This window comes from Rhipicephalus microplus, chromosome X (assembly GCF_043290135.1).
Source record: "Rhipicephalus microplus isolate Deutch F79 chromosome X, USDA_Rmic, whole genome shotgun sequence".
Classification (NCBI taxonomy): domain Eukaryota; kingdom Metazoa; phylum Arthropoda; class Arachnida; order Ixodida; family Ixodidae; genus Rhipicephalus; species Rhipicephalus microplus.
Window position 1 is genome coordinate 410,970,844 of NC_134710.1, and position 72,089 is coordinate 411,042,932.

The 72,089-nt window shown below is 46.0% G+C and overlaps 1 protein-coding gene and 1 long non-coding RNA gene across 2 annotated transcripts; one reads left to right on the top strand and one right to left on the bottom strand.

The window, feature by feature from the left end:
- Positions 1-853: 853 nt before the first annotated feature.
- LOC142777414 (uncharacterized) lies at positions 854-8,006 on the bottom strand. The gene is made up of 2 exons (XR_012888074.1): positions 7,684-8,006; positions 854-1,348 (listed from the first exon to the last, which is right to left on the bottom strand). It is a non-coding gene; the product is annotated as an uncharacterized LOC142777414 (long non-coding RNA).
- A 2,843-nt stretch (positions 8,007-10,849) lies between these two features.
- On the top strand, positions 10,850-39,677 carry LOC142775466 (uncharacterized). Its single transcript, XM_075876862.1, has 4 exons — positions 10,850-11,255; positions 13,248-13,427; positions 17,509-17,564; positions 39,536-39,677. Exons 1-4 carry the CDS (start codon positions 10,854-10,856, stop codon positions 39,675-39,677), a joined length of 780 nt encoding a protein of 259 aa, XP_075732977.1. The 5' UTR covers positions 10,850-10,853.
- The last annotated feature ends 32,412 nt before the right edge of the window (positions 39,678-72,089 follow it).

Consider the following 72,089-nt stretch of genomic DNA (forward strand, 5'->3'; position numbering starts at 1 on the left):
TTGTGTTTTGCGCATGCGATAAACTCGCTGGGCTATGTCACAGGGTCAACAGCGAAGGACCTAAGAAAGAAGAATGCACTAAGAAACACTTTACGTGCCATCTTGAATGTGTTTTAGCGATTCTCTACAAGATATTTTTTTACTTTTGGGTATGGTTACATTGGCCAAACAGGGAGATGCATGAATGATCGGTTGAGGGGGTACGCAAACTTTCTAAAAGGTTTCCTTCCCAGCCACTTGGCAGACCATTGTATTGTCTTGTTGTCAGCCAATTATCGACAAGTGTTTGATCACGGGGGATATAAAAATCGGCGCGAGCATGAGATTAGTGAAGCTTTCTATATTCAACAACTTGGTGCTTCCTCTGTCAGCGTACCCTCAATTTTTCTTAACTGCTGTGAAGTTAGTTATCTTGGGTCCATTTACATGACCAGTTGTTGATAAGGTAGGCTGTATGGTGTGTGTATGTGCGATTCTGCTTATAGTACGTGGTTATGCGCAGATTCTGTTTTCTATATATTGCAGTTGGTTTTCAATAAACTTTGATTGTTTGTTCAGGGCTCTCTTCTCGTTTCTTCTTTCCCTTCTTGTCCTTTGCGCTGTTAAGTACTTTCTTTGTCTACCATACAGCACCAACCAGTCGTATCAAGCACATTGTTAGTCTTGGAGGCGTATGTGCCAGTGAAATTGCACTAATATTACTGCGCTTCAAACACTTTACACATGAACTTGTACTTAACACGTAGAAAAATTTTGGTATCAAAGCAATGAGCAGTCCTTTTAAACTACCTTCCCATAAACCACACTGAAACGACATTCCGGTAAGTTCAGAAGGCAACTACGTGACCGAAAATTTTTTTTCTTTTGAAATTATTTTACTGTTTTACTGTTTTCAATGCAGTAAATCATCACAATTTTTTTTAATACATTTGAGATGGTCGCTAAAATAGCTGGGATGTTTGGCGTGGATTGACCCATTAGTGGATCAACCTTTTAAGCTGGCGACATCTAGGCCATCTCCAGTTTTTCATACAACTGTAACATTATGCATTGTACACAGTTTTCTACACGCACTGCTGTTGATCTGATGGCAAACTGATACTTATATTGAAAATATAAATAGGTATATAAGACACATAGCTTGAGATGAAGCCTTTCCCATCAGAGGAATGTTCCTAAAATGTACAAGATATTTGGTGCACCCTATGAGTAGCGTCCACCACTGCTGCGACCCTTTGAGTGAGGCTTTGAGCCCGGAACAGCTGCTTTCAGGTTGTGATGAAGAGTGCACTGCATTGTCAGCACCCAGTCCATCGTAGAAGACGTAGTGTGCTTTCCTTTCAACATTCTGCATGTAAGAGATGCACAACATTCAACTAAGCATTTAAAAAATACTGGGAACAATCAGAACCTCATTATGATGTGTCATATAATAAGAAGCTCCAGCTTCTCCACTTTCAGCTTTACCACTATTCACTTTTACGTTTACAAGCATCTGTGCATATTAGTGTACGACTGCAATTCCATGTTTGAGTATGGTTTTTTCACCACCGTGGTGGTGGTGAAAAAGTGCTTCTCTCTTGAATCATGCACCTACCAAGAAGCTTGAAATATACTGGGAGGCTCAAATTTCAGCGTTTATACCAAGTTTTTTTGCTAAGCTAGAATACCCTAACCAATAGGCCACTACAATGGTTGATACAAAAAATATATGAACCCATTCAGACAGAACAGTAGCAATATTTATCATTTACTTTGAAGGATCATTGTGTAGACATGTACACATCACAGATGTACAATCTACTGTCTGAAAATAGTGTAAAACATCGAGTGAGCCCCAATAAGGAAGGATCAACAGCACTTACAATATGACAACTGCTTCTGGAAAAACAGCACTGTGTATTTGTGGAAGCTCACCTCTAAATTTCTTCTCCAGTTACATAAATTTGGTGTACTCGATAATTTCATGTCTTTCACAGGTTGCTTATTGGTCAACAAAATGATTACTTTAGGCCACGAGTAAAACTGACTACTCTCAAGAATGAATAAGACATGCTAACCTTATTCTTCGAGTGCATGCATAAGCAGCTCATTCGCAGTTGAATTTTTTCAATTCATAAAAACAGCCATGCAACAGATAATGTGCCACAAGTAAGTTAAATATATGCTCAATAAGCTCTGAACTGTTGGACCATAAATATGTGTAATTTAAAAAATGCACGACATATTGGAGAAGTAGCTAACAGGAATATATGCATGGAGGGCTTATTAGTTGGATCTGTGTCCTTACATTCGCAAGGATGAAACCTGCACAGACAAAATGCATGAAACAGACAAGAGCTGTTAGGTCTGCCTGCTTTTATTTACAGCCATCTGTGTCGCCATCCTCATTTTGTTTTTCGCGAGCGTGTTCTTTAGTGGCTAACTATGCCTACACCATTATCATCTGTGCTGTATCAGTCTAACTGAAAGTTTTGTGTGCGTGTTTGTTGGTACACTTTGGCTAAGCTTTCATATGTAACCACATCGCAAAACCCTACACCAAAATATACAGAAATATTCTATTCTACAATATTCTATGTGCCGCAGTACAATGGTGCTAAAATGCAAAAAGATGTGTGCAATTGAGTGTGGCTGTTCAACACCTTATTAAAGCAGATCAACATTTCTATATCCTGATTATTTACGATATACTAGTATAAATATAAACAAACCTAGCAAGGCATAAAAAGCGCGAATCACTGATTAAACAAGGTACATATAAATTCTTTGGTTAGCTGCACGATTTTTAACAAAACACGTCACGCCGCTGCAAAGCGCAGGCCTCAAAGGTGTACTGATACAAAGTTTAAGCATTTTTCAATTGTTGCTTTAAATAGCGTATTTACTCGCATTAAAAACGCACCCCTATCTTCATTCATTGAAATCTGGATTTTTTTTTCTCCCGCGCAATAAACGCACCCCATTTGTCCACTGCAGTCCCGCTAACTGACAACTGGCGCCTCTTTTACCATTGATCTGCTTCGTTATTATTATTATTATTATTATTATTGTGCCATTTCTTTCGCCCACCTCGGCTCGCTCAGCCCCCCCCCCCCCCCCTATTGTTTTCTCACCCGCTGCCGAATGCCGTAAGGTTTATCTGCGCGGGGCACATCCCCCCGTTTTCTTTAACCATTACCCAAAGCGAGGTTCACGAACACTGCGACTGTTGAGACATTGCAGCTGATAAGCACACAGCGAGCTAAGGATGAATGGATGAATGGATGGATGTGGCCGTACCCTTCAGATCGGGCGGCGGCTAACGCCACCTAGCCGTGATACTTAGTCAACTAACCATTACATTTATCTTTTTTTCCTTTAAATAATGAAATTGAGGATTCGTACTTCGCAGTGAAGGGTTTAATTTTCACTCGTGCCTTGACTTTAGCCACCAATCAGATAACCTCCTTCTAGTTAAGTCTACCCGCTTAAAGTCTATTTTGCCCTCGCTGTCCCTAAATCCCAGTGCTTTGAAATGAAGGGGTCGACACTGCATGCTGTGTCGACCCCTTCGTATTTGGCCCGATATGTCTTGGTTCGCAATACTCCCGTCCTGGCCTCAAACAGTAGAGAACTACCCCGAGTATTATCATAGATCCTTTCCTTGGCAATTTCCTGCTTAAAAGTTCGATAGATCTCTAGTGCGAACTTCTTAATCATGCCCATTCTCCACATGTCAGTCTCCGTTTCCTTCACTTTTTTCTTAACCGATAGTTCCTTTTGGTTTGGCCACCTGCTGTTTTCTAAGTATTTACCAGTCAACTTCCTGGTTTGCTTCCTCCATTTTGTATCGACATTCTTCATGTACAAGTAGCTGAAAACCTTCATAGCCCAACGCTCTTTCCCCATTTCTCTCAATCGCTTCTCAAATTTTATCTTGCTGCTAGCTTCCCTGCCCTCAAATGATGTTCATCCCATATCACCTTGTACTCCCTGATTTGGTGTATTCCCGTGAGCTCCTAAAGCAAGCCTACCTATTCCACGTTGCTTAATTTCTAATCTTGCTTGAACTTCTGATCTCATGCACAAGACCGCATTGCTGAACGTCAGCCCAAGAACCATGACCCCTTTCCATATTCCTCTCACAACATCATACCTATTGTAATTCCACAGTGCCCTATTTTTCATGACTGCTGCATTCCTGTTACCTTTAGTCGTCACGTATATTTCGTGTTCCCTCAGATACTCGGTCCCATTGCTTATCCATACGCCCAAATATTTGTATTTATCTGTTATCTCTAGCGTGACCTCCTGTATTCTAAGCTCACTACCTTCGTTGTCATTGAAAATCATGACTGCTGATTTTTTCCTACTGAATCTAAAATCTAACCTATCTCCCTCATTACCGCAGATGTCCATCAATCTCTGCAAATCTTCCTTGTTGTTGGCCATTAGCACTATATCATCTGCGTACATTAATGCTGGTAGTGCCTGATCAATAGGTTTTCCTTGTTTGACTAAAGAGAGGTTGAAGCCCAGTCCACTTCCCTCTAATTTTGCCTCTAATCCTTGTAGGTACATCATGAATAATAAAGGTGACAGGGGGCACCCCTGCCTAAGCCCCCGTTTTACCTGTGCAGGCTTGGATACCTGTTTTTCCCACTTTATAACTACCTTGTTACCTTTATAGACACCCTTTAAAAGAGTAGTGACTACATGTTCCACGCCTAGTGTGTCCAGTATTCCCTACAATTCCTCTTGAACCACGCTATCATACGCTCCCTTGATATCCAAAAATGATAGCCACAGGGGCCTGTGTTCTTTTTCTGGCATTTCGATGCACTGCGTCAGTGAGAACAGATTGTCTTCCAAGCTCCTGTGTTTCCGAAACCCATTCTGCAGTTCCCCCAGCACCCCCTCATCCTCTATCCACGCCTGCAGTCTTTCCTTTATAATCTGCATCGCCAGCCTGTAGACCACTGATGTCACTGTTATAGGACGGTAGTTGTTTATGTCAGCTTTGTCCCCCTTTCCTTTATAGATCATGCTCATCCTGCTAAGTTTCCATCCATCGGGAACTTCACCATCGATTATTATTGTACTCACTGCCTCTCTCAGAGCCTGCTTAGACTTCGGACCCAATGTTTTTATCAGCCTAATTGGAATGCCATCTGGGCCTGTTGATGTACTACTAGGAACCCTTTTCTCAGCCCTTTCCCACTCTTGTTGTGAAAATGGAGCCATTGCACCACTTGATTCGTCTTTGTCTATTGTGGTGCATAAAGTACTTCTTTGTTGAAATTTTTCTGTCACCCTTGTTCTTATATATTCAATAGCTTCGTCCCCTTCTAGCCTAGCACCTTGGGCTGTAGTTATAAAGTTCTGCTCTAGGCTCGTCTCATCTCTTAGGGAGTTTAGATGGTTCCAAAATTTCGCAGCTGCCTTTCTATCTTTTTTATGTACTTCTGCCAGCCACTGAGCTCCCTTCCTTCTAATCTTTTCATTGATCAGAAGGGATGCATCCCTTCTACAGCTTAGAAAGATTGCCCATTTTCTTTCCACATCATCTCTCGGTTCACCCCGCTGCTTAGCATGTCTGTGTTTCCTAGAGGCTTCCTGACGTTTTGCTATGGCTCTCTTAACTTCCTCATCCCACCAACTTTTCGTTTCTGTCTTCTTTTCCGGGGTGACTTGTCACGCGTCTTAGCAAGCTCTATCTCAAAGAGTCTAATTAGATTCCTGTATGTCCACACTGTCTTATTATCCTCCGTGATTACTTTCTCGATTTGTTTAGTGGCTAATTCAATTTGCCTTTCTGGATAAAAATTTTCCTGTAGTTGCTCATCTTGTCTCCTTCCCACTTTCACTGCTCTTCCAAAACTTAGCTTGATACGTTTGTGATCGCTACCCAGACTTCTGGAGCCACCTTCATCTATGTGCATTTCCCTGAGCTTATCATACATCCTAAGTGACATCAGTGCATAATCTATCGTCGACTGAAGCCTTCCCACCTCCCATGTTATTTGCCCTTCACACTTCTCGGTACTGTTGCAAATGATCAAATCAAGCCTTTCACACATATCCATGATCATTTTGCCTGTCGGGTCGGTATACCCATCTATATCTTCTATGTGCGCATTCATGTCTCCTAGTAATATTATCTCGCACTCTCTTCCTAACCCCTGAATGTCCTTTGATATACACTCTACCATTGCCTGGTTTTCCTCTCTGGCCTTTGCTCCCGTCCACAAGTACACGAAACCAAGGAGTGTCATTGGACCTGCCACTTTCCCTTTAGCCATAAATGTTCCTTGCACTCCTGCTTGACCCTTTGCCAGTCTGTACTTTTATGAATGAATGCCCCAATACCACCTTCTTTCTGCTGCCTTCTGTTCTATTACAATACTCCCACGCGTAGTCCGGATTGTTCGGAGGTTGTTCAATGTCCCTGAGATGTGTTTCTACAAAACCGTATACCATCGGCCTCTCTTCCCTTAGCTGTTCTTCTATCTCTTCCCACTTCAGCCTGTTCCTACCACCCTGCATGTTAATATACCCTATGTCTGAATTGGCTCGGCGCTCGTGGCTACGTCTATTTATGCCCCGGACTCTACGTATCTTAGATATTGGTGCCACTTTGGAATCGTATCTGTCCATACCACCTGTCGAAGAGTCTCCCTGGTTGTTTTCCTCGTTACTAGCTATCCTGCACCCCGAAGGGCTCGCTTGCCCCCCAAAAAAGCTACTGCGCGTCCTGCAAGTCGCCAACCCACCTCATGACCTAGCCGCCCATCGAAGTGAATTCTGTCTCGTTGAAAACCCCCCCACCTATGCACCTCTCTTTTGATTTCCACCACCTCAAAGCCTTTCTCTCGACTCATCCGCCATATCTCTTGGTTTGCGTTGACCACCGCTCTTTGCAAATTGCTATCACGCACCGGTACCTCCGGTATCGTGCATATCACTACCTGCACCTTAGGAGAAGTGGCGCGCATGTCATCGACGCCTTTCGCCAGTGTGGCTGCTAGTCCTGCTGCATCTTCATTTAGGACATCGTTTAAACCGCCTGAAATTATCACGAGGTTGCGTCTATCAGCTGTCGTTTTGAGCTTTGCGCTCGCTTGCTTCATGACTGCTTCCAGCTTGCGTCCTGGGAACGCCCCTACTGCAATCCTCTTGTCACCTCTTACCCTCTCTTTAATGGCTTCTGTGCATCGATTTAAATTTGAGTCCCCGGCGATTATCACATGCTGTGACTTTTCCGCTGGAGCGTTCTGCACCTGGGGGCTACTTGCACCTGTGACGCCGGCTCTTTTGTTCCCTTCCTGCCCCACCACTACCTCGCTGAAGCTGGGCCTTGCGACAGTTGAACCCGCTAAACCTGTTTTTTCCAAGCTTGCTTGCTTTTCCTTCTCCACCGTTCTGGTGTCCGGTTCCCTACTGTTCTCTCGGTAGGTCGCTTCTTTGTTCAGCTTCGCTAGCACTTCCTCGGCAGGCTTCAGTCTTTCTCCCATTGCCCTCGTTTTTTCTTGCTCTGTCGCCAACGCAGTCTCGAGTTTGGCGATTCTCATCAGCAGTTCACGAAGCTACCGACGCCATGAGACGGTCGCTTCCTGCAATTACGCGTATCGCGGGCAAATCGGGAGTTGGCAGGCAGGCACGCACTTCTGCACTTCGTTGTTCGCATACACGAAAGCTTACCTTTTCAGCAATAGCACGAAATCCAAAAGCGTTCTCCATGTAGCTCCCAGCGTACAGTCCGTTGATTGCTTAAACGGAAACACTTTGCTCGCGGCGGGCACAAGCTTCAACGAAAGCCGTTGACAGAGGACACACACTCCGCCACACCGAAGTTGTTCTGTACTAGCCGACACGCCACAGATTGCAGTGACACGTACTGTATCTACTGTAAGCACAAGTTAAACTGTGCAAGCCGTATAAGTACGCGTCCCTGACAAAGCAAGTGAATAGTAAAATAATAAACCACCGTCAGCCTGCAGCAAACACGCACACGACATGTTACCACCCACTTCAAAGTCTGCCTGTTGACGATGGCAATGCGCAGTTGCCCCGAGACCTCAAAACCGAAACCGAAACCGAAACACTTAGCAGTACCGTTTTATGATATAACTTCCAAGCTATGTCAAGCCTCCAAGATATAGTGTAATAGTTCATGCTTGACAACATATTTATTTGCAAGCAGAGCTTCAAAGTCTTTTTTTTTTGCCACTGACGTGTGCAGGTGGCAAATGCGTAGCCTTCGTAATGTACATTTTTTTTCCCGGGTGAGGCGTTATTGCGGCGTTGTTTCGACATTTCGGAGTCAAAATTTGTTACTTGCGGAACATAGATATAAATAAAAAGTTAGGGAAGGGTGGCAAGGAGGTTGTTCTATATTTGACACATCTCCTACCCTTTTTTATGTTCGTTTGAGGAGATATTTTTTAATTCAAAATGGGGCAAATCTAGAACCGAAACAAGCTCAACTAACGCTGCCTTGACATATACATACTATCAACGTTCTTCTAGAACAGTAATATTTATAAATAATGTTTTAATATTACTGTTTTAGAGGAAACGTGAACGTATGTATGAGCCAATTGAGTGTCATTTGAGCTACTTTCGGTTCAGGATATGGCCCATTTCGCAAAAAAAAAAGCTTGCGATTCGGATCCGCACGTATGCAACTACAGGCAAAAATTCACATACAAATTGCGCCAGGCCCCCTTTTTTCCTCTTTCTGTTCTCTTGCACGCATAAATCCTAGCAACACCCCTGCTGTGCTATTAGCTTCTTTTAAATAACACTCTGCCAATCAGCAAGAACCGGGGGCTTTGCTTTTTTTGCCGACAAAGTATGAAGAACGCTTGCTTTTTTTTCAAGTCTTAAATTTTGTGTGAGCATACCAATGTGCGATTATCAGTGCATTGTAACGCGACGGTAACAACTGTCAATTACAATGCTGCAATTAGTCAACTACTCTCCATCTTTGTGGCACGGGTACATTGCGCTAGTGTTGTCTACGATCGTTCACGTGTACAATATACGACGCGCAAGCGTGCATTTCAAGTAAATATCAAAAGAGCACTAAGTGCCCACAGAGTGGTGCGACCCATTGGAAGAGTTCACCCGTGCTTAGCGTATGTGCGCCAAGCTTTTCCTGCGGCGCAGCATGCGTGCACAGCAGCTGCATCAGAGTAAGCTTAGCCTGTTAATTGCAAACATGCCTAGTTCCGTGGCAATGCGAATACTACAAACATTCCATTTGAACTGACCCATGTTCATAGATCTAAATATAACTCACTGAATAAATCAGGGACCCGTGTATTGATGCGAAATACTTCAGTGTGAGGAAATATATGGACCCCCATTGTAAAAAATTGGCCCCGTATCTCCATGTTTCTGCAAATGTCGTCAAAAGACGATATATTCTTGCGTGTGGAGAGAGTGAACAGGACATTTATTTGGTGTTCTGCGCAAGAAAGTCGCTGAGTGGTATTCTGTAGGCACTGCGTTTGAGTGCCTCGAGCGTACAGCTAAGGCGAAAAAGAACATCAAGTCATGTCGCACGTGAGACATGAGCGCCATCTGGCAGTTTTCCTAGAAAACAAAGCTTGTGGCTTTGATAGGGGTGTGCCCGCCCATCTCAGAGGTGATAAGGTGTAGAACGCAAGGCGACGGGTAGATTCCACCACCTTAGCAAAGCGTTGGAAACACTTCCTGTTCCGTGCAAGCATTGTATGGTCAGCGCAGCGTGATAAGCGCTACGGCCCTTAATATTACTAATGTATGCTTTTTCTAGTAAAAGACGCACATGCAGAATATATCGGTGTTGTTATGGTGCCACAGACATGCGCAATCATGGCTTTTTAATTGACGATTGCACAAGCATGAACGCTCAATCCTGAGCAACACTGGTGGGCGCTGCGGATGAGGTCGGCCATTTCAAGTACCAGATGCCGTATAAAGTGGACAAACCGACAAATGTACAGACAGACAGACAGGCAGGCAGGCAGACCAAAATTTTTGCGTGTAAGGTCCCCAAAAAAGACTATCGTCTTTAATAAATCAGGACCTCTGGTACAAAAAACTTAGTGTGATTTCAAATGAGAAAGCGCGCACGATAGCCGGTCGAAAACCATGTGTAATCGTTTCATGTTATGTTTAAGTGCAACATAATCTCTTTTACTGATGTCTCTGTGAGAATTAGGGAAGATTGGACATAAGCGGCAGCAAAATATTTTTAGTAGGAATCCCAAAAAGTTAACCCATGAATTAAGTCATTGAACATGTGATGAATCTTCTGAATATATTGAATAGGGGGTGGTTTAATAAATATAATACATAGCACGATATATTTTGGCGAATAAATTATGGGAAAGGAAAACGAATGCCGCAACTTCGATCTTTTCACCAGACTTTTGGCATGCGGTTTGATTGCATCCGTTGAGATGTGATATGTATTGATGCTCTAAACTATATACATATATGATAGGTGTAACGTTCAAGGAAACACCCTTGGGTGTAATTTGCTAACATATACCTATAATACACCTAAAAATGAGAAATGGGCGTACAAAAGGTGAAATTGCAGAACTTACACTCATGCGGATAAGTTTGGCAGAAATAATAGGTGTAAGATGGGTGATTTATTCAAAAATCCACCCTTAAGGGTGTTAAATGATTTGCAGTGTACCTAAAAATCGCAGTCAATATGATTATTCTAAAATTTCTTTTTTTGAAACAGCAGTTTTTCAATATATTTTTGTAGGCAAAAGCTACAAAGTGGAGGACAACGAAGACTTGGAGTGGGGATCATCATCAGGAGACTCGGCTCACGCGCAGCCTGCGAGAAAGTGCTCTAAAACCTTATGCAGGCATCCTTTTCGCGTCTTTTGAGGCTTTTGGGTTCCATACCTGGAATCGCACTTACGGGGTTCTCGTCTCCTTCTACCGTGCTGATGGAAACGCCGTCACCTGGAACCGGCGGCTGTTTCTCAACGGCAGGAAAGGAGGGCTACGTCACCTACTGGACGCATCCGCAGCAAGAGTTGGAACATGGCATGGGCGCCTTGGATCAACCTTCGTTTGTTCCTGCACAGAATGTCCTCGAACGCACAACCGATCGATGCAGCATCGCACCAGCACTGGGCTACGTAGCCTTCATTGGTGTCCGACACGATCCAAACCTCTTCGTCTGCCATGATGCAGCACGTAATTCCAGCCTATGCAATTCCAGGGGCAGACCTGCTGACCAAGGCCGCGCCAATCAGGTTAGTGCCCTGATACATAAGCTTAACCTTTCCGACACATAGCAGAGTGCGTGTATTTTACCGTGTACTATATCAAGCCGCAGTATTAATGATTGTCTTTGCCTATTCGCCTCTACTTAACGTGGCTTTCGGGTCCATATAGTTTTGTTAGCAAGGTATAACTGTAACAGCACTTGAATCTCTTACAATTTAGAAAAGTGCAACTGAGAATAACCGGGCTGATATGTGCTAACAAAGTTTTTTCAGACAAAAAACATTATTTGGCTCATTGCGCCACCGTTCCGATAGTCTGCTTACGGCGCTCGTTTTTGTACCTGACGGTAACGGGTTAGATCACTGCCGTGCGGTCGCGTTTCGGTGGAGGCAAAAGGCTAGAGGACCTTCCCGTTGCGCGATAACTGCACGTTAAATAAAACCGATAGTCTAAACTTCTGGAGTCCACCACTGTGGCGCGTCTCGTAATTAAAAGCGGTTTAGTACGGAAAAACTTATAAATCACTCTAATGAATAACTTGGGGTCACCCTGGCCACCATTGAATATCTCGACTTTGGTTGAATTATCGCAATAGGGTGCTTGCCACTGTTTGCTAATTTTGCCATACTATTGCCTAGATTTAAATATTGGTCGCAGACTTCCATTGTGTTCAGTTGGGTTAACTAAAGTCTTACATTTTTGATGCCAACCAATCTGCAGCGCAGTGTTGGGGACATCATGCCACTTGTGTTTGCTTACTATGTTGACTATATGCGTTTAGGGGGTATGCTTGATTGATTTGTGGGATTTAACTTCCCAAAACCACCATATGATTATTAGAGAGGCCATAGTTGAGGGCCCCGGAAATTGCGACCACCTGGGGTTCTTTAACGTGCACCCAAATCGGAGCTCAAGGGCCTACAACATTTCGGCCTCCATCGGAAATGCAGCCGTTGCCGCTGGGATTCGAACCCGCGACCTACGGGTCAGCAGCCGATTACCTTAGCCACTAGACCACCACGGTGACGCAAAAGTGTTTGGGGAGCCCACATTGTTGCGGCCTCTTGCCGAGCATATCAAACAGACGCACTCTCTTTGAGCCACGTATACGAACTTCGGAGAACTCACACAATATTGATTGTTAAAGAGGACGTTGTGTATTTGATAGCTGTGTTCGAGGACAAACTTAGTTATTAAACGAACTTTCAGCTTAACTATTAAGATAGCCCCTCCACGTTAGTCTAGTGGCTAAGGTTTTTGACTGCTGATTCGCAGGTCGCGGGCTTGAATCCCTGGTGTGGCGGCTGCATTTTGAATGGAGATGAAAATGCAGCTGTCCCTTGTGCTCAGATTTGAGTGCACGTTAAAGAACCCCAGGTGGTCAAAATTTTCAGAGCCCTGCAATACGGCGTCTCTTATAACCATATAGTGATATTGAGACGTTAAACTCCACATATCTATTACTCGTTAAAATGCGTGATGAATATCAGTTCGATTTCATGGAAAAATTGATTGTGGTCGCACCTAGTGGAGCATATATCCACAACTGCTTTTCCTACGTGGTGTCTCAGGCCCTTTGTGGAAGGCCATATATATTTTAACTTAGAAGCGCTCGTGTCTTTCGTGTCATTCTTGTCTCTGTGTCGTCGTTTTGTTCTCGCGCTATAACTATCGTCATGCCATATATTGACCTTGACATGTAGCGCCCTCGCAATGAGAGCTGCTTCAAGACAATTCAGGAGAGAAACAGTGATGACATTTTTAGTTTTTTTTGGGAACTCTATTTTTATATTACTGCAGCCCTCCGTTATTCCGCTCCTATGAATTGCAAACGCTTTTAGTCTTTGTACCGAGGCGAAAAGATCTTGCATGGACGAGAAAGGACAGCAAGAAAGAAATATACAGACGCATGCACTGACTAACAACGAACTAGCTTGAATTCTGTTATTTTAGCACTTTCCAACCACGGTTCTAAATTCTTTAATGGTGAGATATGCCATGTGCTTCCTCCTTAACAGAACAAGCTCGACTGGAAAGACACCCTCTTTGCTACCAAGGCACCGTCAGTACATTCTAACCCGAGCCGAAGATTGATTGCAGCACCACTCAATCGCTGGGCCACATATGCGCCAGCTGCGGAGAAAAGCTCGGGAGAAGTTACTGGCACTTCCGAGGAACTTGCGCAGACACTCCGCAAGGTGATTATTTGACACAAGATATCGCAAAGTAACCAGGACTCTGTAAAATATAATGTGTGATGACCGCATTGGCTCGTAAAATACAGCGGCTGACTTGACGGAGATAACGTGGACTCTTAGGTGAAGAGGTGTAGTAGTAAAAATAACATGAAAGAAATTATCGGTGTCGGCTCGTCAGTACTTTTTGGGGGCTACTTCGAGTTACAGCTGGCATGTAACTGTCAAAATAACGAAAGCACTCAATGAGATTGCGTGCGGCATGCATTAGCCGAAGCCATTCATTGCGATACAGAAAAATAATTTCTATCATTTTCTCAGCCTGTCTATCATTCCAACCAAGACAACGCATTATGTTTCCCTTGTTCCGCTTTCATTCGTTAGAACACGTATGACTTTGAGAATTTCTATTTATACTTAGCTCATACGAGAACCAATAAACAAGCATAAAGCTATATTCTATAAATTCGCTGCTTCAGTGTAGTTATCTTTTTGCGTATTGCCTGGCTCTCATGTTAATTATTGCATCTTAGTTAGCTGCCCCTGTATCAAGGGACACTGCGCGCTCACTAAATCAAATACACATCTATTTCTGGCTGGCTATAGCCTCATGAATAAGTGTTGTGGCAATTACGGAGATACTGCAAGATCATCTTGTCTATTAATAATTGCAAAATCTGGAATTCCTTCGCAACCATCATCTAATCTTTGTTGCTTCAATCTTGAATTGCTTACGCCCTATAACTTTTCTTTAGCCCCGATGCAAACTGAAAAATAATTCGTTTTTAAGCACGAGAATATGTATTTTCTCTTTTCAGTGGGGTTGATTAGAAACACTTGAACAAAGGTAGGGCCTGTAGTCATTGCGTCGATAAGTAGCCTTGTAAGAACGCCAAAGAGACTCGACAGAAGGCTGGCTACTGCGATACCCATAATTGAACCGTTTCTCAAAGCTTGAAGCATACAGCGTCTTCGGTACATGTCTTACCTGTTGATCATGTTCAGTGAACTATGGCCTCCTTTTACCAAGTGATACAGTTGAGTATTTCGGTTAAGGAAAACATCTAGTTATTTAAGGAAAGCATTTATTTGGAATACCAAGAGTGTACGAATACGAACATACAAAACAGGTGGATTAAGTGTATTATGACGCTTTACACTCTAGGTTTGCAAACGGCAGATAATTCATTTTTTGCTGCTCCTCGATTCATCGTGCTCTTTCGTCATTGTTCCGTCTTTGAGTTTCCGGTGCTCCCTGTCGCATTGCTCCGTTTCTGAGTTTCCGGTGCATGAGCAGCCATGCAGGCACAGCGAGATCAGGGCATCAACGAAGTCTATATAAACCTACTGGAAGTTTTCTACAGCGGAAATAACCCTAACTTAGCCCTACATAAAGTGGAGTCCAATGTGCAAAAAGGTGATGCCATGGCAGGTTCTTACCGACTTGAACTGGTGACGTGGTCTTAGTCACTTCCTGTCTAATTTATTCTCTTAGAAAGCAATCAGCTTACAAACCAGTGCAACGTAGAATATCCGTGCATACATGTGCTATCAATGTTTGTGAGATAAATAATTACTTGTCTGATTATGCGACCACGAAACCATAAAAAACGCCGCCCGCATTTTCCCACAGGACGGGCGCGATTGATTGATTGATTGATTAATTGATTGATTGATATATGAAAATTAACGTCCCTAAACCACCGTAAGATTATGAGCGACGCCGCAGTGGAGGGCTGCGGAAATTTCGATCGCCCGGGGTTCTTTAACGTGCATCGAAATCTGAGCACACGGGCCTACAGCATTTCCGCCTCCATCAGAAATTCAGCCACCACAGTCGGGATTCAATCCCGCGATCTGCAGGTCAGCAGCCGATTACCTTAGCCACTAGACCACTGCGGCGGGACCAGAGCTCGAGTAAACGCGTCGCAGAGTGTCGGGGTATCGTGTGAATGTTGCGTAATCGGGTATGGCTTGGGAATGATCAACTGTTATTTCGTCTATATTAGTCTTACTTATTGAATGAAAGAGAAGCGTTACCTTCAGCGAGTAGTGGGACGCTGATGTGCGATCGAAGTTCTACTTAGACAGGGTGGCCAGTAAACGATTGTGCAGCTCGAACAGCCGATTTTTACTTGCACACGCTGCCTGCGTCGGCCTTGCGAGGCTAGGAAAGGGGGGGGGGGATAACAGTTGGCGCAAGACGGAAGCATGCAGCCGATCCGCGAGGTGCGAGCATTCGCAGCGGGGGTGTTGACAACACCACCGACAAACGACGCGTGACATCGTGCCACTAAGAAATGCTCGGAATTTAAAATTGTGTCGGATAAAAGGCACAAAAAGTAAGTCATCGCTGAGGTCATGTAGGTTGTCGTTTTGAAACTAAAGGTTCAAATCCCCACGTTTTTAATGGGACCATTTACATAAGCTTGACTCTTGTGCACTGGAAGCGGAACAATAGAGGGACTGGAGGCGATGCCTACGCAGGAGACTGCAGTGAGACTTCCTTCTTGCTAGTGTGTGTGAGCCGAATATTCATCTCGTTCACCCGCAGTGAAAGTGATGATGATTATGAAGGTGTTATGATGATGATGAAATACACTTACTCATGGAAGTGATGTAAGGGGGATGGTCCTTAAAGGACCTCCCCGTACAAACACTCGGTGGGTTCCCCCTCACGGGAGCCCATTTGCGTCAGCCGCGATTTGGGTTATCTCAACCAAGTTGGGCGGTCAGGTAAGGGCCGCCGTGCACGATGGCCTCCCAGTTTTTCCGGGAAGGATCGACTAAAAGGGTGAGGTTTATGGTTCTTTGGCGCGCCTGTACCATGTGGCAAATATCACAGGAATTCTACTCGTAGTGTGCGCACCTCCCCATGGAAGCGAGGTTAAAGTATTTTGGGCACGTGTTTAGCAGTGTAGGCCAGAATTCATGAGTCGATCTTGTTGTTTTCTTTTGCCTTGTTACTATTTTGAGCCTTAAGACGCACCTATAGTGTACAGCTACTTGGGGAAAACTTGAGGTAAAGCCAAGATTTGTTTGCATATACGCTCAATAGGATTACCGGGCATATAATAGAGCTTTAGTGTAAAAGTGAAAAAGTATTCGCTTCTCCGTCTTTGGGAATCCCTCACACTGGTTCGGATAGATGTGATTATTGAATTCGAAATATTATGCGATTTTCTTGAAGGTGTAGGTGGGATCTGTTTTGAGGTCCGTATTGGTGCGGTAGCATGGATCGTGCCCGGAGATTGAGTGCACGGGCTGCGGTATTGACCGCCTCGTTACCACCACCGCCTGTTTGAGCCTTATAGAACCAAGCAGTATACTAAGCACAAAAAAACTGCGTGGCGGGTTTAGTTAGTTGATAAAGTGAAAACTTGGAAGCGGGAAATCCACGATTAGTCTTTGTTCCTTCCTGTACTCGTCGGTTTTGCGCTTCGAACTTTCCATTCACAGCGCAATTGTCGCGCTTCCAGAGAACACCGTCTAAGACCTCAGAAATATTTCTGCTATTAAAACTCAGAAACGCCCCAGTGCCCATGGATATAGTTCTTGCGTTTCAATACCAGGTTTTTCTCTGATCCTCTGCTGCTTAGTTCACTGCCTAACGAAGCAAGACATTTCCGTATATTCAACATTACTTGGGCCATTAAAGAAACTATAGGCTCTCTGTGATACATTTTTTGTCTAACAAAGCAGAATTCCCCTGGTAGGCATCATATTTTATTCGCAACACGCAAGTGGCAGTCTTAACATAAGAACTATGTCTATAGGTGCCATTAATAAAAGCAGCACAGTTGTCAGTTATTGTAGACGGAGGCATGCCGTATAAGAAATGTGATAGTACCAATCAAATCGAGGGATAGCCACCCATCAAAGCTCGGTGATTCTAATGATATACTTGAAGGATTCTCTGTTCCTATGTGACTTATTTTTATTGCTCCTGTACTCCTAATTAAAAAAATCAAACTGCTTCTTAAGTGTGGAAAGGGTTGCCCATTTCTTACTGAAAAAGCACCACTATCAAAGTGCTGCTTATACTCAGCTTTCTAGCAATTGGCTTTATTCGCGTGACTTTCAGGCGACCGGACGTCATTGGGAGATGTGGCCCTGCAACCCGATGCCCGCCGGAGAAAGGTATGTCTCTTCTTTCTTTTTTATTCTTCTTCACGATGAAGCTACTCATTTGAGCAACGTGAAGGGCGCGGTCCATCAAATTGAGGTAGAAAGCGCTGAATAGAGGATATAGAGTTCATCAATGACTAATTGAAATCTGGTAAAAAGGTGACTTACGCGATTCAGTACAGCGATGTTTGTGCAATTTCCCTTATTACTTTGTTTTTATTTCATACCAACTTTAGCTACGTAAAAAATGAGCGAGACTCGATTGAAATGAGCTAACTATACGAAAAGTCAAATTCATCCCTACTGACGTGCTGAGTTGCATAGATTACGACGAAACGCGCTCACACGTCAAGGATGGTCAACAGCGTTGAGTGGTGACTTCCATCCGGAGGCATACTCTGTCCATTCTTTGTCGTTCAACTCAGTACAGAAGCTCAGCCCTGCAATAAAAGTGTCACAAAGCTTTAAAAGCGAAAGGTTTTAGAGGTACAGGCCGTTCAATTTTACTTTAAAGCGTTTATTGTCTGCAAAGAGTATCCTTCAGAACAATGACCAAAACGGCCTCTGAGAATATTTTTGGCTCAGTGCGTTACGAGGCCACGGGTGGAAGTAATCGCTAAGGCCACGTGTATAAGCATGATCAGACTGCGCATTCTAGCCCACTGATTGGCCGGCACGTGCCCTTTTTGTTTCGTTATTCATCGTGTGATCACTTCCCGATAAGTTGCACTCGGTTAATTAGCTAATTGGCTGCGTGGTGCACCTAATCAACTATGTTCACGCTTGCTATTAACAAATTCATTAAGCCAGATCATGTTCAGAGAAAGATTACTTAAGTACATAATACTAAAACTGTGCTAATGAAGCTGTGTAAGCTAAGACCGAGTAAATGAGGACAATGACATGTAACTTGACGCTAATAAAAGCGTCTTTTGAAAACCAAGCTATTTACTACCATGCTCGCAAAGCTTCTCCAAAATTAGATTATGCTAGCTAGATACACTCCAATGAGGTCCTTTTAAATAAACCTGAAATAATATTGGTTTTGGTAAAACAGCTGCAGTGAAGAGAGAGCTAAAAATATCACAATCGTTAAGACCTACGTGGTTACGTCATCGTAAATGAGACCAGACTGACGTGGTTAAGCTGTAATGCCAACCAAGAACTGGAACTGAGCTCTCCTGATCACAATAGCCTTGCACAAGTGTTGCAAGCTAACGAAAGTGTTTTATACCCTGAAACTTCGCTGCTTACTGTCAAGCGCACGATGCCCTTAGGATTCCTGAGAGGAATTGGAGAGGCACAAGTTGAACCCAGAATCACCGAGCTTGTACCCGACTTCACACGTGAATCAGTTTGATTGACAGACGCCCGCGGCGAAGAACGGTCCACCCAGCGCGTTTTCTCTTTTCGAGGACGAGTGCTGACATTGCAAGACGAGCTAGCGGTGCGATTCATCTGGGAACTTTATCGCACAGATGATGCACACTCGCGCAAAGAACTAAAGGTGATATCATCACGTGGCTATATTATCTGGCATTTGATTTCATCCAGCTCATGTAACACTTATCACAGCCAGGATCGATGCAAGCACCTGTGTTAAAATAAGTGGTACGTAATGCTAATAGTTGCTTGCTTCTGGGAACATTGTTTCTACAAATTCTTCAGCGAAAAAAATATTGACACATGTGATGTAAGTAGCCACAACCTAATAAAAGTTCTTGTATAATGAAGGAATGATGACAACAAAAGGGAACAGCAAGCATCATCGCAGAGTAAGGCACCACGAGATTGGCAATCGAGCTCTTCCATCATCCTCGTCCTGTCGCTATCTCCAATCTCCCACCTGCCCGTTTGGTTCGCCCAATAAACCTCTTTACATTTGGTGGATCGTGCTGGGTAACCACATCGCCTACAACCTGGAACTCCGATCTCACACCCTGCCGTCGACCATGCAAGTTGACGCTGCCCAACAAACAATACCTCTCGCGGCCGCTACTTGCCCCGGCCCGGTTCATCAGCGAGACCCCCCGATCTTTGCCGGCACCGAAGACCAGGACATCGAGGACTGGCTGTCGTCATACGAGAAAGTCAGTGGACCCAACAGGTGGGATGACGCTGCTAAGTTAGGCACTGCCAATTTTTATCTCACCGACGTGGCCAAGCTGTGGCATACGAACCACGAAACCGAGTTCGCGAATTGGTCCGCCTTCAAGGAGGCAATATGTGCCGTTTTTAGTCGTCCTGCCTTACGGAAGCTACGCGCCGAACAATGTCTGCGCACACGGGCACAGGAGCCAGGTGAAACTTTCACGTCATATATAGAAGATGTGATTGATCGCTGCCGGCGCGTCGATGCTTCCATGAGCGAGAGTGCGAAGATACAGCACATTATGAAGGGCGTCGACGATGATGTTTTCCAGATGCTTCTCGCGGAGTCTCCAAGCACTGTGGCAGAAGTAGTTACTTTGTGCCAAAGCTATGATGAATTGTGGAGGCAACGAGCTCAGACGCGACGCTCATTCCAGACAATCCAACCAGTGACCGCACTTGACGCTATGACTGACCAGACAAACCTTCTCGCACAAATGAAAGACTTCGTGCGAGAAGAAGTGGCTCGGCAGCTTTCTCTGCTGCCTTTTGCTCAACGCCAGGAGCTCTCGCACCAACAGCCACTGCGACACCCACCACCAATGGCTCCCATGCTCCGACATGTGGTCCAGGAGCAGATTTCCGAGGCTATGCCGGTGCCATTGCAGCAGCCCCCCGTCACCGCGCCTCTTACTTACGCTGAGGCACTAAAGCGGCAGCAGCGACACCACCCCCGCCGTTCCAGGGACTGCCGTATACCTCAGCCTCGACTCAGCCGTCCACCGCCTGGGTTCCTCCCATTGCCACCACAGCCTCGACTCACCCGTCTGCCGCATGGACTGGTACCCTCGTCGCCAATACTTGGAGAACACGCAATAACTAGCCCATCTGTTTTGCGTGCGGCGGCCCTGGCCATATCGCCCGTTACTGCCATCGTCGCGTGCCGGGATACACAGACGCCCGGACACAGAACAGCTTCATGGACCTTTCTCCATCCCGTCTGGAAAATTCTGACCTTCAGTCAAGCTCGTCTTTACGGGAATGTCCGCGTACTATGTCTGGTCGCTCACCTTCACCCCGTCGTCGCTTCCTGTCACCCATGCGTCGTCGGCCAGCTCCTGAACACGAGGGAAACTAACCGCCGAAGTTCAGGAGGCAAGAACTGCGCTGTCGAAATGCTCAAGTCCTCGGACATTGCCGTCGAATATTGTCGAAGTTTTTGTAGAAGGTACTCGAGCATATGCTCTAGTGGATACTGGTGCTGCCGTTTTCGTGATAGACGCTTAACTTTGTCGCAAGCTCCGAAAAGTGACGACGCCTCTTAATATTGCCGCGTGCATAGCTGCATTTAGCGGCGAGATAGCGACGACAACGAAGAACGCGGATTTGCTCGAGAGGCGCAGTGCAGCAGAGTGAAGAAGACGACAATCTTAGCGGCCTTCTCTGAGAGCGTCTCTACAAGTCCTACTGTCCGTGTTTTTAAATAAACCCCCTGTCATTTATAACCCGCGACACTGGTGGAGGTGCTGGGTACTACCACCTCATGATCAGAACCCCTGTGAGAAGCCCCGAGTCCAGCCCTACGAGACAGCCACGCGTGGAGACGCCTGTGCACCGCTCAAGCCGTCGCCTTCGAGGTCTTGAACCAAAATTTGGCCTTTTAAAGGGAGCAACACTTCCGACAACCACCCCTACTCAAGAAATGGCAAGGAGTCCTGCACAGGTGACGGTCCAGAATATGCGCATTCCTGAACCATTTCATGGCTGGCCGAACGAAGATGCACAAGAATGGCTTGAGCAGTTCGAACGGGTAGCTAAATCGAACTACTGGAGTCTTGATGGAAAGCTCTTCCACGTATACTTCGCCCTTGAAGACGGCGCGAAGACATGGTTTATAAACCGGGAGGAAACATTGACGACATGGGAGGAGTTTTGTCGTCGGTTTCTTGACACCTTCGGTAACGCGGACCGACGCGAAAACGCACAACGCCTTCTTGAAGGACGCACCCAACAGCTGCATGAAAGCGTCGCCATGTTTGCTGAGGATATGGTGCGCCTGTGCCACCGCGCGGACCCCAACATGCCCGAGGCTCGAAAGCTAACCCATCTCATGAGGGGCGTCAAAGAGCAGCTATTTGTTGGTCTTGTGCGCAATCCGCCGACAACAGTGGACGAGTTCACCAGGGAGGCCACCGCAATAGAGCGTGCGCTACAGCAACGGTACCGACAGTCTGATCGCCCGGCCACCGGCGCAGCTGCAGGCGCGGCCGCACTTACCGCAAACGACGAGTTTGCTCTACGCCACCTGATTAGACAGATCGTGGGTGAGGAGATCGCGAAGGAGAACGCAAAATACACATTGCAGTCAGAGGCGCCCCTGCAGCAGGAGTCCACGGTAGCCTCCGTCGCTGAAATAGTTCGCCATGAACTTCGACAAGCGTTTGTCTCTCCTCAGCAATATTCCACTCCACCGCACCGTCCAAACTCGTATACCTATGCAGATGCTGTGCGTCGTCCATTGGCTCCAGAAGTATTGTACCAGCCAAACGGATACAGCTATGCATACGCTATTCGTCGACTCACGCCCATGCTAGTGCCGCAGTACTTCGAACCGTATCCTGTGGCAGCCTGGGCTCAGCAGGATTCTGTCAGCCGACCCTATATGCGGAAGACCGACATATGGCGCACTGCGGATCGTCGACCACTCTGCTACAACTGTGGAGAGCCAGGGCACATTTGCCGTTTTTGCCCACATCGCCGAGCTGTATACCGCGGTAGTGCACCTACAGCTACGCGCCGACAGTTCGACGAAAGCCGTGCCCCCATCGACGACGACCAGGCTGGCAGGCGGGAAGGCTCTTCGACCTTCCGGACGCGGTCACCATCACGGGCTCGCTTTGGTTCACCAAGCCGCCGTAGTTTTGCTGACGCCGTCAGAGGTCGGTCTCCCAGCCCACGGCGGGGAAACTGAAAGCAGCGACCTCTGGGGGGAAGGTTGCAAGCCGTCGAATTGCCGAAAAACCCCCACTGCTGCCGAAACACGTGAGAGACGACGATGAAGACTTCGCCGAAAAAACTGTGACTGCCGACCTTGCTGTGACGATTGACGGCGTTGAAGTGACGGCCTTAGTCGATACGGGTGCAGACTTCTCCATAATGAGTGAACGATTGGCAGACGAACTCAAGAAAGTCAGGATGCAATGGACGGGCCCTTATATCCGAAGTGCTGGAGGCCAGATAATGACTCCCACGGGAAAATGTACAGCAAGACTCACTATTGAGAATGTGGCTTTTGTAGCCACCTTTCTGATCCTACCGGAGTGCTGCAAACCTATGATTCTGGGAATGGACTTCTTAAGAGAGTACGGTGCTGTGGTCAACATACGCGATGCTGTGATCACATGCGCCGCTGACAAGTCTGTGACCACTGATCCAGACCAAGAACCCAGGGTGTTACGTGTGGTCGACGACGACGTCTGCGTGCCACCACTGTCATGTAGTCTTGTTTCCGTGTGTTGCGCCGTGCACTGTAATGAAGACGCCATAGTCGAACGCATTACTGACCTTCTTTTTCACCAAGGCATCGCCATCGCTCGCGGTATTGTCAGCTTAGTGGATGGGCGTGCAGACGTGCTTCTGACCAACTTCAAGAATGAGCGCCGGCACATCGATAAAGGCACTGCTGTGGCGTACCTCGAAGAGCTGGACTACTCTCACGACTGTCTTCTAATGCAAGGGGAAGCCACAGCTCAATCACCTCCACATACACCACCAGTTGATATCGGTCCGAGTCTAACACCGACTGAAAGATGCCGTCTTATGGAGCTGCTCGACCAGTTTAAGGACTGCTTCTCATCGACATCACGAGTGGGTCGAACGCCTCTGACTAAGCATTGTATAATTACGGAAGACACAGCAAGACCGATCCGACAGAACCCTTATCGCGTCGCTCAGAAAGAACGTGAGGTAATCCAGCAGCAAGTCAAGAAGATGCTAGAGGATGACGTTATCCAACCATCAAAAAGTCCTTGGGCATCGCCAGTGGTACTCGTGAAAAAGAAAGACGGCAGCTTGCGTTTCTGCATCGATTATCGTAAGCTGAACCATGTTACAAAAAAAGACGTTTATCCATTACCACGGATCGATGACTCTTTGGACAGGCTACGGCATGCACGCTACTTCTCGTCAATGGACCTTAAAAGTGGATACTGGCAAATAGAAGTAGATGAGCGCGACCGAGAAAAGACCGCCTTCGTGACGCCAGACGGGCTTTATGAATTCAAAGTCCTCCCTTTCGGTCTATGCTCAGCCCCAGCCACGTTTCAGAGACTAATGGATACCATTCTGTCCGGCCTGAAATGGAAAACATGCCTTGTGTACCTCGACGACGTGATCGTTTTTTCGGCCACGTTTGAAGAGCATTTAAAGCGGCTACTGTCAGTCCTTCAAGCCATACGGTCCGCTGGAATCACACTCAAACCGGAAAATTGCCACTTCGGCTTCGAAGAACTCCAGTTCCTGGGACACGTGATCAGTCACGAAGGTGTAAAGCCTGACCCAGATAAAACAGCAGCCGTCACAAAGTTCGCAAGGCCTGTTGATAAGAAAGCGGTCAGGCGTTTTCTGGGTCTCTGCGCCTACTACCGGCGATTTATAGCAGGCTTTGCACATCGCCTCTCCACTCACCCGCCTTACAAGGGAAGACATCGCATTTGTATGGGATGAAGAGCAAGAAGCTTCATTCAACGAGCTGCGACAGCGTCTACAAACTCCACCTGTCCTCACTCACTTCGACGAGAATGCACCAACAGCCATCCATACAGACGCCAGCAATGTGGGCCTAGGTGCTGTTCTTGTCCAATGCCAAGATGGTGTGGAGAGAGTGGTTGCCTACGCTAGCAGAACGTTGACACGCGCCGAGTCCAACTACTCAACAACGGAGAAGGAGTGTCTGGCCGTCGTTTGGGCAGTTGCGAAGTTCCGCCCGTACTTATATGGCCGCGCTTTCCAAGTCGTAAGCGACCATCACTCTCTTTGTTGGTTGACCAGCATGAAAGACCCATCTGGACGTTTAGCACGATGGAGCTTATGGCTCCAAGAGTACGACATGGCCGTAGTTTACAAGTCCGGAAGGCAACCCTTAGACGCCGACTGTTTGTCAAGGTCACCGATTGAATCACCGGCTATAGAGGATGATGATTTCCCAGGTTTTTTTAGGAGTTGTTGATGCAGCTATCATTTCTCAGCAACAACAAGATGATCGGGAGCTCAACTCGCTATTGAACGGAGGAGCCGCCAATGCACCAAGAGTGTTTTTGAAGAACTTATCGTCATTCTGTTTACGGGACGGAATTCTGTACAAAAAGAACTTTTCATCAACAGGTAGAAGCTATCTGCTGGTAGTTCCTGGAGCTCTCCGCAGCGAAATTTTACAAGCCTGCCATGACGAAGCCACTGCGGGCCACCTCGGTTTCACAAGAACACAGACACGCATCAAAGAAAAATATTACTGGCCAAGAATCGCAGCAAAGGTTAATCATTACGTCCGAACATGCATTGACTGTCAGCGGCGCAAGGTACCACCTGTCAAACCCGCTGGGCTATTACATCCTGTGCCCGTGCCAGAAACCCCGTTTTCTCAAATCGGAATGGATCTGCTGGGCCCATTCCCAACATCGGACAGCGGCAACAAATGGGTTATAGTGGCGATGGACTACCTCACCCGATACGTGGAGACCAAGGCTATCGCGAGTGGCACTGCAGCTGAAGCGGCTCAGTTCTTCATTGAGAACATTGTTCTGAGACATGGTGCTCCCGCTGTCGTCATAACAGACAAAGGTACCGCGTTTACAGCTGAGCTTTTGCGCACTGTGCTTACGCTCAGTGGCACAGCGCATAGGAAGACGACAGCTTACCACCCACAAACTAATGAGCTTACAGAAAGACTTAACAAGACAATCGCTGACATGCTTTGCATGTACGTCGACGTAGAACACAAGAATTGGGACCGAATATTGCCGTACATCACATTCGCGTATAATACGGCGTGCCAGGAAACAACAAAAATGACGCCGTTCGCACTAATTCATGGCAGAGAACTTACGACAATGCTTGACGCCATGCTGCCTTACGATTGCAATGATTCAGAGACAGACGCCGCAGACTTCACTGAGCGCGCCGAAGAAGCAAGGCAGCTTGCCCGCGTCAGAATAATGAACCAGCAGCAACTTGACGCCCAACTGTACAACCTTCGCCATCGATTCGTCATTTATCAACCAGGAGATAGAGCCTGGGTTCGGTTTTCTGTACGACGACGAGGCCTCTCAGAGAAACTTCTACGCCGATACTTCGGACCCTACGTCACGTCGTCTTAGCGACGTGACGTACGAAATCGTGTCCGACGCCTCCTCCTGTTCAAAACGTCGCCAGCATCTGCCTGAGACAGTGCACGTGGTCCGCATGAAACTTTACCACTCTCAGAGATGTAAACATTCGATGGCCGCATCTCTACCTGTTGAGCGTCGGGACGACGCTCACTCTGGCGGGAGGGTATTGCCGCGTGCATAGCTGCATTTAGCGGCGAGATAGCGACGACAACGAAGAACGCGGATTTGCTCGAGAGGCGCAGCGCAGCAGAGTGAAGAAGACGACAATCTTAGCGGCCTTCTCTGAGAGCGTCTCTACAAGTCCTACTGTCCGTGTTTTTAAATAAACCCCCTGTCATTTATAACCCGCGACAATATGATGTCCTTGCAAACAGCGAATGGGGACCCGGTTCAGCCTGTAGCCGCCTGTACTGTCCGACTGATGATCGCGAAGGACCACTACGCTGTTCAGTTTATTGTCCTTTCGTCATGCTCACACGACATCATACTTGGATAGAATTTTTTATCGCGTACCCATGCCGTTATTGATTGTGCAAGATCGGAGCTTGAACTCTTCCCGTTTTACGACCAACCAACCAGCCGCATTCAGCCCGCCGTACACAAAGTCGTCGTCAAAGAAGGCACTGAAATTACTCCGACAGCAGCTGTGTTGCTCCCCGTGTTCTGTGACGGCATTAGGAACGAAGCTGCATTCTTTGAGCCATCAAGCCTCTTCCTTAGTCGAAGATCACTTCTTCTGCCTTATTCAACCCTCTCTATTTCTGAAGGAAACAGTGCTCTTTGCCTCATCAATCCCCTTCCGTATCCCGTTGAACTGTTTCAAGGTGAATCTCTTGGACACGTTCATGCCATTGATAAAGAACAAATTTTTACCATGCCGCCAGATTGTTCCGGTGACTACGACGCCATCAGTGCCCTCAACCCTTCCAATATACCACCTTGCGAGCTTTTCGATTCATCGATTGCCGACGGACTATCGCCATCCGAACGCTCTGAGCTACTTCAGCTGCTCTACCAGTTTCGTGAATCCTTTGACGTTGCTCAACCTACCCTTGGCCGAACTCCCAGTTTTTTCCACTGCATCGACACAGGTTCCAACGCGCCAGTACGACAGCGACCATACCGTGTTTCCGCCACGGAACGTCAGGTTATCACCGAACACGTTGACGATATGCTCAAGCGCGACGTTATCCGACCTTCCCAAATTCCATGGGCATCACCTGTCGTTCTTGTTCAGAAGAAGGATGGTACAATTCGCTTCTGCGTATTTTCATCATCATCATCATCAGCCTGACTACGTCCACTGCAGGACAAAGGCCTCTCCCATGTTCCGCCAGTTAACCCGGTCCTGTGCTTGCTGCTGCCAATTTATACCCGCAAACTTCTTAATCTCATCTGCCCACCTAACCTTCTGTCTCCCCCTAACCCGCTTCCCTTCTCTGGGAATCCAGTCAGTTACCCTTAATGACCAGCGGTTATCCTGTCTACGCGCTACATGCCCTGCCCATGTCCATTTCTTCTTCTTGATTTCAGCTATGATATCCTTAACCCCCGTTTGTTCCCTAATCCACTCTGCTCTCTTCTTGTCTCTTAAGGTTACACCTACCATTTTTCTTTCCATTGCTCGCTGCGTCGTCCTCAATTTAAGCTGAACCCTCTTTGTAAGTCTCCAGGTTTCTGCTCCGTAGCTAAGTACCGGCAAGATACAGCTGTTATATACCTTCCTCTTGAGGGATAGTGGCAAACTACCTGTCATAATTTGAGAGTGCTTGCCAAATGTGCTCCACCCCATTCTTATTCTTCTAGTTACTTCAACCTCGTGGTTCGGCTCTGCGGTTATTACCTGCCCTAAGTAGACATAGTCTTTTACAACTTCAAGTGCACTATTGCCTATCTCGAAGCGCTGCTCCTTGCCGAGGTTGTTGTACATTACTTTCGTTTTCTGCAGATTAATTTTAAGACCCACGTTTCTGCTCTCCTTGTCTAGCTCCGTAATCATGAGTTGCAATTCGTCCCCCGAGTTACTCAGCAATGCAATGTCATCGGCGAAGCGCAGGTTACTAAGGTATTCTCCATTGACTCTTATCCCTAACTGTTCCCATTCTAGGCTTCTGAAAACCTCCTGTAAGCACGCGGTAAATAGCATTGGGGAAATTGTGTCCCCCTGCCTTACACCCTTCTTGATTGGTATTCTGTTGCTTTCTTTATGAAGCACTATGGTAGCAGTTGATCCCCTGTAGATTTCTTCCAGAATGTTTATATATACTTCATCTACGCCCTGATTCCGCAGTGTTTGCATGACGGCTGATATTTCTACTGAATCAAACGCTTTCTCGTAATCTATGAAGGCTATGTATAGGGGTTGGTTATACTCTGAGCATTTCTCTATTACCTGATTGATAGTATGAATGTGGTCAATTGTTGAGTAGCCTGTTCGAAATCCTGCTTGTTCCTTTGGTTGACTGCGTATTTTACAGAAGCCTAAATAAGATCACTCGCAAAGACGTATACCCTTTGCCCAGGATTGATGACGCCCTTGATTGCTTACAAGGTGCCGAGTTTTTTTCGTCGTTAGATTTGCGTTCGGGGTATTGGCAGGTGCCCTTAGCAGATGGTGATCGTCCAAAAACAGCATTCGTGACACCGGACGGGCTATATGAGTTCAATGTCACGCCCTTCGGCCTCCGCAATGCACCGGCCACATTCGAGCGCATGATGGACTCGGTTCTGCGGGGTTTGAAATGGAACATATGCCTCTGCTACCTCGACGATATTGTCGTCTTTGCACCCGATTTCGCAAGATACCTTGTACGCCTGAAACATGTCCTTACGTGTCTGAAGAATGCGCAGCTCCAACTGAATCTCAAGAAATGCCACTTCGCTTCTCGGACGCTCACCATTCTCGGTCACGTCGTATCAAAGGATGGTGTTCTTCTCGTCCCGGCTAAACTACGCGCTGTTGCTGATTTCCCCAAACCAACGACTGTAAAACAGTTACGCAGCTTTGTAGGATTGTGCTCCTACTTTCGTCGGTTTGCGCGCAACTTTGCCTCCATAATTGCCCCTTTGACCCAACTTTTAAGCAGTGCCAACGACATCTCATCATGGTCTTCCGAATGTGATCACGCATTTATCACTCTTCGCCGTCTCCTGACATCACCGCCTATATTGCGCCACTATGATCCCACGGCTGCAACTGAAATCCAAACGGACACCAGCGGTGTCGGTCTCGGTGCAGTTCTCGCTCAACGCAAGCCTGGATCCCCTGAGTATGTCGTCGCCTACGCCAGCAGAACGCTCAACAAGGCTGAGGTAAACTACAGTGTTACCGAAAAAGAGTGCTTAGCCATACTTTGGGCAATTGTGAAATTTCGCCCATACTTATATGGCCTCACCTTTGCTGTAGTTACAGACCATCATGCCTTATGTTGGTTGTCGTCGCTGAAGGATCCATCAGGTCGCCTTGCTCGTTGGGCTCTGCGACTTCAAGAGTATGACATCCGCGTCGTGTACCATTCCGGCCGCCAACATGCCGATGCTGATGCGCTCTCGCGATCACCACTGTCGACTGAGGCTGCCTCTATATCTTCTATTGAACACGCGCTGTCCGCTCTTGACATCGACACAATGACCTCTGCACAGCGCGACGATCTATGGATAACTTCGCTTCTGGACGTATTATCTGGGGTACCGACATTTCCCATCACTCGAGCAATGCGACGCCAGGCTTCGCACTTCACCATTCGAGGTGGCCTCTTGTACCGGCGCAATTACTCACCAGACGGCAGGAAGTGGCTGCTCGTTATTCCCCGAAAGCTGCGCTCTACAATCTGTACACCATTTCACTCCGACCCGCAATGCGCTCACGCCGGTGTCTTCAAGACGTACGAGCGTTTAAGGAAGCGGTACTACTGGCGTGGGATGTTTACTTTTGTTCGACAGTTTATTCGCGGCTGCCACGAGTGTCAGCGACGAAAACAGCCACCGAATGCAGGAGCAGCTCCACTACAGTCGCTTGCGTGCCCTGACCGCCCATTCGATTGCGTCGGAATCGACCTTCATGGACCACTGCCATTGACTACAGCAGGTAACCGGTAAGCTATCGTTGCTGTAGATCACCTGACATGGTAAGCCGAAATCGCTGCTCTTCCTACGGCGACCGCTCAGGACATCGCATCTTTCATCCTCCATCGGTTTGTGATGCGTCACGGCCCTCCTCGCGAGCTCCTCAGTGACCGGGGCCGTGTATTTCTATCCGACGTAATCCAAGCACTTCTCCGTCAGTGCCATATTGTACACCGGATGAGTACTGCTTACCACCCTCAGACGAACGGCCTGACTGAGCAGTTTAATTGGACCCTGGGTGACATGCTCGCGACGCATGTGGCATCTGACCAAACGAACTGGGACCTGGTTCTTCCGTTTGCGACCTACGCGTACAACACCACTACCCAAGTCACCACCGGCTTTTCTCCATTCTACCTTCTATACGGACGTCAACCATCGCACACAATTGACACTTTGCTGCCATACGCACCAGATGTATCTGAGTGCACGACCGTGTCTGAAGCCGCCCGTCACGCCGAAGAATGCCGCCAACTAGCGAAGCAGTTTACTACGGCTGACCAGCAACGCCAGAAAAAGGCCCGCGATGACGACCACCCTCCTGCCGCCATTTCGCCCCTGGAACCCTTGTATGGCTGTATGTACCACCCTGTGCACCTGGTTTGTCTACCAAGTTACTTTCAAATTACCATGGCCCATACCGCGTGGTAGAGCGCACATCGCCCGTCAATTACGCCATTGAACCACTTACGCCACCCGGTGACCATCGTCGGCGTAGACACGATATTGTTCATGTGGACCGCTTGAAGCCGTACTTCGACCCGCTCGTTCCCACTTGTTAGATCGCCAGGATGGCTTGATCTTTCTCGACGGGGGGTATTATAATGAAGGAATGATGACAACAAAAGGGAACAGCAAGCATCATCGCAGAGTAAAGCACCACGAGATCGGCGCTCGAGCTCCTCCTTCTTCCTCGTCCTGTCGCTATCTCCAATCTCCCACCTGCCCATTTGGTTCGCCCAATAAACCTCTTTACACTTGTTACGCTAGTTGGATTTTCATCATATTGTAAATTAGGTTAGTGCAACTTTTAAATGCCTAACATAACGACAAATACACACACTTTCCCCCTCAGGAAACACACAGCTATGCACAACCTGTTTTTTTCTATCGACCTTTAATATTCGATACGAGAGTGAAGAGCTGTAGTACCAGAGTGCTTGGTGTGCACGCCTGCTGCCTTCGAATGTTCAAATTTATATACTGCAGGGGGAACGAAATGGTTTGTTCGAAAGCGGACAACAACGCGCGAACATGTGTATGGGTTGAGCGACGTTCAGTTGCAAGTAAGATATTGTTACATACTCGCTGGCACTGCAGCACCAATGAAGTGTTTGCTAAGTGCCGGTGCTAACGCATTTGCACGCCGTGTTCATTAGTAAAGGTCTCAAATGCCGCTAATGCGTTTAATAATCCACGCGTGTTTTCGAAGCAGCTTTACATAGCATTGCTTTCTTGCTCTCCGCACTGCTTAGCTGTCATGACCGCGCAAGGTGAGCTCGGGCGAATTTGTGTGTTCGAGAATTTTGGGCCATGCTACATTTAGCATGCCTGATAAGGCTCTACTTTTTTGTTTCTATGAGAATAATTACACCGCATTCATGAAGACATCAGGTTGGGGAGGATTCAGGTACTTGAATATTTTGGTTGCAAGCCTATTGCACATGTTTTATAACAACAAGACCCGTTGAATGAATGGATGGCACAGTATTGATGATCGGGTATTTATGTGGCGGCAAAATTCAAATTTGTGTGAACAGCTCCTGTTGTGTTTTCAAGTTACCAGCAATGACAAAAAAAAACACAAAAGGAATGCACGGAACGTTACTTTGCACACTTCCTTCGCCGTTGGAACTTCCGTACGTTACAGGAATCGTTTTTAACACGTTTCAATTCTCAATCCATAGAACGACGGGAAGACCACGCGAGCTGTGGTCTTCTGCACTGGGAAGACCACGCGAGTCGAGATTGGATCCGCAGTAAGTGTGAACTCAAGAGAGCTAAGAATGCGTGGCAAAACTTCTACTTAGAGGTAGAGCATCAGCCTCGCATGCAAGAGGTTGCTGGTTTGAATTGAACAACGATTTAATTGATTTCAGGCGCCGAAAAAGAAAATCCACGAGGCGATGGGACTGTGAGAAAGAAAAAAAAAACGGTGGGCGTGTCGCCCAACCGTCGACCACAGCTGGTAATGCACTCCCACACCATAGAAGACTGGCCACTCTAACTATCGCACAAACACAACAATAAGCACGCGGCCCTCAGTCTCCATGACTGCAGAGCAGCTGGCCAAAATGACTGTCAAACCTGCGACGTAGCGGAGAGCGCTAAGAATTTCTTGGTGCATAATAGGTGCCATTGAAAGCTGAACATGCAAATGCCTAACGCTTGTATGTTATTTAGTAAGCCGAATCTAGCTGTGCTAATTGGGGAATTAGAGGGTGTACAAAGGGATATACTAAAGCCTAACGAAAGCAGGAGGACACATGAGGCTTTTGCACTGCTGTAAAAGGAACACGTCCTATGCTATTGCGGCTTAGATGAAAGTACTAGGTGTGGATATTCTTATTTACAAAATTTTTGCAAGCAACAAGGTTGAAGGCTATAGTATTAGTGGGAGAGTGGCAAGTATTGGAATTAACTGTAATAAGAGGTAAGCATATGGCTGTACGCTTCCACGTAAATGTAGAGTCAGCAATGAGTAATGAAAAGAAAGAGTAAACTGTGCGGAAAGGCGAGTTTAATGCCAAGCTAGATAACAAGCAGGCTGGATGCAATGCAGCGTGGGAAAATGGCATCGGCTGTCAAAATGCCACAGGAATAAAGCAATAAATTACCCAACATATACACTATCTACAAAAAAAGGTAACTTTAGAACGTGGAGCATTCGAAATTTTGAAAATAAATAAAAAAACTTTATTACTTGCACCCAAGCGGGCATCGTTAACGATGTAGAAGTAGTAGAAAAGATTCGATGTGGCAACCATAGATTGGAGAGGTCTTGAATTAACGTATATTTATTAATAGCAAGAGTATAAATTGACACGCAAGCAGGGAATGAATTAGCTCCAGCTGAAAGGGAAAATGCAGAAACTTAGTTTCACCTCACAATTGATTCGCAACTAGTTATGAGGAAACCGACATCTATAGCATTAACACAATCAGCGATCATCTGCCTAGTATAATCAAGGAGTGTGCGTTGGAAGTCGAGGTACAGTCAATATACAAGACACTGGCAAGCTATAGTAGAAGACGAGAAACCTCCTTACGAAACGCGAAGTGATAAACAGACAAAGCAGAGCTGTTTGAGCTTTCAAAAAGCAAGGTATAGCATGGAGAGAATCGATCATGCTGTAAAGAGTGGAATGAGCCTAAAAGCTGCGAAGGAAACACTCTGCACAGGCAAAGTTCAGATGTATGCATATGCTATGGGACAAAAAACGCAAGGTCGCAACAAATGAAGATAGCATAGTTGAGGTAGCTGTATATTTCTACACAGATCTGTGGAGCAGCCGACACTACTTGAATAATCACGTAACAAGCAGTAAGAGACCATAGAAACCTGACATCACACAAATAACTACAGGGAAATTGAAGATAGCCACTCAGGCTTAGGTAACAAAAGGTAACATAAGAGCTGTAGATAGATTACGTTAGAAGAACTGGCAACCACATATACCTAGTTTTATTGACAGGAAGATAATTAAATCTTCAAGTATGCCTACATCTGAATCTACAAGAAAGGAGATTTCAAGAATTAAAAAAAAATTACAGGCCCAACAGCTCCTGGTTCACTGTCTACAAGCTATTTGCAAAAATATTAGCTTATATATTAACTTGCATTAAATACACGAAAAGGCCAAGAAAAATTTCGTACAGAGTACTCAACAATAGACCATATTCATACAGTGAATAAGGTGATAGAGGAATGCGCGGAATACAGCCCACACTCTACATCGCCTTCATTGGTTACGCGAATGCGTTCGATTGGGTCCAGACTTGAGCAGCCATGCAGACACTGCAAGATCAGGGCGTCAACGAAGACTATATGAACCTATTGGAAGTTTTTTGCAGCGGAAAGAACCCACTCATATCCTTCCATAAAGCCAGCGACTGAATCCAACAAAAGAGGGGTGGGGAAGAAAGACACGATCATTCCAATGGGAATTACGACATAGGTAGAAAGGTTTAGGGCCCGTGATTAGAATTAGTTAAGAATACGTGGTAATAAAAAATATATTAGGAACCGGCGCTTGGCTGATAGTATTGCACTGACGGGTAACCCACGGGACGATTTAATGCTCCTGATTTCTGAAGTGCAGGAATAGCACAGTAAAAAGTCAGAAATTCGATATGCATAAAACCAAACTAATGTGTATAATATAATGGCTGAATCATTCAGATTGGTGCAGTGCTGAATAGGTATAGTCTTCCCGGCATATTACAGAGTGTGTTTACCTATCTGTTGCAGATCAGGTGCTTCTGATTGCTACCGCTGCTTTTGCACTGGTGTTCAACTACAGTTTGTTGTTTTTTAAATTAATTTATCCAATTGTCCGATATATACCTAAGAGAACCAGAACGTCCACTGATTAGTAACACTGCCAATAATGACGCCCTAAGACAAGACGCTACGTAAGAGTATCGTGGAGTCATGCATTTTTAGTGGCTGTTATTATAAGACTACCTCTAATAAGGGATAAATCCATGCACTCATTTTAGGGGGAGGGGGCGGTCGCTTGAAGTAACACTGGAAGGGAGGAGCTGAGCCTTGCATTTTTTGTTTTTAGTAGGAAGAAAACCCCATCATAGCCTAAATACTGTTAATATGTGCTCACAGCAGGCACACTGAAATGTTCTAATTGGTGATAGAAGGTGGATGTCAAACACTCAATATGGGGGTGGGTGTGGGTGAAAAAAGGCTTCGAATGGGACGATTGTCCCTACCCGCAACTTCCTCTTTATTCTCCGTGGTGGCCGTCAATCCACAGTTCTCATTATCAGTCATGAGAGTTTGAGCGGACATGTCAATGTAGAATTTTGGTCGCAGGGGAGCCACAATGTCATTACCTACTGTTGCGGTGCTTCATGATTGGCTGTGATAACAGGCGTAATTAAGATAAAACACTGGCCGAAGTGGTGGCATTCTGGTTACGGTGCTCGGCTGTCGATATGAAGGTATCAGGCGAGATACCGCCCATGGCGATCACATTTTAATAGAAGCGACATGCTAAAGGAGCGGGGACTGAGCGATGCTTTTGCTCGTCAAGTAATAGCTGATTGTGTAAACATCCGGAGCCTGCCAAAATGGTTTGCCTCAAAGATGGTGCCCGATGATGTTCGGCTTCGAAAGCAGGCCGAGAGATGGCGCTACAAACTTTGCCCATCTTCACCCTCTTTTTCATTGTAGGAAAGCCCAGTGACATAGGGCAGTAGCCACAATAATTATTCTTCGATAGTGCCTACAAACCTTTCTATAACCACTATTCGCAACTGCTAGGTACCGTGGTGGCACTCAGCGCTGACGGCCGGAAGCTCTGCTGAGATGAATGAAGTTTTTGACCTGCTTCAAACTGCAGATGTTGCTGCTTGTGTTCCCGCGTTTGTGGTTGTTTTTCAAGGTTGTGAATGACCTCGATATTACCGAAATACTTTAGGTTTTTCGTGTTGAAGAAAAAGTAGACTGATATCACTGCGAGCCTCGACGCAAACAGCCTATATATATATATATATATATATATATGCTGAAAGCAAAAGTAAGCCTCCCGTTAGAGCCCCCAAAAGCCTTGAGTGGTTGCGTGAGTTAAAAATAACAGGCAAATAACCAAGGCGCATGATCATATGAAGCACACATTTCGAGTACGAGTAAAGGAACTTCAAGGTTTGCAGGTTTCGCGCTTAGTTCGTCTGCTCAACCTAGTCGCTGTGTCAACGGTACCAGAACTGAATTATGAATGCGTTCCGCCTATAGTATATAATGTAAGGGTTGGTTTCAAAACGTTCATCACGTCATTGCACATCTGAGGCGTCTGCAAAGTGCTTCGAAGACCTTCACATCTGCTGCAACTTGTGTTTAGGCTTACTTGCTGATGGCGCTTTTTTGTCGTTTACGCATAGCACCATGTTATTTTTTTTACTTCTAAAACGCCTAAACATAGACTAGTGAAGGTAACGTCCTCTCTTAAACGCGAAAATTGCACTGGTTTTGTTCACTGCTTGCCGACATCATTCTCTTGATATTTTGTTCAGATTTTTTTATTCTAGAAAGTACCCTAAAATAATAAAGCCGGCATTATGACATGCCTATGCTGGTGCTTGTGCTTTGGTATTGAAAAATAATTTTTTCGTCCTGCTTATTCTACTTCAGGCTTTTAAGTTAGCTGAACAATTAGGTTTCACACAGAATGTAATGCAAGCAAAACTTTGAGATAAAAAACGTCACCGAAAATGTTTCTATTACTACTGAGAAATTCGTTCTAAGGCTCCTATTATAAGAATGTTACAACATGACGTCAGGCGTCACGCGCCATTACGCACAGCCAGCAACGTGAAGAGCGTGCGTGTGGGCCTTACTCATAATTTTACGCATATTAGTCTATCCTATGTGCTACGCGGCATTTATTTACCTATAATATGTTAGCACTCCCCTACTTTATGAAAAACATAAATCAAAGAGCCACCGAAGAGCGAAGAATCGCACTCTTCGCCAAAAGTGTTCTTTCCGGTACCGTCTCTTTCGGGGATCATGTCAACGATCCCCATGTTAGATGTACCACCAGGCCATCTATACGTTGTGAAAGTTTCAAATAGTCGCCACAACACCCTCACCGCACCGTCGACCTCCTTCCTAATCACCCCCTCTTTCGCGGCACCGCTCTATATGTGTCACGTGGTCGATATCGCGCGATAACCTGGTTTTCTCATAATCGGAAACCGTCACCCATGTGGTGGTTGTGCTTTGCGGAGTTTGCTAGCAGCCCGCCATTGCCTTCAGCCCGGCGAGACATCTATTGGCATGCCCCGAGGAGAACATAACCGGTCTTTCTCCGCCAAGCGCTCGCTTCGCGGCGTTCACTCACCTAAAGTATTTTTGCACCGTGGCCTCAAAAGAAAAACGTGCTTTTGGGATGTTAAAGCTATTATCTTTTTCAGTGTTCACTTGTGCTAGATAATGTGAACATTTTCGATAAGCATGGTTGATAACTAGCTTTTGTTAAATTACGAAAATATTAGCTATGTAATGCTGACTGCTGCTTTCTTGTTATGTGGGGTATTGATTTGTGAGGGGAGGATTGACTCACCGTTTAGTAGCGTTTGGTAGTGCTGCCAATTTTGTAGACTTCTTAGTAAACTTCTAAAGGTAATTTATAGTTGGCTAGCACTGGCTAATGCAAGGTTTTGTTGGCGGATATCAGGAAATTTTTCATACGAGCTTGTTCTGCATCGTAATATGTGCTACATGTGCTCAGCTCGGACAGTGATACGTTAGTTTATTGTTGTTACTACCAGAAGGATAGCACAAAGCGAACAGGGCATGCGTCTTTACTCGACGAGAGTAAGGGGCGCGCGCGAACGTGGCTGTCGAAGTTACGTAGAACCGTATCCATCCATCAAGCGTCCCAGCGTATTTCGCGTGCGTTTTAAGCTATCATTCCGCCAACTACTCGTTTTGCACGATGTCGTCGATGCTCTTATAGCACGGGGCTGAAATTGAAGCTATTCAGCATAGAGAGCTGCTTGTTACCTCTTGCGCAGGACAACAGTTGCCTAAGTGCGTGGGATCTGTGGTGCTATGCAGGATGAGCAGAGCGTTTCGGGTAGACGAGTCAGCTCCATACTCGCTCTGCGGCGGCCATGGTATGAAGACAGTGCGGGGCGCGTGATAGCAGCGTTGATTCACTCTACTTTTGGAGGTGGGAAAGCATGTGAGGCATTCGCGGCTTTTTAAAAGAAATACCACTTGCGAACACGTCCGCGTCACCACTCAGTCAACATATATTATTTTTCCAGGATGTGTGTGTTGGTGAGCGTTTATCCTCTTTCGAACAGGTTCCTTCAATCCACCTGCAGCACAGAAATTTCTACACTCGAAGGCAGTAAGCGTGCAGACGCAGCTGTCTCGTGCTGCTCGTTTCGCTTCTATAACATTGCAGATAAATATAACGACAAGTCATCAACAGGTGCTCTCTCATCAAGCCGGCAACGCGGCTCTGAGTGGATACGTCGTGAGCGCAATGAAATTGAATGCCCCATTATTCCCCAAAAGGACGAACCACACACCCTTTTAACACCCTTTTGCCTTTCAGTGACTGCCTTCTTTGGCTTTAAGCCAAGCGTTACAAGAAAGACTTGTATTTCTCGTTTTTGTGTGAATGAAGTAGCTGTCTACACATAATGGGCTTTCGAGGCTTCTTGGTTGCCCAGGTGGTTAAACTGTAACTCGTAGTATTTCGTAACACAACATTTACGTTGGAGCAGAGACGTAAGGTTTATGAAAAAATAATACATGATACAGGGCGATGATATGTCAATATCATACGTAACGTATCAGATGTTAGCGTATTGAAGTGGTGTATAAAACGCTTGCATATAGTTTGTAGAATATTAGAAGTATAAATGTAACCTCCAGTATGCTGGTGGTAAAGCACTGTCGCCAAAATTAACGGTAAGCTGACATAAGTAACCTCACCTGAGTCATAGGATTAAATATTCACGTTTCTTATGTTGTCAAGAAATTGCTGTAATCACAGTTGTTCTATGACATTACGTCTGCAAGTGATCTTTCTCCAAAGCTGCTTTAACAATGGCTAGCTTTGATCCGGGAGGTCTCCTGTTTCTAAGATTGTATTGCCATTCATGTGGGATTTTCATGACGCTGTCACATTCAAATGATCAACCTCTGTTATCACCGTTGTTGGGAAGTTATGAACTGTTAATGGCTTCTAAATCAACAAATAGAAACCCCCTTTAGGAGCTGCATAAGACGGCGCTTTTACACTAATTCATACGTTTAAATAAATGTGGCGCTTTGGTTGTATTAATTCCAAGGTTACATTCAAAGGCTGCAGGCTCTGAGTATAGGGTGCTGCCAGCTGGTTAATGCAAGCAGATCTGTCGGTCAGTGGTGCCTCAAATTCAAGAGCCTTCATATTCAGGTGTGACGTACGTGCTTGGCTAAACATTGTGGTTGAGCGTATAATTAGATGACAAGTGTATCCTGCAGCAGCTAAAATGGCTCAACGAAAGTGAGGTTGCTGGGGTGTTACGTTGAATTTTCGCTCTTTAACCGCAGCCTGCGCCGTTGTTTTGGTGTCCGTCTGGGCGACACGGTAGCAGCCAGCAGCGTCGACGGCCCCGCTTCTCCCGTGTATTTGTGAGCAGGAGGAGCGAGACAGTTGCGGAATTCGGCAACCCTCTGGCGGAGCAGTGCGTCCCGGTGGGCGACAGCCGTTCGTGCAGCTGTGTCGCCGACAACAGCGGCGTCGTCCAGCAGGACAACAGGCGTCCACTGCAGAGGGCCTGAAAACTGTGCCTCGGTCCCCAGCCAGAGATCGAGACACCTTTGTCGATGGCCAAGTGGTGAAGATATACGGCCAACGTATTCTTCCAGCATAAAAATGGGTGCAAATATGTTTATGTGTTGTACGTGTTAAAAATAAAAGTACATGAATGGCAAATGATGTTTCACTGTGAACCTGCCTTGAAGTCAGTATGTGCACATTATAGATGAGTACGTAGAAGATAAGAGATGAGCACTGTCTGCTTGAAAGCGTGAACTACCTTCTTTAACGTGGGCGTGTCGTTTGTGCTGTCTTTTGCATCACGAAATCAGAATGAGCCAAGACTAAATAAAAAAAAAACTTGAAGAGGGTGTGAAGAGGCGTTAGAAAAAAGGGTAGATGGAAAGGAAGGGGGTGTATTCCAACATATCGCGGCGGTAACAAGACAGCACTAGCTAAAGAACGGTTAATTTTGAGGTGATAAATGCAGCTAAATTTTTCACGATCTCGCTCGTTCTGTTGTCTCCTCACCATATCGGACAGATTAGAGAGCTTCCTTTAGAACGATTATATCAAACGAGAGGAATACAACAAACTTGTTTATTATTTATAATATAGACTTGTTCTTCACTTATTCCAACTACAATGGCATGTAGGAAGTTTGGAATTACATCTGTGAAAAGAAGGACTTGTCGGTGGATTTATTTACAAGCATTCGCTAAGTTTTGAAAGCGGCCATTAGGTCTGTAGGTGACCCTTTGCTATTTAGGAATCTAAGACTCCTCTAATTAGATAAAGGGGCTTTACGGGGAACGCTTTTCTAAGGTGCTGGGTTCTTGATAATATTTAGTAATACATATGAAAAATAATAAATTTGGGATCACAGTTGGATTTAAGGGCACCTTCATAATGATGCGATAATTGAGCGTTTTGCCGGATTTCTGGGTCGTAATATGAAACAAGAATTATCATGAGACGTTCAATTCAAAGACTCAGGCGTTTTTTTGCGTCCTAGTTTCCCGTAGCAGTTTTTGTTTACTTGATAAGGATTCTGAACTGGAGTGTTTTGAATCCAAGATAGTGCTCCTTGAGCGCCAGTCGCATATGGTCAATAAATGCTTCAAGATGGTTGGGCTACACTTAACCGTGTGTTGTTGTAACTAGTGCTGGTAAGGCATAAAAGTTGCGTGATACGTCTTCAGCCTTCTTTAGCACGAAGTGCGGGTCATTTCTTTAAAGTAATGTTGTCTTGGTAACACTCAAGGTGGTGTGCGTGGTCAGAGTTGCCGCCCCACATACTAAGTGCGGATCCCTGTATGTGGGCCCGGTTTTCGTATGGTGACATGTCATGTGTAACATGCTGTAGTAAGTGGTCGCACTGCTCCTTGTGTAACTCGTTGAGCATTCTCTTCCGCCAGCGAGAAGACTTGTTCTTTGAGCGCCTCAAAAATTGTGATTCGTGATTAATATTAGCGACAAAACTAGGCGTAACGAAGGCATAGCCATACTTATTAGAAATAGAAAAAGTGAAAAATCAAATGCGAAATAAAAAAAATTAGAAAAATGGGAAGATAAATTGAAAGAGCAAGAATGAGTAAGAAATGTTTAAAGTGAGAGGTAGACAAATAGGAATAAAGAGGGGAAGCAAAGACAGAATAAAAGCAGCGAAGATTAAAAGCAGTGAAAATTAGGAGGGATGAAAAATTGGCCCCGTATCTGCATGTTACACTGGAAATGTCGTTGAAAGACGTCTGTCTTGCGTCTGGACAGTGAGAACAAAACGTTTGTTTTATGTTCTTCGCAAGAAAATTGTTGAATGACATTCTTGGGGTGCTGTGTTCGAGTGCCTCGAGCGTGCAGTGGAGAGAAGCGAGTGCATCAAGTCACGTCACACGTGAGAAATGAGCGCTATCTAGCATTTATCTTGAAAAACGAAGCGAGTGGCGTGCGCGCCCGTCTCGGAGGCGAGAAGGTGTAAAATGGAAGGCCACGGGCAGGTGCCGCCACCGTGTTGTTTTGGCGAAACGTTGAAACCCCTTGCAATTTATTGCAAGCGTTGCATCGTCAGCGCAGGGTGATAAGCGCTATGGTCCTTAGAATAAGTTCTGTATGCATTTTTTAGTGAAAAGTCTTTTCCAGTAAAACGTTATTGTTTATGATGGCATAAAGGTACCAATTGTTTAACACAGAAAAGCAATTGTTTCTTTTTGAGGTTTTGTGAAGATGGCCTCTCCTGTAGAAGTCTAGCAATGTGAGTTAATTAACGCTTTTTCAACTATTAAAGATGATCCTTAATGTCTTTTTTTTCTGTATGGCAAAGAAGGGCAGCACAAAAGCCAAAAGACCAGAACGGCTTTTCAATCCTCATAAAAACTGGGTCTAATTGCGCAGGATGGATTTCTCCTCAGTCTGTCATCACCTTTAAAGACCGCTCACCATGTTAGGGTATTTCGGGCTGGATAGTGTAATGCATGCACTGGGCGCTGAAGATTACTTCTGCCAAGATTTTCAACGCTTGCCGCCCCGGAGAGAAGTGAAATGTCAGACTGAACACCGCTTGCCCTTCATCTCACATGGGCGCGCACCGAAACAAGGAAGTCTTGTGTTTGCCACCGTAGCACGTGACACTGATAAACGAATTCGAGTCACATGCGTTATTTCTGCAATCTTTAGATTGAAGAGAAAACTGCCCCGCCACGGTGGTCTAGTGACTAAGGTACTCGGCTGCTGACCCGCAGGTCGCGGGATCAAATCCCGGCTGTGGCGGCTGCATTTCCGATGGAGGCGGGAATGTTGTAGGCTCGTGTACTCAGATTTGGGTGCACGTTAAAGAAGCCCAAGGAGCCCTCCACTACGGCGTCTCTCATAATCAAGTAGTGGTTTTGGGACGTTAAACCCCACAAATCATCAATGAAGAAAAAACTAAAATGAATCGAAGTACTGAAACAAGCAAAAACGAAATCTGCGCTTGTTAACATTACTACTAAAAATTTTCTTCGAATCGACCAAGATTCGTGAATACCGATTCAGAAACTTGGCCCGAGCTGGTTGGGAAAGTTTCGTAATCAAACCGGTAAGTCGACAGAAACGGGGAAAAAGAGGACACACAGATTTCTACTTCCGCAATGTATTTATTGGCACAAAAACATGCGTTACGTGTAGCCTTTTTCCTCATGAAATGGCAACTTTGCATGATTAAGAAGTATTTTTTTCTATGCTCTCTCCTCTCTGCCTATCTTTTTTGTCTTTTGACGTTGACGATTACAGGCTCATCCCCAATTACTTCTTTTGAAAACTTAAGTATCCCGAAAAATATTTATTTCCTGCGAGGTGACATCACGGAATCTAGTATGCCAAAATTTTGAATGTGCACAAGAAATTATCAATAGGCTAAATTGAATAGTACCCGGAAAGAGCAGTATTTAAGACTGAAACTTTACTTTCTGAATTAAATTTTTTACACAAAATCTTGACTGAGTGCCAAATTTTTCTAGAAAAATACACTGGTGTTCGGCCACCCTGAAAGCACCACGTTATTATATATATTCGCGAATTTTATAGTTATGACTGCTTTCTCTCGGAAGCCATAATAACTAAAGAACGATTACTTAAGCGAAGACTATGTACTAGAGAGACACGAACAAAAGGTGTGGGCATCAGAGGGAATCGTCATCAACACACATGGTTAGAGCACTGAGAGCGTAGCCGCATTCAAAAAAGAGCCTCTGCAAGCCACCCAGGATGTCCCTTCAATGTTTTCGTTCTTGTGTCTGAAAGCGTGCGAATGCATACCAGGCAAATTAAGAGACCGTTCATAAGCTGCCAAACATAAAAGCTGTAGCTATCAGTACTTTTCACGGGCGACAGCCTGCCAACGATGAACGGAAAGGCATACGTCAGTTCAAGCATGCCCATGCAGCAAAAACTGGAACTTACTGTGGGCACGATGAATCACCTGAGCTTCGTTCCTGCAGTGGATTCCCATGAACAAATCAGCACTCGAAATAGCACTGCAGCGGCACTTCGGTACGAGGCATTTATCACTGTACATTGTGGTCCAGGCCTTGCTTTTCGGCATGGTGCAGCATTCAAGTCCAACCTATGAGACCCTCAGGCCACAGGTGCTGAACATGGCCTAAACAGTGAGGTAGGAGAGTGCCAAATAGGCGCAGCCCTCCGAGTACAAGGCAAAGTGTGTGGACCTAATAGTGCAATACACGTCATAGTTGTGATTGTCCTGCAGCTCGAAGCGAGGTTGACTAGTAGTCAAACTCCCTATTTGGAATTCCTGCTATATAAAGCTTTAAAACAGCCATAACCTAAAAAAAATATAATGTGATTGCTCTTGATGGCACGCTAAAATGACGCACTGCAGTACAGAAGCATATTAATTCTCACGCCTTGTTTGATTCACATCTTTCAAGCGTTGTTTAATCACCGGAAATTCACTGCACAAAATAATTTGCTCTAGGTACGTGAAACAGCCTTATATTATACCGCATAGATCACTAACGCATAAGTTAGATGTTCATTGAAGGACTCCTTCACAATTCTTATATTTTGAACTTTTTGGAGGGTAGTGCTAAGGCGCAGACGGACAGTGACACATGGTAGACACCACGGCCGCTTTGGTGTTTACTGTCCTAGTGTTCTTTTGCGCTGCCATATAAAAAGATTGATCATGAACCAGCTCGTCCAAAACAAACTTCTCCTAGAGCGAAATTTTCCATATTATTGCGAGGGGAACTATAAGGGAACTCAGCTGGGATTGGCCGCTAGCATTGACGTCGCCGTCATTCACCGTATATGTATACGTATCAATATATTTGAATACGGTATAAGAAAAAAAAACATTCCACAAAAATACTCTTGTGCGCATGGTCAACCAAGGGACCTTTGATTTGTGAGTATGAGGTGTTAGCCTCTGTTCCACGGTCAAGCCCCTCCTTGAATGCTTGACCGGCAAGGTTTTTCTTGCTTCCACTTACCGGTGGTGAAGTGCATCTCGGGGGGAACTATCACGTATTCAGCATTACCAGCAAGATGGCGCGATCAGCGCGCATCACAACATCGTCACGACGCGGCGGCGCACGCTCTCATCTCCCACGATGGAGCAGGGTGAGATGGAGAGGGAGCAGGGTGGACGCTCATGCGTGTGGTGTCTTATCTAGAGGTGGAGACAATCGTACGCTTTGGGCTTTCACCGCAACGACTCTATATTATGTACCGAGTGCAGAATGTTGACTGCATTCACTGCAGAGTCTCCGTTTTCGATAAGGGTGCGCTTTTCAGGCGCACCAAACTAACAGCTGAGACGCTTATTCACGTTCAGCTGTACCTGTGAGTACATTTTGTGCGTAATTTGTGCGTAACAAACGTGGGGCACGCTTTCATGTACATGCCATTCTGCGCGAGATCGGTAGCAAACCTATGGTAGCAAAGCGAAAATTGAAACTAGCACTAATGATTTTTATATTTTATATCATCAGAGGCACGTAATTTGGATATTACGGCGTCATTTCGAATAAATGTCTTGGGTCACTCGTTGAGCAATCACATTTGGACCTATAGTTCGTTTATACTTCTATAAAATGTTTTATTCGGTGAGTGGAGGCAAACTTGATGAGGGTTTCCTGACAAGGCGAGCTATATGGCCTTCCTTCTCTTCAGTACAGGGGCGTGTTGGTGGCTGTGCTGTATGACTGCGTGTTGTAATCATAGTGAAATGAAAACGTCGAAAGAATCTTCGCCGAGCACTATTGGCCCTAATATGCTGTCTTATGCGGCATACTGCTGCGAACCTGAACCTCCGAGTGTCATGAGTCCTTATTGTGAATATCTAACAGCTGTGATTTCCGGCAGCTTTTCAAATGTAAACCTTGGTATGGCCGAGCTCAATACTGTGTGCGGCGTGACCACACTTACTGCGCATGCACGCCTGTCCCCGCTCTCTATTCTCACGCTCCCCCGACCTCTTTCGCCTCGCAACGAAGACGCTGACTGCGTCTGCTAGCTTACGCATGCTGCCCCCTATCTCTCTCGTCACGGCATTCCTTCCTGGTGTGCTTACGTTTCCATTGTGCACTTACGTCCCCTCCCTTCTCTGGCCTCTCCTACGCTCGCCCTCTTCCGCCTCGCAACGCTGGCGCAGGCCGCGTCACTAGTGAGTTTCCTGAATGAAAAAACTGGTTGCACGAGCTGCTCACCCGTTGATAGGCCACCCCGTATATACAGGCACTGGATCTTGACCTCCAAGGTAATGACGGCCGGAGATTTTTCCTGTGCGCTGTTGAAAAATAAAAATTCGCAGCGTGTGCTTTAACTAAAAGTTGACTGCGGGTCTTTGTGTCCAGTCGGGGTCCTCTCTCTCTCACTGCCTTTAGTAGCGATTGACATGCCATAGAATAGGAAACACCGGTCCATCACTGCGTGCTTTCTGCCTCCCAAGGATTCTTTTCAGCGCAACGCCGTGATGAGCCCCAGCGTCAACGTCGCCGCCAGTGTAATTGGAGCACTCACTGCATCGCATCTACATATGGTGCTCTTTAGCGGGACATAGTTTAATTTTGTTTTGTATTAGCTCTCATCTTACTTACTCGGAAAATGAAAATACTAATATTTTCGAAAGAAATTTCCTATCTTGTTGGACGTGCGAATGAAGGTTTGTGGTTACAACTTCTCTCCAGTTTGCTTTTTATTACAAAGCTTTTACGGCTTGAAACCAATATAAGATTATGAGAAACACCGTCGTAGAGAGTTCCGGAAATTTTGTCTACATAGTGTTCTTTAACGTGCTCTGACATCGTCCACTACACGGACCTTTAACTTTACAGGTCTATGAAAATTCGAACACTCCATCCAGCATTCTTTTTCGGTGGCTCGACCTTCTAGTAAGCGGGAAGGAAAAACATATCTAGGGCTCTAACGAGGCAGACTGGCTTCAAGAATAATTTGTGTGGAAGCGCAGAATTGTTTCAATTACAACCAAAATAGACAATTAGAAAAAAAGATCTGTTATTGAGTGAGTCCAGGAGATCCACTATCAGCAGTATTCTATTGACGACAGCAGAACTTAGGCACCCAGCATAATTATATGTTCAATATTTCATACACATGAATGCTGGCAAGAGAATAAACTCACGACATATGGTTTGGTGTGAAGCGTTGTTATTCAAGCTACAAGTACATTTTCACCCAGTTATCCAACATTAGTGACGGAAAATATTTAAAATCACTATAAACCGATTTCTCTTCGTTGCTTATTCGAGGACATTCGGAAACGATAGGCAGAATTGTTCATCTGGCGATTTGAAAAACAAATGAAATAACTGCGCTCGTTCACTAAACTATATTGTAAGGCACCCGAGCGTGCTTCGATCTAAGAAACGGACGTGCTAATCTTTCTGAAATTACCAGTCTAGGCTCAAGCGATCGGCTTCCTACTGCGTCACACCCTTGTAAAGACTGCACGTGGCCGGAAAAAGGCTTTCGGTCACATCGCGGCAGCAAGTGATTTTTCATGGTAGTGCATGAGTGTAGACAACCGCGATCGTTGCACATTTTGCAAGCGTTGTTTCCGTGCCTGGAAAAGTATCTTCTCTGAATAGGCACGTTGACAGCTCTGCAGACCACCGCGTAGCAGACTAAAATGCGAGTCACAGGTCCATTTGATGCACCCCTAACGCACTTCCGAAATTTGTTTTTAATATTTCAAGCAACCGGCGGAGTGTAGGAGAGCGAGCAAGGACCGCCATTCCATCACCAAACGTGTTTAACTCCGCTATTACAGCATCGTTTGCAAAAATAGCCGTGGTACATACACGTTCTATACATGCGAATTACTGCAGCAGCAAAATAATTTCGTCGTCTGGGCGGTTAAAGCGCCATTCAAGAAATATTTACATTGCTGGTCAGGCAGTCAAGACAGCGGCCACCTGGTAATTCGAGCAATGTGGTTTTTATTGGCGTTTCGGTACAGCTCCAAGAGTGTGATTGTTCTGTATCGACATTGTATTCACATTGATTGTGTTTTATTGATTGAAAATAAAACTACAATACCGATATTCAGCGTGGTCCGTTGTCCGAACAACCTTGCGCGATGATCTACTGAACTTCTGTATGTGACGTCTGTTGTCGCATATGTGAACGATGCATACAAATTGCCATAACGACCTTAAGGGGACTTTGGACATTTGATCAATATTCGCTGTGTTTGTTCTGTCGGTTGTTTTTAAATTAATATTGAAGCAATATGGCCTAGTCTACGCGTAAGCCAGTCTGCCAGCTGGCGGCTGGGCGATGTCAGCGCTGATGTAAATAATGTTAAGGCCCTTCGTAATTACGTTTATCCTGGTCTATTCAATAATGTGGTATAACGTATATATATACTTACAGGATGCGTGCGTGAATGGAGGTGAGTATGAAGATGCATAACGTCCCTCTGTGCACCCATCCCTCACAGTTTTCGCCATTGTGTCGCTGTCTACCTGGGTGGATGAGCAGCGGCTAGCAGTGGTTCTTTTGATGCTTCTTCGGCATTTGGCGGAGCATCAGAAGCAGGCTACTGCTAAAATCGGTAACTATTGTTCAGCAGAGGTGTTTCCCGAGTGCGGCCCCACCAGCTGTGTTGCCTTAGTCAGCTGCTCGGCGCACGCCAGCATCGAAGTTCTCAGCAGCGCGTGTAAAGACTGTGTCTCGAAGACCATCCGGATATCTCGGAACAGTTTTCGCTCGCATACTAGAGGGTGAGTGAGGTGTGCACGCTCGATCAACAAAACAGAATATTTAGTTTTATTTATTTGATGTGCAGCTATCAAATAACGCAAATAGAATTGCTAAACTTGTCTTCTGTCTATAGCTACACTATGTCGTCAAAAGAGGTTAAAATATTAGGCTGGAATATTTAAAAAAATGAGTTACTGCACCAGAAAGCAACGTTCCTTGAAATCGGGCATGTCACCGGCTGTTCACAAAACCACCCTAGCACATTAGCATGAGCCATGCTGTAACAATATCAAGCTGCATTGAAAGTATACCCGTGTACGTTTGAGGTGCCATAGTAAAAATATATCCCCGGGGATCAGATACCGCCTGATGGTAATTTTGAGTGCAGCTGTTTAGGTGCTTTGATTGTGCGATGAGCTTAAACAAACAATTTAAAACAGCATGTATCTATGAATATTTCCACACCTATATTTATATTCCACCACTCTTTCGCTAGGGAATACACGCCTGCCCTTCTTCGTTTCGGGTCACTCTTCTGTGTACACAAACATGGGGAGGTCACTTCAGTGGCAAAGCTGTCCGTGCTTCTTTTTTTTTGTGAAGACTCCTTGCTGTGAGACAGCCGGCCAGTGCCATAATGCTTCGTGTTAGGACTTTTATTTGCAACGTTTTACGTTAGAAAATGACTGCATCCGCTGTTTTCAACTTGTATGGACCAGCGCGTACGTTTACATGCTTCTTATGTAAGTAAAATATGTTGGGGTGTTTTGTGACGAATTTTTGCAAATGTGTTACTACGCCATTAGTTTTTTTGGGGGGTCATTTAAGGTGAAAACAAGCTATAGCTGTGGACGTGTTATTGCGTCGATGCTGCAAAGTATTCGCACATGTTCAATTAGTTTGACCTGGAAGGAAAGTGTGGATGCATCGTGCGCTGTCTTGTGTGAACTCACATTTTTATCAGGAAACTGTTCTGTGCTTGATCTTCATGTAGATGCTTGTTTTCGCTGTTATCTCTTTGATCGTTTTCCCATCTGACAATTCGAGCACGTGAATTGTTTGAATCGCGAAGACAGAACGAGACAGTTCTCTGTGTACGTTTTCTCGAGACACGTTCACAATATAGTGCTCGTAACAGCCTAGTTGCTTCCTCCATTGACTTGATTTATATAGAGTTTAGCGTCTCAAAACCATTATATGAATATGAAAGAGACAGTAGTGGAAGGCTCCGGAAGTTTTGACCAATTGGGAATTCTTAACCTGCACACTAATCTTAGCACGCGGACCTACAGCATTTTCGCCTCCATCGAAAATGCAGCCGCCCCAGCCGGGATTCAATCATGCGACCTGTGGTTAGCCACCAGACCACCGCGGCGGGGCTACTCGCTTCGTCGTGGTATTTACTGTACTATATGACAGTGCATGAGAGCTGAAACTAACATGCTACCATACGTATAATTTGTAACGTTGCTCCTGTTTCAAATATCCTCGTTAAGCTTCATCCTCGTCAAGCGTGAATGCAATCATATTGATGCTTCACAAACAACGCCCACGATCAATAAACAAGCTTTTGCAGTCACAGACACACGTGGTAGCTGTAATTATCAATGGTAAGAGCCGAATGAGAGAGAGTGAGGTGACAACCAAGAGAGCCGTATTAAAAGGACGCCGAGCTAGCTCTAAGTTTTCCTACTCGCGGAATGTTGGAGTATGAAGCGCGATTTCCTGACTCACGAAAAGCGCAACGCTCTCAGAGGCTACGGTGATAGCCGGCCATATTTTTTGTGCGGGATGAGAGGGGTAGGTTTTTTTGCAGGGGTCGAACTGTTTCGCCCATGTGCCCAATCTGTTGACATCACCAAAACATCAGGGTATAGTGGCTACAAAAGTTTTCCTGGTACAAAGGTTTCCCTAGAATGGTTTCCTAGAAACGTTTTCGTACAAAGGTTTTCTTAGTGACCCGAAAGAAAAATTTCGGTGATGACGGGTCTGGCACGGAACATGCTTTTTTACCGACTTTCGTTTGCTCCACGGAGGAACGAATTTTTATATCCAAGGCATTTTTCGACACTTTTTATCGTATCTTCAGCCGTCATACTATTGCTGTGATCACAGACTCAGAGTCTTTTCATAGTTTGTTCACCCATAGCGCCGGCTTGTCACGACTTCAATTTGACTGCGAATGGCAAAAAAAAAAAAGCACCACGGTACAGTGTACAAGAAGGGGTTCTGGCCGGGGCAGCCCTGATGTTTTGGTGACGTCAACGAATTGGTCACATGGGCGAAACGGTTCGACCTGCAAAAAAAAAAACATCCCGGAAGAGAGTTTACGGAGAACGTAGAGTTACAGCCAGGCGACGCACAGCTTTTTTTGTATGGATGGGTGCTAAGAGCGAGGCCAAAGGTAAAGGTCATGTGGGCACCTGGAGTGGCGGTGTCTCACCGATAAATTGCAGTTCTCCTATCGGAAATGCACCTAACAGGATGAACAGGTAGAAACTACGCGTTGAAGAAAAGAATCATTGCTGTCATGGTTATGACACATTCCTTCACTTTAAAATGGTCGCTGCTAGATCACAGTGTCAGGCATAAAATGCGTGTGTGTGAGCGTCCAGGGAGTGTGGCTTTTGCCCAGTGGGTAGCGTGCTAGACATATGTGGCTCGTTACCGGGAGGTAATGGGACCGACTCCTCTTGACGGAATATTCAGCTTAACTTCCTGATGAGGCGTAATTTTCTGACGTCATTTTCGTGACAAAAATATGTCAATTCAGATATGGTTGACTCCCGCATAAAAACTTTGGGCTCAAAAAATTACGAAAGGGTGCGAAGCAGCAGTGGAGCACACGGCGTTGACCCGGTTAAAAGGGTCGTCGGTACGTATGCTTGAAGAACGATTTAAATCGAATCTAGGTGTAGCAGTTTCTGAAGTAAACGTTTGTTTGAAACGGAAAGGCAAGGGAGGTGGGTTGGGTTTCATGTAAGTTTCATTGCAATCAACGAGCCGAAGGAGTAGACGGATTTAGTTGCGCGTCCGCAGCAGCCGCACGTATGCAGCCTGCCATTGCGAATTGCTGGTGTGCTGCTTCCGTATGGCTGAACTGGACGCGCAACTAAATCTGTCTAATGCTTGCACTGGACGTGCGGTCGAGTGTTGCGCGCGGTGGAAAGGGTAAGGCGAGAAAGAAGCGTGTTGAGAGCAAGTAGTTGGTTGCGAGCGTGCGGAGAGGCCGGCAGCTGATGCGGGTGAGGAAGAGAGCGACGTCAATGCAGCAGGGACTTCGCCTACTTTGCCCCGCAACAACACCTGCGGCAAGATGTTTCGTACGGGCGTACCGAACAGCATTACACTCGCTAGTCAAAGAGCTGCTTCGCATCTAACATTCACCGCCATATGCACAAAGTGGATGTTAGAGGAGCTTGTTTAGATGTTCGTGGGCCATTTTTTTTTGGCGAGACCTTTTCTGTAGAAAGGCGTGTTAACGAGCCGGCACATACTGTGTACCTCGAAGGCCGCGTTGTTGAGCACGTTCTGTGGCAGGAAATGCACAGTGTTGGCCACGGTCATCGGCACGTTATCCACCTGCCCCTCTTTGTGATAGTTGCTGTTGCCGTGAGTCAAATGTCTGAAACGCTTATAAAGTGGAGACGTGGAGCTATCAGGCCTTCTTCATTTGCTGAGAGCAGGCAGGTGAAGAGGCTTGGCAGGATATTGACACCCGTGTCTAACACTGATGTCAGGATTTTCTCACGGCATTGATGGTACTCGTAACACGTGCCTCAAATTAAAGCTATTCACCGAAAATTCTGCTTGGAATTAGTTGAGGTTTAGAAGCCCAGGGTGACAAACGGGTTCTTCTGACAATCAAATTCTCTGGAGTGCTAATATTTCATATTCATAAAGTCGGTTTTTTTAAAATAAAAATGAACGGTTTGAGACAAGGAGATATTGAGGGCAGGTATCACATCGAACCTTTGCTTGTCTTATAATGAGGGTGCCAAAGCTATCAGGATGATGGAAAAAGATTATTTCGTGCTCTTCTAGAAAAGTGTATGGAGATGATTGATATGTGGGGTTTAACGTCCTAAAACCACCACATGATTATTAGAGACGCCGTAGTGGAGGGCACCGGAAATTGCGCCCACCTGGGGGTTCTTTAACGTGCACCCAAATCTTCGCACACGGGTCTACTACATTTCCGCCTCTATCGGAATTGCAGCCGCTGCCACTGGGACTCGAACCCGCGACCTGCGGGTCAGCAGCCGAGTACCTTAGCCACTAGACCACCACAGCGAGGCAAAAGTGTATGGGCCCACATTGTTGCGGCCTCTTGCCGCGCTTATAAACACACTAACTGTCTTTTAAGCCACATATACGAACTTCGGAAAACTGACACAATATTGATTGTTAAAGATGACGTTATGTATTTTATAGCTGTGTTCGAGGACAAACTTACTTATTAAATGAACTCTCAGCTTAACTATTAAGATAGCCCCTCCACGTCAGTCTAGTGGCTCAGGTTTTTGACTGCTGATCCGCAGGTCGCGAGCTTGAATCCCTGGTGTGGCGGCTGCATTTTGAATGGAGATGAAAATGCAGCTGTCCATTGTGCTCAGATTTGAGTGCACGTTAAGGAACCCCAGGTGGTCAAAATTTTCAGAGCCCTGCAATACGGCGTCTCTTATAACCATATAGTGATATTGAGACGTTAAACCCCACATATCTATTACCCGTTAAAATGCGCGATGAATAATAGTTTGATTTCATTGAAAGATTGATTATGGTTGCACCTAGTGGAGCATATACCCACAGCTGCTTTTACAACGTGGTGTCTCAGGCCCTTTGTGGAAGGCCATATATGACCTTGACATGCAGCGCTGTCGTAATGAGAGCTCCTTCAAGACAATTTAGGAGAGGAACAGTGATGACGTTTTTAATTTTCTTTAAGAAGTCTATTTTTATATTACTTCAGGCCTAAGTTAATCCACTCCTATGAATTACAAATGATTTTAGTCTTTGTACCGAGGCAAAAACGTCCTGTATTGACAAGAGACGACAGTCAAAAAGAAATATACAGACGCATGCACTGACTGACAACCAGCTAGCTTGAAATCTATTATTCTGGCACTTTGCAACCGCAGTTCTGAATTAGTTAGCGGTGGGATACGCCATGTGCTGTTTCCTTAACAGGACAAGCTTGACTGGAAAGACATCCACTTTGCTAACAAGGCACCGTCAGTACATTCTAACCGGAGCCAATGATCGATTGCAGCACCACTCGATTGCTGGGCCACATATGCGTTAGCAGCGGTGAAAAGCTCGGTAGAAGTTACTGCCACTTCCGAGGAACTTGCCAAGACACTCCGCAAGGTTATTTGGCACGAGATATTGCAAAGTAACTTGGACTCTGTAAAATATACTGTGTGACGACTGCATTGGCTCATAAAGTACAGCGGCTGACAAGACGGAGATAACGGGTTCTTATAGATGAAGAGGTGTAGTAGGAAAATTAACATGAAAAAAACGACCGTGGTGGGCTTGAAAGTACGTTTTTGGTGACTACTTCGAGTTACAGCTGCCATGCAACTGTCAAAATAATAAAATAACTCAATGAGATTGCGTGCAGAATGCATTAGCCGAAGCGATCCATTGCGGCACAGAAAAACCATTTCCATCATTTTCTCAGACCGTATATCGTTCCCACAAAGACAATACAATAAGTTTCCCTTGTTCCGCTTTCATTCGTTAGATTACGTATAATGTTGAGAATTTCCATTTACACCTACTTTACGCGAAAACCAAGAAACAAGCATCAAACTATATTCTATGATTTCGCTGCTTCGGTGGTAATGTTTTTGCGTATTGCCAGGCTCTCATGTTATTACTTGCATCCTAATTAGCTGCCTCCGAGTCAAGTGACACTGGGTGCTTACTTAAACAAACACGCGCTATTTCTGGCTGGCTATAGCCTCATGAATAAGTCTTGTAGCAATTACGGACAAGCTGCAAGATCATCTTGTTCTCTAATAATTGCAAAATCAGGAATGCCTTCGCAACCATGAACTAATCTTTGTTGCTTTATTCATTAGTACTTTAAGAGGAATGCTTGCATCCTCTAATTATTTTTTTAGCACCGATTCATAATGAAAAATGATTTATTTTTGAGTGCGACATAAAAATTTTCTCTTTCTATAGGGTTGATAAGAAACACTTGAACATAGGTAGGGTATGTAGTCATTTCGTCGAGAAGTAGCCTTGTGGGAACATCAAAAAGGCTGAACAGAAGGCTGACTACCGCAACACCCTAGAATCAAGCGTTTCTCAAAGTTTAAGGCATACATCTTCATAGGAATTTCTCTTATCTGCTGATTGTGTTAAGTGGAAAATGTCCTCTTCTTATCAGGTGATCCAGTTGAGTATTTATGTTTAGAAAACATCTAGGTATTGAAGGGAAGCATTTAGTTGGATAAGAAAGACTGTACAAATATGACCATACACAACGGTTGGATAAAGTGTATTGTCACGCATAACACAGCATGATTGGAAACGGCAGATCATTTATTTCTTGCTGCTTCTCGATTAAGCAAGTTCTTTCGTCATCGCTACGTATGTGAGTTTCCGGTGAATGAGCAGCCATGCAGGCACTGCGAGATCGGGGTATCAACGAAGCCTATATAAACCCACTGGAAGTTTTCTACAGCGGAAATAACCCGAACATAGACTTATTTAAAGTGGAGTCCGATGTGTGCAAAAATGTGATGCCATGGCAGGTTCTTACGTACTTGAACAAGTGACGTGGCCTTAGTCACATCCTGTCTAATTTATTCTCTTAGAAAGCAGTTAGCTCTAAAGTCAGTGCAACATAGAATATCCGTGCTTACAAGTGCTATCAATATTTGTTAGATAAACCATTACTTGCCTGATTATGGAACCACAAATCCATTAAAAACGCCGCCCGCATTTTCACGGGACGAGCTCGAATAATTGATTGATTGATACGTGGGGTTTAACGTCCCAAAACCACCATATGATCATCAGAGACGCCATAGTGGAGGGCTCCGGAAATTTTGATAACCTGGTGTTCTTTAACGTGCATCGAAATCTGAGCACATGGGCCTACAGCATTTCAACCTCCACCGGAAATGCAGCCACCGCAGCCGGGATTTGATCCCGTGAACTGTGCGTCAGCAGCCGAGTACCTTAGCCACTAGACCACTGCGGCGGGACACGAGCTCGAGTAAATGCGTCACAGATGGTCGGGGTATCGTGTGAATGTTGCGGAATCGAGTATGGCTTGGGAATGACGAATTGTTATTTTGTCTATATTAGTTCTACTTGTTGAAAGAAGGTGAAGCGTTGCCTTCAGCGAGTAGTGGGATGATGATGTGCGATAGAAGCTCTACATAAACAGGGTGGGCAGTGGACGATTGTGCAGATCGAGCAGCCGATTTTTACTAGCACACGCTGCCTGCGTCGGCCTCGCGAGGCTAGAAAAGGGGGGGGGGGGAACAGTTGGCGCAAGACGGAACCGTGCAGCCGATACGCGAGGTGCGAGCATTCGCAGCAGGGGTGTTGACAATACCACCGACAAACGACGCGTGACATCGTGCCACTAAGAAATGCTCGGAATTTAAAATTGTGTCACAAAAAAGGCACAAACAGTAAGTAATTGCTGAGGTCATGTAAGTTGTCATTTAGAAACTAATGGTTCACATCCCCACGTTTTTAAGGGGACCATTTACATAAGTTTGACTCTTGTGGACTGGAAGCGGAACAATAGAGGGACCGGAGGCGATGCCTACGCAGGAAAACTGCAGTGAGACTTTCTTCTTGCTAGTGTGTGAGAGCCTAATACTCATCTGGTTCACCCACAATGAAAGGGATGAAGATTATGAAGATGTTATGATAATGATGAAACCCATCTATTTATGTAAGGGATGTCAGGAGGATGGTCCCTAAAGGCCCTCCCCATACAAACAATCGGTGGGATCCCCTTACGGGAGCCCATTTGCGTCAGCCGCTACTAGGGATCGCTCAACGAAGGCCCGTTGGGCTGTCAGGTAAGGGCAGCGCGAGCAGGGTGGCCTCCCAGGCCTTGCGGGAAGAATCAGGTAGAAGGGTGAGGTATGGGGTTCTTTCGCGCGCCCATACCATGTGGAAAATATCACAGCAATTCTACTCACAGTGTGCGCACCTCCATGTAGAAGCGATGTTAAAGTGCTTTGGACACGTATTCAGCAGTGTGTGTGGGTCAGATTTCATGAGTCGATATTGTTGTTGTCTTTTACTTTGTTACTATTTTTGGGCCTTGAGTCGCGTCTGTAGCGTAGAATAATTTCGCGAAATGTTGAGGTAAAGCCAATTTTGGTATGTGAATATGCTCTTTAGCAATTTTGGCCATATTAGAATTTTAGTGTAAATGCGAAGAACGATTCGCTCCACCGTCTTTGTGAATGCCTACATGGTTTCATATGGATGTGACTATTGAATTCAAAATGTCATGCGCTTTCCTGGATGGTGTAGGCGTGATTGGTTTTGAGGTCTGTATCGGTGCGCGGTGGTAGATGCTGCCCGGAGAGTGAGTGCGTGGGCTGCGGAATTGACTGCCTCATTACCACCGACGCCTGTTCAGCCATGTAGACGTTAGACTCTACCCAGGTGGTGCTGCGAAAAACGCCATCATCAGCACCCTCCCCAACGTGCCAGCCATAAATGGGTAGTGCAAAGCAAGCCATTCGCAAATGAACGTGCATAGGTCTTTCTCTTTCGTTGGCCTTGAGGCACGGTTTCCCGATCAAGGACGTGGCAAGCTTCTTACTTCAATCCAACCTCGCTTCAGAAAAGTAGGAAGCTCATCAAACAAACTGTGGGTACAATGCGAAAGTTGTTTCAGTTAATTCGGCGTACTGCGACATGCACTTTAGATGCAAGCGAACATCGCATGACATCGAGTTACAGGCAAGCACTCCGACGTTCATTCTGTAAAGCCTAAATGCGTTAAACCTGGGAATACACATAATGCCAAAACGATTAAATGTATACACAAGCAATCTATCTTACAATTTGTGGTACTATGTTCACTTTATTCGGCACAATTTCGCCATTGCAGTTGCATATGCTCCATTGATCTCTTGCTTCCTGTGCGTTGAACTATTTTATTACGCATTAATGAATGTTCTTGTTACGATTGTCATCTGTTTGTATCTACTGCGAACGGGCATGCATGAGTGTCTACCTTCTCGGTGTACTACGAAATGCAAAACCGAGGCCACCGAGATAGCTCCGACAATCGCGGAGACAGACTGCAAGAAAAAGAAAACTCATATTCGTGACCAGCTTTTTGCGATTTACCTGTATGACGTGTATGCTCGCATTTCGTAAATAAAGCCGGAACTTAGAGCCTTGAATGCCCTCGGGCGTAATGCTGTGGAGCTTCAGGTTATCGGCAGTCGGGGCATGTGCGATGTTTATCGCGTGTGTCACCTGTCTACTGCTGCATAATGCGCACCGCGGTCAGAAGCTCTGTTAAGCTTCATTATCAAAGTTGCTACGGTACCCTTTGATACCAAAGCTACTCAAAGCAACATCAGGGAGGCCTACAATATCACACTTTCTCAAGTGAACGGCTGTAGACAACGCGAGTGATTCGTTTACACAATAAAACAGCCCATGTCCAGTGTTCTCGCCGTTCTGCTTCGCGAAAGCTGCGGAAAACAGTAAATTGAAGTTCTTAACGTCCGTAACAATACACAACGCAACTGTAGCGTCGGCTGGGGTCTTTTGTTTTGTAGAGCAAGAGCTGTTTGCGTCTGCTCTTCTCTTCGCCGTCGTTCTGGTGAGTGAACCAGCAAGCACTTCACCGCGGTTCGGTGACGCGCCTAACTAGCGGAGAAAAGCTGGTAGCTCTTTTTCTAAGAGTCCAATGCTCAGATACACCTAATATTGACGCAAGGTAGACTGGCAACTATAGTAGCCAGCCTCTGAGGAGGACAACGAAGTAGTTCTCTGTGCGCGTGCTCCGGTGTTCACGTTGCTGGGCCTTGGGGTTACTAAAGTAAACGCCCTATTTTGTACCGGCGTACCTGTGTCTTTGTGACATTTTCTGGTGGAAATGCAGGGTACGGTAGATGATACGGTCCCCTGAGAGCACCACTGATGCGAGTCCAACGAGTAGCTCAGCCGGGATTACCCCTGTACACGTACGTTCCATCCGTCGTCTCCGGGGACTCGAACCACAGCACGGTTTACTGCCTGAACATCAGAGGACTATGAATCAAACACCGTCTAATATCACCGCGCAAGCACCAGCGCACCTGGTTATCAACAAGCCCAAGACGCCGAAGACATTTCACGGAGCTGCTTTTCAAGATGCCGACGACTGGCTCGAGCGTTTCGACCGGGTCGCCGTCATCAACGATTGGACCCCAGAGCGTAAGCTACGATATGTGTACTGCTTCATGGAGGACTCCACGAAAACGTGGTTTGAGAACCATGAAGCAGCGCTTACGTCATGGGATGAGTTTCACCAGCAGTTCCTCAAGGCATTTGCCCGAGAGGACAGGAAAGAGACAGCGGAGCGCGCTATGGAGGCAAGGGTTTAAGGTCCTAACGAAAGGGTGACGACTTACGTAGAGGACATGATCGGCTTTTCGGGCGTGCGGAGCTCTTTATGTCCGAATCCAAGAAAGTTTGCCCACCTAATGCGTGGTGTTAAAGAAGAGATTTTTGCCGGCCTGATTCGAAACCTTCCTGTGAAGCTTGTGGAGTTCCATGAGGAAGCCACTGCAATGGAGAGAGCCCATCAACAGCGTGCCAGGCAGTATAGCCATGGTGTACATCCAAGTGATGTTACTTCTGTCACTCTCGGCAATGACATCAGTGCGTTGCGAGAGCTCATCAGAGCTTTCATTCAGGAAGAGCTACAAAAGATACAGGCGAATGCTTCACATGTAGAGCAGCTCTCCATTGCGGAGATGGTACGCGCCGAGCTACGCCAAGCCGTTCACACTCCCAAACCGTCCGAGGCGCCACAACAGAGACACTGCGCCGAGATGAGCTACGCGGAAGCAGTGCGACGTCCTCGATCGTGCAGTTCAACCAGCGTATTTACCCCAATGAGCAACACGCTCAGCAAATGAAGGTAGGCTTCCGTCCTCGCAGCTCACCGTTGATTGCCGAAGCAAGACCGAGAACGAGTGACATCTAGCGTACACCCGACCACAGGCCCCTTTGTTTCCACTGCGGGGAAGCCGGACATGTCTACCGAACATGTCCATACCGTCGTGTGAGTCTCCATGGATTTTCGACTAATGCCCTTCGTCCACGACTCGCGAGCGACCACAAGAAATAGAGAGTTTCATCTCAAATTGTTGCAGTATCGAACATCGGTCGCAAGAGCCTCGCTCGACGTCGCCTGCTCGCTACAGGTCACCGAGCCCAGCCTATTCACGCGGCGCTCCGAGACGCCGTTCACCCAGTCCTGCAAGTCGGGAAAACTGAGTTCTGCGACCTCCGTAGGTAAGGCCGCTGACGCTGACTCTACGGAAGATCCTCCACTACGACGAAAGCAACGGCAGCAAAAAGATGTACCGACGCAGTCAAACGTGGTACGAAGTGTGGTGACATCAAACATTGCGGTAACTGTGGACGACGAAGAAGTAATGGCGCTAATTGACACTCGAGCAGACACTTCCGTTATGAGCAAGGGGTCTTGCCTGCAGGCTGAAGAAGGTTTCTACACAGTGGGCTGGGTCGCAGATACGTACGGCAGGAGGCCATCTTCTCACTCCGGTGGGGTGGTGCACAGCGCGAGTCAGTATTCACGGATTTACGTATCTCGGAGATTTTGTAATACTGCTGAGTTGCTCGAGCGGCCTAATTCTCGGACTGGGCTTTCTGCGTGATAATGGAGCCGTGCTTGATTTGCAAGAGTCGCAGGTGACGTTTTCTTCGGCACACGCTTCAGCGCGCGACCCTCACGGAAGTTACGTCAATGCTTTGAGAATTGTTGACGATGACGTCACGTTACTACCGAAGAGTAGCGTGTTCACCTTGGTAGCCTGCGGTGTTTTTGATGAATTCAACGACTATGAAGGTATTGCACAGGCAAATATCCCTCTGTTGTTCAAACGAAACCTATGCATAGCCCGATGCTTTGTTCGGTTAGAAAATAAACGCTCTCGAGTTCTGCTGACCAACTTCAGCAATGACTTTCAGTACGTCCCTAGAGGGACTACTGTCGCTTTCCTCAGTGAAATCGCCGACTTTTTCAATATTTGCACATTGGATATGACTTCACCACATGCAAAAGCTTGTGCTGGCCTGGGAAGCCGCATTCACGTTAATCCAGACTTGCGAGATTCACGAAAAGAGCGGCTGCTAAACCTAGTGAGGGAATTCTCGGAATACTTCTCCACAGCGTCGAAAGTTCGGCGTACCACCGTTACAAAACCCCGTATTGTTACCGAGGAGTAGGCGCGGCCTCTTCGCCAACATCCATACCGTGTGTCCCCAAAGGAAAGAGAGGAGATTAAGCGTCAAGTTGAAGAAATGCTGAATGATGACGTCATTCAACGCTTGACAAGTCCGTGGGCGTCACCTGTTGTCTTTGAAAAGAAAAAAAGACAACACACTACGCTTCTACGTCGACTATCGACGGCTTAAGAAAGTCACAAAACGCGACGTTTTCCCCTGCCACGGATTGATAACGCCTTAGACTGTCTACGCAACACACATTTCTTTACATCATTAGATCTCAAGTCAGGGTACTGGCAAATTGAAGTTGACGAGGGCGACCGTGAGAAAACCGCGTTAGTGACGCCTGATGGGCTCTAGGAATTTAAAGTGCTGCCTTTCGGTCTCTGTACCGCTCCCGCCACGTTTAAACGCATGATAGACACTGTACTAACTGGACTAAAGTGGCAGACGTGTCTTGTATACTTGGATGATGTCGTTGTGTTTTCACGCACGTTTGACGAGCGTCTTTCAAGGCTAAAAAGTGTCCTCACTGCAATAAGGAGAGCGAACCTTACTATCAAGCCCGAAAAGTGCTACTTCGGCTATCAGGAACTCAAGTTTCTCGGTCACGTGGTGAGCCCGGGGGGTGTTCGACCAGACCCGGAGAAGCTGGCTGCCGTTGCCGATTTCCCTCGTCCTGGAGACAAAAAGGCTGTTCAGCGATTCTACCGACTTTGTGCGTACTACCGCCGTTTCGTCGAAGGATTTTCGAAAATGGCTGAACCCCTTGCAAGACTGCCACAGCCAGATGTACCTTTCGTATGGACGGAAGAACAACAAGCCTTCGTAGAGCTGCGCAATCGACTTCAGACAGCTCCAGTGCTGGCACATTTCGACGACACGGCCGGCACCGAGATCCATACAGACGCCAGCAACGTAGGAATCAGAGCCATTCTAGTTCAATGGCAGAACGGCGCAGAGCGTGTGATCGCTTACGCGAGCCGCAGTCTCACAAAAGCAGAGGCTAATTACTCTACCACCGAAAAAGAGTGCCTAGCAGTCGTTTTGGTCATTAGCAAGTTTCGACCCTACCTATACGACCGGCCATTTCAAGCGTTCAGTGACCACCATTCGCTCTGTTGGCTTGCCAATCTACAGGATCCATCAGGCCGCCTCGCCAGCTGGAGCCTCCGCCTTCAAGAGTACGACGTAACGGTGGTTTACCGATCAGGACATAAGCATACAGATGCTGACTGCCTGTCTCGTGCTCCTATTTCCCCGACGTTATCTGACACTGAACAATATTTACCGTTTCTTTGCATCGTCGATGTGGTGCGGATAGCTGAGCTTCAACGTGAGGACACTGAGCTACTTCCTGTCATCCAGCATCTTCAAGGAGAAGACGTTATCGTTTCACGCGGGCTCTCGCGTGGTTTAACAACGTATTGCCTGCGGAACAATGTTCTCTACAAGAGAAATCTTGAGAGCAGCCAGGAAACATTCCTCCTCACCGTTCCAATGGCACTGCGTGAGGAAGTTTTGCAGGCGTGCCACGACGATCCTTCGGCCGGTCACTTAGACTTTGCTAGGACATTAGCATGCATCCGACAGAAGTACTGCTGGGCACCGCTGTATTCGTCCGTTCAGCGCTATGTCCACACCTGCCGTGACTGTCAGAGGCGTAAAGTTCTACCTGCAAACCCGCTGGTTTCCTCCAACATTTAGATCCACCTCGAGCACCATTTCAGCAAGTCGTAATGGATCTTCTTGGTCCCTTTCCTACGTCATCCTAAGAAAATAAGTGGATAATCGTCGTAACCGACTACTTGATTTCACTTCGCAGAAACCAAAGCTGCGCCTAAGGGAACTGCAGTTGAAGTCGCCAGATTCTTTGTCCACGACATTTTTTCTCGTCATGGTGCACCTGCTGTTCTCTTAACCAATCGCGGGGTGGCATTCACGGCAGAGTTATTGCAACAAGTCACCAAGCTGACGCACACCAACCACCGGAAAACAACAGCTTATCAACCCCAAACGAACGGCTTGACGGAGAGGTTAAACAAAACACTGGCCGGCATGCTATCTATGTATGTTGATGTAGAGCACAAAATGTGGCATGAAATTTTGCCGTACGTCACGTTTGCTTATAACACCGCTGTGCAAGGGACCACAGACCTAACACCATTCGAGCTTGTTTACGGTCGTCGCGTCACAACACCGTTAGACGCTATGCTCCCCGTAGACTAGGACAACAGCGGAAATGACAGCGTTGAAGACTTCGTCGAGAAAGCCAAGGGAGCTCGCCAGCTTGCACGGAACCGCATTCGCAAGCAGCAAGATATCGACGCTCGCCGTTACAACCAAGGTCGAAGGAACTTCCACTATCAACCAGGTGACGACGTATGGGTGTGGACACCAGTTCGACATGGTGGGCTTTTGGAGAAGCTATTTCAACGCTACTTTGGCCCTTACGAAGTTGTGCGCTGCCTCAGTAACGTGAATTACAAGGTAGTTCCCCAGAGCTTCAACACCAGTTTAAACCGAAGACGTTCACGTCCAGAAGTAGTCCATGTAGTACGGATGAAACCGTTCCACTCCCGCGAATTTTATGAACACTTCGAACTTTTCCTTTATTATCCACAACAGCGTGGGCTTTTTTTTCTCGTTGACGTGATCATTTTTTTTCATGCCCACCTTTAGCATCTCAGTCAATCGACCGGGACGGTCGCTCTTGAATGGGGAGATTGACGCAAGGTAGGCTGGCAACTATAGTAGCCAGCTTCTGAGGAAGACAACGAATTAGTTGTGTGTGCGCGTGCTCTGGAGTTCGCGTTGCTGGCCCTTGGGGTTACGAAAATAAACGCCCTATTTTGGACCTGCGTACCTGTGTCTTTGTGACAATATTTAGCTATATTGTTGTTGTTCACGCTGTAGTTGCACCTGGTTGCGCAGCAAACTGTGCAAGGGAGTCAGGTTTGCGGCAACCAAAATATCGTCGACAGGTGGCGCTCGTGTCCACAAAACCCTCCAGTAGTACTGCCATGGGGCACCCAACCTGTCTCACCCATCATGCTTCACTGAAGCACCACCTGATGCTTGCCACGCAGATACCTCGTTGAGGCCACATTGAGGCCAGATACCACTTTACATGGTGCGCGAGGAACAACAAGGCTACCATCGACTATGTCCTGATGTCACGCAGACTATCCGTGCATACGTCTCGGGTACACGTCGACGAGGCTGGTGACCACAGTCTTGGGAGCGACCGTAATTGCATAACGATATCGTTCTCAACGTCCGCATTCCGACAACGCAGCTATACAGCGCCAGCCGCGAGCACCCAAAAGTGCCTACCGGCAACTGCGTACGAGGCTGTTGCGCAACAATTTGAAAAAAAAAGCACACTCCATTCATCTCTGGCAACGTACAAAGAATATATCTCGGACTTCCGTCGGATCATGCAAAAGCTTGAAGTCCTCCCAAAGAGGGGGAAAGCGAAACAACACAGGACCTGGAGGGACAGTGAAGTGAAGAGGGCTCTCGAAGCACGACGGACCGCGAACAGAGCTCACCGGCGAGCTGTCAAATCTCTCAGTTCCACAGAAGCACAATAGAGCTGGGTCATTTACATTAACAGCAAAAGGGAGATGCAACAGATTGTTCAGCGAAAAATCACGGCGAACAATCAGTGAATTCTGCAGTCGCTGATGTCCGCTGGAAGAAACTGCATGGGCAAATTTTGGTCATACATGGCATCGCTCGACCGCGAAGCGCCCGTGTGTGAACTTCGGGACGAGAACACGAAAGAAAAGGTGGAAGATATTGCGTGACATCTCACCGCCCACATTCGAGGGATATACGACAGCTCCCAACCTCACGACTCGCCCACTTCTTCCACAGCATGTGGGACTGCCAATCCCAAAGACAGCCTATGTAAAGTGACACGACTGGCCATGGATCGCGCTATTTCCAAAATTAACTACAAGTCAGCAAAAGTCTTGGATGGCATTGCGGCAGGACTCGTGAAGTGCCTTGGCGAACGGCCCCGGGAACAACTGGCGACGATCTACACAGTCATCATTCAAGGGGACCCGATACCATCTGACTGGCTCCAAAGTCATGTGTGTCTGGTGCCGAAACTAGAAGGAGATTCCAGCTTCCTCAGTGACCACAGACCCATCACAATAACCAGCGTTATGTACAGGGTATTCACGCAGGTGCTGAAACGCTGGATGAACGGATGGGCAGAGGCAAATGGGCTCCTCTCTGAGCTTCAAAATGGCTTCAGGGAACGACGACGCCTGGACTAACACCTGTTTGTCCTCACACAGTCCATAGAGATTGCTAGAAACGAGTCCCGTGGCCTGCTTTTTGGATGTGGAGAAAGCGTATGATAGCGTTCCACGTGATTTATTGCTCAGCCGCATGCAGAATATCGACATGCCGACACAATAGATCGACTTCCTCCAGCATCTCTACAGCAACAACACGGTGATTGCGACTTTTGGTTAGACCAGTACGGAGCCAGTGTCGGTTCGCCAAGGTCTGAAACAAGGGTGTCCGCTCTCTCCGCTACTGTACATGCTTTACACTGCGGGGCTAGAGCAGGACCTCATTGGTTCGGGCCTTGGCTTTGCGCTACGGTTCTAATATGACGGGTCGCAACAGGTATGGACAATACCCAAACTGGTCTTCGTGGATGACCTGGTGCTTTTAGCGGAAAACACCGATCAGCTGCAGAAACTCGTAGACATATCCGCCCACCACCCGGCGTCGCTGAAACAGACGTTCAATGCGGAAAAATTGGCGATGCTACGTTTTTCCGGGCCAGCGGACGAACGCGAGCTGGTGCTACCGAATAGCAAGCCGATCCTTCGCAGCACGAGTACCGATACCTCGGTGTGACACTTTGTGATAGAGAGTAATAAGACGTCCACGAGGCCAAGATGAGGCAGTCGTCACAACGAGCAATCGGCACCCTACGGAAGTGCTGCCTGTGGGGTTTCAACCGGTATGTAATTGTACGCGAGCTATGGAAGGCGGTACATGTGCCTTGCCTGACTTTCGCAAACGTGGCCCTGTGCCTATCGACGAGCCCCCGTGAATGGCTTGAGCGTGCGCAGAAAGAGGTGGGCCGCATGGCCCTCGGCTTTTATGGAAGGGTGGCCACGGGGGCAGTCCAGGGAGACATTGGCTGGTCATCATTCGAAGCCTGGGACACGTGCAGCAAAATAGCGTTTGAGGCCCACCTCCGGTGCCTGAGCGACTCGCGGTGGGCCAGGCGCATTTTACGGTACCTCTCCCTCAAGGGTAATTGGACCCAGTGGTCCAATAGAGTTCACCGGATGCGTGGGAATTTCGGCTTCTTCGGCGAAACAGACAGTGGCTCACCCGAAGGCTTCTCACCACGTTCGGTGCGCGCTCAAGTCCGAGAGGTAGAAAGCGCCCGATGGCGATCAAAAGTGCTGCGTAAATCTACCCTGCGGATGTATGGCAAATACAAGGCTGAACTAGGCAGGGTAAAACTCTATGACAACAGCGTAGGCAGTGCTCTGCTGTTTGAGGCACGTGCAGGAGCATTGCGTACGCTGACGTACCGTCGTCATTTCGATCAGGACCCACAGGTTCTAGCTGCCATCTGTCGTTGCTGTTCCGAAACGAACGAGACGGCTGAGCACCTGATTCTGGATTGTGCCCGTCTTTCTCCACGGCCAGCAGAGGGCACCACTCTGCCTCAAGTGCTTGGATTTGCAGCAGAAGATCATGACGCCAATGACGCCACTGCCGTGGCGACAACAAAGGCTCGTCTACAAATGTGGTGGAAGGCTACGATGCGATAGGACAGACAGGACAGACAGGGCACTTATATAGTGCAAAAAGACTTATGTGACAAGTGTCTGCCCTACTGTCTCTTCCGAGACATTCTATCTCTCGCCTTCTTTCTTCTTTTTTTTTTCTTAGAGGCTAGGTCACACTATCTGTGACCACCCGATTCAAAGAGAACAGCCACCTATCATTGCCATCAATATCATCATCATCATTATCATCACTTCGAAGTCGGACGTCTATAGAACTGAGAAGTACACAAAGCACAAAAAAATGCATAGCATGCTTAGTTGGTTCATACAGTAAAAACTTGGAAGCGCGAAATCCACGATTTGTATTTGCTTGTTCCTTCCTGTCTCCTTCGGTTTAGCGCTTCCAACTTTTAATGCAAAGTGCTATTCTCGCGCTTCCAAATAACATCATGTAAGACATCAGAAACATTTCCGCTAATAAAACCCAGATGCGCCCCAGTACCAACAGATATTGCCCTTGCGTTTCAATACCAGGTTTCTTTCAGATGCTATGCTGCTTAGTTCCCTGCTTAACGAAGCAAGAGATTTTTGCATATTGAACTATACTTGGGCCATTAAAGAAACTATAGGCTCTCTATGATCCATTTTTTTCTAACAAGGCAGAATGTCCCTGGTAGGCATCACATTTTATTTTTAACACGTGAATTGCAGTCTTTATTCAGGAAGAAAGGGTATAAATGCCAAGAATGAAACCAGAACAGTTGTCAGTTATTGTAAACGGAAGCACGTCGTCTCATCCGACTTATAAGAAAAGTTACAAAAGCAATCAAATCAAGAGATAGCCACTCATAAAAGCTTGGTGATTCTCATAAAATATTGAAGGATTCTCTGTTACTATGTGACTAATTTTTTTATTGCTCCTATACTCTTAATTAAAGAAATCAAACCGCTTCTTAAGTGTGGAAAGGGTTGCTCATTTCTTGCTGAAAAACACCGCTATCAAAGTGCTGCTTATACTCAGCTTCCTAACAATTTGCTTTATTCGTGTCACTTTGAGGTGCCCGGACGTCGTCGAGAGATGTGGCCATGCCACCCGCTGCCCGCTGGGAGAGAGGTATTTCTCTTCTTCCTTTTTTATTCTTCTTGACGATGAAGGTGTTTACTCAAGCAACGTGAAGAGCACGGTTCATCAAATTGAGCTAGATAGCGCTGAATACAGGATATTGATTTCATCGATGACAAATTTACCTCTAGTAAAAAACTGAGTTATGCAATTCACTACAACCATATTTGTGCGTTTCGCATTATTACTTTGTTCACTATTTTATACTGACTTTAGCGATGTAAATAATGAGCGAGAACCCTTCAAAATGGGAACATTGTTACTGCAAATTTTTTAGTGCAGAAAAATGTTCACACTAGTGATGCAAATAGTCCAAATGCCTAAAACACTCACAAATGCACAACTTCACCATTTAGGAAAGACACAGCTAAGCACAATCTGTTTTTTGTATTGAGCTTTAATATTCGATACAAGAGTGAAGAGATGCAGTACCAGAGTGCTTGGTGTGCACGCCTGCTGCCTTCGATAGTTCAAATTTACATACGGCAGGGGGAACGAAATGGTTTGATCGAAATAGGACAACAACGCGTGAATAAATGTATTGGGAACAAAATGGTTTGTTCGAAATAGGACAACAACGCGTGAGTATGTGTATAGGTTTAGCGACGTTCAGTTGCCAATAAAATAGCGCGACATGATCGCTGACGTTACAGATGCTGATACGTTTGCTGAGTGGCGGTGCTAACGCATTTGCACGCTGTGTTCATTAGTGAACGTCTCAAACGCTGCTCATTCATTTACTACTCCACGCGTGTTTTTGAAGCGGCTTTATGCAGCACTCCTTTCTCGCTTTCCGCACTGTTTTGCTGCATGACCGGGCAATTCGTTCTTGGGGCAAACTCGGGTGTTTGATAACTTCTGACCATCCTACATCGCATCTTTGATAAGGCTGAGTTTTTTGTTTCTATCAAAATAGTTAGCCCACATGCATGTAGACATCAAGTTGGGGAGGCTTCAAGTACTTGAAAATTTAGGTTGCAAACGTATTGCGCATGTTTTCAATTAACAGGGCCCGTTGAAGTGAACGCATGGAACAGTACTAAAGATCGGGTATTTTTGTAACAGCAAAAGTCAGGTTTGTGTGAACAGCTGCTGCTGTGTTTTCATCTCCTTGTTTCAAATTGTAGCAATGGCGAAAAACAAACACGAAAGGGATGCACGGAACCTTACTTTGCACATTTCCGTCACCGTTTGTGGTTCTGTACGTTACTGTAATTGGTTTTAACGCGTTTCTATTCTCAATACTTAGACTTACGGGAAGACCACGTGAGCTGCGAGGAAGGCCAAGTTGAGATTGTATATGCAGGAAGTGTAGAACTCAAGAGTGCAAATATTGCGTGGCACAACTCTTACTTAGAGGTAGTGCATCAGCTTCGCATGCAAGAGGTCGGTGGTTTGAATCAAGCGCTAGATATTTTCAAGCACCTAAAAAGCAAAATCATCGAGGTGAAGGGATTGCAAGAAAAAAATAGCAGGCTTGTCGACTCAATCTCGACAACAGCCGGTAATGCACTCCCACACCATAGAAAAACTTGCCACCCTACCTCGTGCATAAATACATCAATATTACGTGGCCCTGAGTCACAGAACTGCAAAGCACTTCCCCAAAGTGGCAGCCAGACTTGTGACGTAGTGGAGAGTGCTCAGAATTTCTGGGTCCAGAATAGCCGCAATTGAAATCTGAAAAAAAAAAGGCCGTGGCTAACGCCTTACAATATCTGGTAAGGCGAGTCTAGCTGTGTTTTCGGGAGAATTAGAGGGTGTACAAAGGGATATACTAGAGCTTAAAGGAGGTAGAAGGGCACACGAGGCTTCTACACAGCTGTAGAAGGGACACGACCTATGAAATCGTGGCTTAGATTTGAGAACTAGGTTTTGTGGTTCATTATCTACAAAAATGTTGCGGTCAACATGGTTGAATGCTACGGTATTATTGGGAAGGTGGCAAGTATCGGAATTAACATTAATAAGAGGTAAGCATTTCGTTGAATGGTTCCATGTAGACGTAGAGTCGGCAATGAGTGATTGGAAAAGACAGAGCAAACTGTACCAGAAAGCAAGTTTAATGCCAAGCTAGGTAAGAAGCAGGCTGGATACCATGAAGTGTGAAAAATTGGCATCGGCTTTCAAAATGGCACAGAAATAAACTAATAAATCACAAAATATACACTTTCTACCGAAAAGAGGCTAACCTTAAGACGCAGAAGATAATAAATTGAGAAAATAAATAAAAAGATCTTGATTACGTGGGCAGACACAGACATTGTGAACGATGTTAAAGTAGTGAGGAAGATTCGATGCGGTAACCATAAATTGTGGAGGTTTCGAATTAATGTAGACTTAAGAAAAGCAAGACAAAACTGACACGCAAGAAGGCAATTGATGAGATCCAGCTGAAACGAAAAGTACTGAAAATTAGTTCCACTTTACAATACATTCGTGGCTAGATACCAGGAAAGCGACATATAGATCATTACCACATTCAGCGATCATCTGCCTAGTCTAATCAAATAGTGTGTGATTGAAGTCGAGGTGCAGTCACTATACAAGACACTGGCAAGCTATAGTATAAGACGACAAAACTTCTTAAGAAACGGCAAGCGATGAACAGACAAAGTAGAACTGGTGGAGTTTTCGCTTAGCTAGTCATAGCATGGAGAGAATTGATCATCCTGTAAAAAGTGGATTGAGCCTAAAAGCTGCAAAGGAAAAACTCTGCACAGGCAAAGATGAGATGTTGGAGTACATTATGCGACAAAGAACGCAAGGTCTCTACGGATAAAGATAGAATAGTTGAGATTTCTGTGGATTTTAACACAGATCTGTACAGCAGCTGAGGCAAAGAGAGAGATAACGTAAGAAGCAGTAAGAGACGATAGGAATCTGACACCACACAAGTAACGACAAGGAATATAAAGTAAGTCATACAGGAAATGTAAGCAGGCAGAGCCGCTGGAGGGGAAAAGGTAACAACAGAGCTGTGGATGGATTGAATTAGAAGAACGGGTGACTCTATATACTAAGTTTTTCTTGACAAGAAGGGTATCTTGATTTTGAAGAATACCTACATTTTAATCCATAAAAAAAGAAAATTTCAAGAATTTCAAAACATACAGGATGATCAGCTGCTGGTTCGTTGTCTACAAGCTATTTGCAAAAAATAGCTAATGTGTCAAGACTAAACTTGAATTCAATACACCAAAAGGCGAGAAAAGTTTTCTAGAGGGCACTCAACAATATACCACATTCATACTGTGAAAGGTGATAGAGGAATGCACGGAATATCACCAATTCTCTACATCGCCTTAAGACATGAGCAGTCATGCAGGCACTGTGAGATCAGTGCATCAATGAAGCCTATATAAACCTACTGTAAATTTTCTATAGTGGAAATAACCCCAACATGGCCTTTCCTAAATCAAGCGACCGAATGCAATGAAGGAAGGTGTGGGGAAGAGTGACACGGTCATTCCAATGCTAATAACCGCATAGTTAGGACGTTTTAGGTCTCTAGATTAGGGAACAGGTAAGAATACGAGGTAATAAAAAGCATCTTCGAAAACTGCGGTTCGCGTATAGCATTGCACTGACGAGTAACCCACGGACGAATTAAAGCTCCTGATATACAAACAGGAGGAATAGCACAATAGGAAGTCAAAAATTTGACCTGCATAAAGCTAATGCGTGAAAAAGCAAAATATTTGCAGAACCGTTTAGGTTGGTGAAGTGTTGAATAGCGTCTGTTTTCCGGGCATATAGCAGAGTGCGTGTACCTATCAATCATACATCAGGTGCTTCTAATTGCTACCACTGGTTTTTCATCAGACCTCAACTGCACTTTTCCATTTTTAAATTTAGTTATCCAATTTTCTGATATATACCCAAGAGGAGCAGAACGTCGTCTGATTAGTAATACTACCAATAATGACACACTACGACGAGATGCTAGGTAAGAGTATCACGGAGTTATACATTTGCAGTGTCACGGATCCAAGGAATTATTTGAGGGGAAGGGGGCGGTCGCTTGAAGTAACGCTTGAGGTGAGAACCTGGGTCCTGCGTTTTTCGTTTTTAGTAGCAAGAAAACCCCATCATAGCGTAAATACTGTTAATATGTGCTCACAGCGGTCCCACTGAAATGTTCTAATATGTGATAGGAGGATTTCAAGCACTGAAGACGTGATTGGGTGTGGTGAAAAAGGCCTCGTATGGAGCAATTGTCCATTTCGCCCCCACCCCTCTAGATTCTCCATGGTGGCAGTCTATCCACAGTTCCCGTTACGGGTCATGGGTGTTTGAGCCGACATATCCGTGTGGAATTCTGGTCCAAGGCG

Excerpts from the sequence above, each read along its gene's own strand:
- LOC142775466 (XM_075876862.1), top strand. The coding sequence starts at position 10,854 with ATGCAGGCATCCTTTTCGCGTCTTTTGAGGCTTTTGGGTTCCATACCT. Across the intron at positions 11,256-13,247 it reads ACCAAGGCCGCGCCAATCAG|AACAAGCTCGACTGGAAAGA; the intron begins GTTAGTGCCCTG and ends CCTCCTTAACAG. Across the intron at positions 17,565-39,535 it reads CCGATGCCCGCCGGAGAAAG|GAGGAGCGAGACAGTTGCGG; the intron begins GTATGTCTCTTC and ends ATTTGTGAGCAG.